Raw genomic sequence first — 71,823 nt, 5'->3', positions numbered from 1 at the left:
ATGCAATGTGAATCAGGCAGGCAGGCTGGGCTGTGGCAGTGACAACCCAATATCCTTCTCACATGGACGTCCTCCGTCTCACGTCTGATCATGTTGCCTGTGTTGTGAGCATAACTGTGCGATGCGATCTGTATGGTCACAGCTCTTGCAGGTTCACGTTTACATTTCCATCTCTTGTTTTGCATGTATATTTGTTTCGCCTGGAATTTCATGCAGATGGGTGTGTCTGTGCTTAGCTGCAGACCTGAATATTTGTGTGAGAAGCCATTAGAAAAGGCTTTCTTATCTCGCTTTTCACAGCTGGGCTCTCTTTGGGGGCTTCTGAGATCTAGGACTCAGGGTCCTACTGAGAAATGATGGACCCCTTATCAGAGTCATATCTAAGGCAAGACTTTAGAACATCCAGGTGGGATCAGTGGGTCACAGTCTAGGCCACATTCAGGATATTAATGGAGCTTTTGGTTTTTTGGAGACTGTTTTGTTTTGCTACTCCATCAAAACTAGCCCCAAACTCTGGATTGATTTTTTTTTTTTTTTTTTGCTTGAAAACCTCTGAAGTATTGGAAATTACAAGAGCCACCATGCCTTAGTTACTTTTCTGTTGCTGTGATAAAACACCATGACAAAGGGAACTCATAGAAGAAGAATTTATTTTTGGATTACAGTTTCAGAGAGAGTGTGACAGACATAATGGTGACAGAGTCCTGGTGACAAGAGTAGGAAGCTGAGAGATCATATACTCAGCCATAAGCACAAAGCAGGAAGAGCAATCAAAAAGTAAGGAGAGTCCAAGAACTTTCGAAACTTGCTCCAAGTGAGGTACTTCCTTCAGCAAAGCAGCACCTACTAAACCTCCCTAAACTGTGCCACCATCTGGAGAACAGATGTTCAAACACATTTGCCTATGGAACACACTCTCATTCACACCACCACACATGACCATTCTCAAATCCTGGGAGAGGCTTGTCTGAGGTATACGTGAGGTCTGCCAGATAATCTGGTCCATGTTACAGCATGAGGCGTCATGTCAGGGTAGTTACGTGTGCTAAGGCCATGCTATGCCATGTTAACCCTTATGTGTTCATGTGATGTGTCCCATATCGGTTCAGGGGATCTCAGATACCTAGGGTGCCTCGATGATAGTGACTTAGGTTTCAACAAATGCCAGAGAGTTGTGCCGGTCAGGTATGGCGTACATGTTAGTTATGTACAAGGCATGTAGTAGCACGGCAGCATCATGTGATGTATTGAACTATGATTTTGTCTTACCTGCTGACACTGCTGTTGCCTACTTCTGTCTTTTCTCACTTTCAACCTCATTTTGCTTCCTCTATCCTTGGTTTTTGGCATGTGGACTTTGGAAGGGAAGTGCAGACTTTTGGGAGGGGTTCCCACCCACCTTCCACAGTCTGTCCTCACCCACACCATGACCTGTCTGTCCTTGTTCATGGCAGCTGCTGTTGCACTCAAGGATGTGATATTCTACAGCATCCTAAAGCCTTGGCTTGGTGAGTACCTGCAGGTGACAGGCGAGGGACACCCTTGGAGGTCAGGGAATGGTGCTACTCTTGCCTTATACTATGGCTGCTGTATCAGGGGATGGGCTCCTGATAAGTGCTGGGGACAAGTGGAGCCGCCACCGTCGCATGCTGACACCCGCCTTCCATTTCAACATCCTGAAACCCTATGTGAAGATTTTCAATGACAGCACCAACATCATGCATGTGACGTTGCTGGAATACAGGGTTACAACGCCTCTTTCCAAAACACTAGGCTATTCCTGGGTTTGGGTGGCTGAAGCATAAAATGAGACAGCTGGGTCAGGGGTTGAAATTAGGTAAAGTCTCCAGGAGCCAAGGTCCAACCACCAGCCCCATCTTCTTCTGCCAGGCCAAGTGGCAACGGTTGATTTCAGAAGGCAATGCCCGTCTGGACATGTTTGAGCATGTCAGCCTCCATGACTCTGGACAGTCTGCAGAAATGTGTTTTTCAGCTTTGACAGCAACTGTCAGGAGTGAGTCCTTCTTCTGAGCCTCGAAACCTGATCTGTGAACCAAAAGGAGGGGGGATTGGTTAGTGGAATCAAAGTGGCCTCTCTAGAGGACATAGCCCAGAACCAGCACTAAAGATGTGGGAAAAGAGAAAGTCATGGAATTGTTTCAATAAAGCCACAGAGATGGTGGCAATCACAACTTGTGGGACAGGCAGTGGGGAGACACAGTAAAAAACAAACTTCAAGAGATCAGCAGTGTCTAGATCATAAGGCCAGTGTAAGGCCAGGTAAAGATGTTCTGAGCCTGTGGTTCCAGGAAAACTATGAAGGTGTTCGTGCTTGTGTTAGTCATATTTCCAACAATGTGTACTTGAGAGAGCTTGAATTGAGGGAAGGCTTATCCTGGCTCATGGTTTCAGCAGCTTTAGTCAATGGTCAGGTGGCTCCATTACTTTTGAGGCTGTGTAACAGCACATCACAGCTAGGAGCACCCGTTCAAATAGTCTGAGCCTCATGGCATCCAGAAACAGACAGACTATCCGTATCAAGAGCATGCCCAATGTCCTAAATTCCTCCCTAGACCCCACACAGGAGGCTGGAGGGATGGCACTTGTAAAGGACTGGAGCTTGGCTCCTAGCAAACTCATAGAAGTTTACAAGTATCTGTAACTCCAGTAACAGCTGACCAACACACACTTCTGTCCCTCAAGGGTGCCAGGCACACATACAGTGTGCATACATACATAAGGCAAAGCACATAGAAGAAAAACAAATTAAAAATTTGAGACAAGGTCTCACTATGTAGCCTTGGCCCTACAGCTCACTATGTAGGCCAGGCCAGGCCTGTCTGTCTGTCTGTCTGTCTGTCTGTCGTCTGTCTGTCATCTGTCTGTCTGTCTAGCTAGCTATTTTGCTGGGCACAATGGCACATGCCCTTAATCCTAATACCCTGGATGCAGAGGCAGACAGATCTGTTAGTTCGAAGCTAGACTAGACTGGTCTACAGAGCAAGTTCCAGGATAGCCAAGGCTACACAGAGAAACTCAGTCTTGAATCCCTCCCCAAATATATACATACACAAGCACACATGCACGCGCGCGCACGCGCGCACATACACACACACACACACACACACACACACACATCTTCAGGGGATACTAGGGGGATATTCTAAGTTACAGTAGAACTGATGATGAGCATGATTAAAACTGAGTTCCTTCTGGGATCCAAACTTCCCTCCCTCCTTCCTTAAACTGTTCATCCAGCTTGGGTCTCATTCTTTTCCAGAAGGTACGAGGGTTAAGCTCACCTACTAGTGTCACTGTTTCTACTGGCAACTCATCTAGTGTCTTCATGACTTCATGGGAAGTCAGTATTGAGAGCTGGCCACACTGCAGTTTGGGAGCATAGGGTTGTAGAAACAGGTCACAGAAATATGAGTTTTTTGAGAGTTGACTCTCAGGGCTCATTCCACTCTGCCTCTGTGGCCAACTGTTTCTGGTACTCCATTCCCAATGACTCCTGGCTGATGGGAAGAGGCATGGGATTCACATATGTTAAATTGCTGTCTCCTTTGCCTAAATCTTGCAGGAAGTCCAGTGAATATATTGCTGCCATCCTGGAGCTCAGTGCCCTAGTGGCCAAAAGGCACCAGCAGCCTTTGATGTACATGGACCTGCTGTATAACCTCACCCCTGATGGGATGCGCTTCCATAAGGCCTGCAACCTGGTGCATGAGTTCACCGATGCCGTCATCCGGGAGCGGCGCCGCACCCTCCCAGATCAGGGTTTGGATGACTTCCTTAAGTCTAAGGCCAAAGCCAAGACTTTGGATTTCATTGATGTGCTGCTGCTGAGCAAGGTGGGTTCTCAGGAAGCAGAGTGGATACTGATGCAAGACACTGTGTCAAATAATGTGAGCAAATTCCCCAACATCAGTGATCACAGCAGCCCTTTTATTAGTCATGGCAAAAGGTAAAGCCAAAATACCGTGTAACAATGACTCCCCATTACCAGTGCCCCCTTTTCTAGGGGGATGAGGTATTTTCCTTTATGTGCAGTGAGGTTTACACCACAGAGAAAGGGCAGTGCATTCTCATTCTGTGGTTCACATAGAATAACAGACACCTGAGTCTAATTCCCCTCAAGGGGTTAAATAGTGAGCAAAGAGAGAGGGTTGGAGGAATAAGTGAAAGAAAGAAGAGAGACAAAGAAAGGGAGAGAGGGAATTTTATTCTGGAGCTAAACCGGCTCTTTCCAGGACAAAGTCTAGACATGCAAATGAGATGTTTCCCTGGGACATAGGGTTCCCTGGATTTATAGCACTTTAGAATGTGAGTCTTTAGAGTAAAGCTTTACTTCTAATTTCCAAGGCAAGTTAGTATGCAGCCATCTCCCATACCAAGTCACTATCAGTTCCTCAGAAATTCTCCATCATGTAGAAACATGGTGACATTTCTGTGTGAGTTGTTGACTCCTCCAACTGCAGGCAACACGGGAGACAGGATACCCAGCAGAGAGCCAGGAAGTTCAGACTGTACCAATAGCAACAGACAAGAGGTGGACATGATCTCCTGGGAGTGCCATAGTTTAAACACAGGGATTTTCAGAACTGCTCTGATTTGGGTGGTCTTGCTTTGTCTCCAGGATGAAGATGGAAAGGAGCTGTCGGATGAGGACATCAGAGCAGAAGCTGACACCTTCATGTTTGAGGGTGAGGGTCCCACTGTGGGACAGAGAGGAGGCAGGAATTTATCCTTCTTGAGACTTGTCAGGAAGACACTGAATCCTTCTATTCTATTCCTTGATTCTTTTCCTACCCTTTCCTGGATTTCACTACCTGGGCGCTGTCCTCAAGGTGGTGTTGAAGCAGTTCGGAGACCCATGCCTGCTTGTTTGTCCCTCAGGCCATGACACCACAGCCAGTGGGCTCTCCTGGATTCTGTACAACCTGGCGAGGCACCCAGAATACCAGGAGCGCTGCCGGCAGGAGGTGCAGGAGCTCCTGAGGGACCGTGAGCCTGAGGAGATTGAATGGTGAGCAAAAGTCTTCCTGGCACAGTAGTGAGCCCCTCTCCTCCTCAAGTGGGGAAGAATCTCTTTTTGTCTCCTACATTTGCTCATGGGCAAGGAATCTGAGCCTAGAGGAGAGACCTAGTACCAAGCCTGACTAGCAAGGAAAGGGGTCTTGGCTTTGGAACAGACCAATTTCTGTCTCTGATAGAGCAGTGATAATTGCATGGGAAAGTGATATTTTACATGTGTTCAGTGAAAGCACTTCCCTCACTCTCTTGTCTCTCTAATGGATGTCTTCTTCCATGACTTTATTTTTCTCTTGTACTCTAAATCTTACTGTAGTGATATGTTCAGGGGCTCAGAGGTGATATCTGGGCATTGCAGTGTGCTGGAGCTAGAGGGTTGGCTCAGCTGTTAAAAGCATGTCTTACTCTTGCACAGTTTGGTTTTCAGCATCCACGTCTGGTAGCAACCATCAGTAGCTCAGTGGATCTGAGGCCCCGACCCGTACACACACACACACACACACACACACACACACACATACACACACTTAAAAAATAAAATGTCCCAACTTGGCAGGAGATCAGTCTTCATTTAGAATACTTTCTAATTTTCTACTGTTGTAATTATCTCGAATCTGATCCACACAGGGCTTACTTTATCACTGTGAGGAAAGACTGCACTGACCCACGTGAACTGTCAGCCCCCTTTTGCTCCCTGGTTAATAGTTATGGGGTTTCCTCAGGGACGACCTGGCCCAGCTGCCCTTCCTGACCATGTGCATCAAGGAGAGTCTGCGGCTGCACCCCCCAGTCACGGTCATCTCCCGATGCTGCACCCAGGACATTGTGCTCCCAGACGGCCGGACCATTCCCAAAGGTGCAGTATGGGGGTGGGGCTGGGGGGGAAGGATCCTGGGCAAGCAGAGTCTTGTCGTGAAACCCCCTTCTCCCACAGGTATCATCTGCCTCATCAGCATCTTTGGAATTCATCACAACCCGTCTGTGTGGTCAGACCCTGAGGTGCTGCCTGCTTTATCCCCTATAGTGGGGTAGGGGTTTTAAGGGAGGAAGTGGGGCTTTGACCTAGGAAATAAGACCTCATCTTCCCCAGAACAAGACTCAGTCCCTGGTTACACTGGGAAGTAGTCACTCACCCACCTTGGCTCAATATCTTATGCAGGTCTATGACCCCTTCCGCTTTGACCCAGAAAGAATTAAAGACAGCTCACCTCTGGCATTTATTCCCTTCTCGGCGGGGCCCAGGTAAGGCCAATGGGCTTGGGTGAATAAAGTACAGGACTGACAGTGGGAATAGTAGGGCGTTAGGATGGTCCCGGTCTGGTTCTCCTTCCTGCCCTCTATTCAGGTTATTTGCAAAGGTCTGGAGAATAGGGATTAGAAAGAGAAGGGCTGCTGCTCTATGCTCGAGTCCCGCCTGTATGGACTGGGCACTGAGGCTGCAAGACCTCTGAGGACACAGATGTCCAGTTGGGATCCCAGGCGCGTCACAGTCCCTCCTGCTCTCATGCTGACTAGGCTCTGCAGAGACCTGGGTTCCACGGTGCCTGGCTGTGTCCTGGCGCAGTCATAGTTTTTTATCTGGTCCTCCCGCAGGAACTGCATAGGTCAGACTTTCGCCATGAGCGAGATGAAGGTGGCACTGGCCCTGACACTGCTGCGCTTCCGCGTCCTGCCAGATGACAAGGAGCCGCGCAGGCAGCCAGAGCTGATCCTGCGCGCAGAAGGCGGGCTGTGGCTGCGGGTGGAGCCGCTGAGCGCGGGCGCGCAGTGACCTCACACTGGTCTGGAGCCACCGGACCAACTTATCCCTGCGGATCCCGAATCTTTCTGAGAGCCAGCAGGGGGCGCTGTGAATCTACTGCTTGGCTGAGAGAAGCCAGCTGGTGTCTGAGCCAAAGAATCTTGACTTCTTCTAACTGACCACGGGCCTTTATGATAAGAAGCATTCTCCTCCAACCAACCTGGACTACTCTCTGGACAATAGGAAGCCAAAGAGAGTTCTGAGCAAGAGACCAGAATGAAAGGCAAATTTGAGCTCCGATTCTCTCAGCAAATCCCTTATATCAGCTCCATTTCCATTACTCTGGCCTCTATTCTAATCATTTCTTCTCTCACCTCAGAATCACTTTTCTGTGGGAACTAAATTACTGTGCTTATTAAACCTTAAGAGAAGCAGATTTCTTTGTGTCATTTAAAGCCAGGGTCTCATTGTATCATCATAAACTCCTGGGGTTTTTTTTTGTTTGTTTGTTTGTTTGTTTGTTTTTGCTCTTCCTGCAGGACAAGTGTTGATCTTGTCTAGGGTGTTTGGAATTGATGTCTGATTTTTGTGGTATCTTACAGGATTTCTCCAATAAGAAAGAGAGAAGAGGGTTGAGGGTGATGGGTACAGGGGTTGTTGGGAAGCACCCATTTCCCACCATGGGGAGGGGCTCTATCTGGATATGTGCCTCACTATGGGGCTAGAAATGTAGCTTAATGATAAAGGCCTTGCTGAGCATGTGGGAGCCCTGTGTTCCACAGCCTCACCCCAATGCCCCTGCATTTAAAACAAAACAATACGAAGAAATAAAAGTGAGATGCAGTGGTTGGGAAGATGGTTCAGTGACAAAGAGTGATTGATGCTCTTTCAGAGAATCCAAAGTTGGTTCCCAGCACTTGTGTCAGGTTCCAGGGGATCTGATGTCCTCTTCTGGCTTCAGTGAGCAATTGCGCTCTCATACGCCCACATGTGCTTGTGTGCTTCTGGTTTTTCTAACAGCCTACTGTGGTGGACAAAGCGTTGTATTGAAGGGAAGCCTTTGGGACTGGGAACCCCATCCTGGCAGCCTGGTGGGTCTAACTTCAGGCCTTAAAAGGAGAACTGCCCAGCATAATCCCAGCATTCAGGAGGTAGAGGCAGGCAAATCTTTGAGTTGCAGCCTAGACTACAGAGAAAGTTCCAGGACAGCCAGAGCTATAGAGAAACCCTGAAAAAGCCAAATAAAGAAACAAACAAAAAGATTAGATAGATAGATAGACAGACAGACAGACAGACAGACAGATAGGAAGGAAAGGTTGTTTTATCTTCTGAAAGTCACAGTTGTGGGTTTTGCCTCTAGTCTTCTCATGTCAAATACTTAGTATTCAAATATATTCCCATAAAAGAAGGAGGACGCAAAACAGAGATGCATCAGATGTGCATCTAGTGTGTTAAATGATCATTGTTAATATTCTCTATAAATAAAAAACACAGCCGGGCGGTGGTGGCGACGCCTTTAATCCCAGCACTTGGGAGGCAGAGGCAGGCGGATTTCTGAGTTCGAGGCCAGCCTGGTCTACAGAGTGAGTTCCAGGACAGTCAAGGCTACACGGAGAAACCATGTCTCGAAAAACAAAAAACAAAACAAAACAAAAAAAAAACCCACATCTCCAGTGTTTTTATTTATAACAATATTTTTTAAAGAATTATTTATTTTATACATATGAGTACACTTCAGCTGTCTTCAGACACTCCAGAAGAGGGCGTTGGATTCTATTACAGATGGTTATGAGCCACTATGTGGTTGTTGGGAATTGAATTCAGGAACCCTGGAAGAGCAGCCAGTGCTCTTAACCACTGAGCCATCTCTCCAGCCATATAACAATATTTTTAATTGTTATTGTTTTGTATGGGAGTTTTGCCTGCATATGTGTGTGCAGAAGAGGGTGTCAGGTGTACTGAAACTTTGTATAGGTGCTGGGAGTTGAACCTGGATCCTTGGAAGAACAGCTAGTGTTTTTAACTGCTCAGCCATCTCTCCAGCCCGTATAATCATATTTTTGTATGTATTTTTATTTGATATGTACAATATCCTATTTAAAGGTGTTATTTCATTGGCTACAGAGTACCTAGAAAGATATTCAATATCATTAAGAACTAGGGAAATGTACAGAATTTATAACCACCAGAAAATTTAGCATCCAGAAAAGAGGAAAAGAGAAGTGTGGACTGGGGTGAATGTGGAGCAATCAGGACCCTCTGACCTTTTTAGACAGATTGCAGGTTGTTGCCAGTAATGTGGAAAACGGCTTGCCAGTTCTTGGAGAGTGAAAGAGAATTCTCATTTCATCCTGAAGTGTGTGCACTGGGTGTGTGCACAACACAGTGAAAACAATGACTGAACACAAATGTGCAAAGGGATGTTTAAGGCAGACCTGTAGAGATGATCTCTTGTGCACTGTGTAAAAACATTCACTTGTCAATAAAATGCTGATTGGCCAATTAATCAAGGCAGCATTATAAGATGGGAGATCTGGCAGAGAGAGAAGAATTCTGGGTTTGAGTCAAGCGGGGGGGTGGGGAGGATTTGCCCAGAACATTGAAGGAGACAGTCACATAAAGCTAAGAAGAGGCACATAGTGGGACTTAGAATTGAATAAACAGGTAATTAAGTTATGAGCTAGTTGGGAAACAAACCAAAGCTTATGTCCTAAGCATATACTCATGAAACAGTAAGTTTCAGAGTCCTTATTTCTGGGAACAAAGATGCCATGTGCAAAAGCCCCCCATACTTACACAGCCCCATGATTAGATGTATGAATCAAAGGCAGGAAGTCTTAGGGTTTCATTGTTGTGAAGAGACTCTATGACCAAGGCAGCTCTTATAAAGGCAAACATTTAATTGGGGCTGGCTTACAGTTTCAGAGGTTTCATCATCATAGCAGGAAACATGGCAGCCTCCAGGAAGACATGGTGCCAGAGAGGGAACTGAGCGTTCTACAGCCAGAAGGAGACTGGCTTCTGCAGATAGCTAGGCGAAGGCTCTCTTCTGCATTGTACAGAGCTGGACACTAGGAGTCCTCAAAGCCCTCCTACACAGAGACTCTCTTTCTCCAACAAAGCCAAACCTCTTCCAATCCCTTTCCACACTGTAAAGCTCCAAGCCCCTGCACCAAGTGCACACCAAGTGTGTGTGTGTGTGTGTGTGTGTGTGTGTGTGTGTGTGTGTGTGTGTGTGTTCACCCCTAGTGGAAGCCTTTCTTAACTCACTGAGTCTGCTCCTGGTTGCTGTTTTTAAGAATTTCCCTGCTGGTACATATCACACTCAAGATTTTTTTCTGCCTTAAAAAAAGAAACTGGGAGAGAAAACAAACCTAACCAAGACCTATAGACAGTACATCAGTGAACAAAAACATTGCAGCCAAATTCTGAGAGAAAAAGGAAAAAAAATTCTGCCCGTGAGAGACATAAATCCTTTACATGAGGTGGGAGAAGTTCCCAGCTTTGGCTCATGGATCATGTAAGTAGAGTTTTACTTGACTAGAGCAAAAGAAAGGCTTACTCTCCTGAGGAAGTAAATCTTACAATAAAACTTGTCTCCCCTAAGTATTTGAACCAAATGGAGGGCCTTAGAAGTTAGGCACTAGTTACTTATGTAAGATATTACAAACCACTCCAGTCTCCAGGCCCAGGGCTTATCTGCTATTAAGAGCAAATTTTTGCTTCTTGTTTGGGGACTTTTTAAGTTTTGAACTTTCTGTCTATAAAAATGTCTGTGTGCAGCTGTAGTACATGAGGGGGTAAGTAGGAACACAGGAAACTGTGGGGAGCCGACAGAAGGCGGCTGTCATCCTTGCAGCTATCTTGAACCATATACCCTGACAAGAGATGGTTCTCAACATTTGTGGCGCCAAACGTGGGGCAGCAAGAACAAGAGACCCAGTGAGGGACGTTACTGGAAGAAGGATCCGCTGAAAATTCAGAAGTGAAACGAAGGAGATCATCGTGGGAATCTGCCACTTCGAGAAAGGTAAGCCATGTTAATGAAAATGGGGCAAGAAATAAGTCAGCCTGAACTCAACTCTCTGTTTTTGTTTTGCTGTTTGCTGCTCACATGTGATAATTGTCTACTTTTGTTTCGTTGTTTGAATGCTGTCTTTCATGTTCAAAATAAAAAGAAATGTATTTATCTGAAATTAGAATCTAAAATACAACCAAAGGTTGATGATGATTTGTCAGAGCCAGAGTCAGAGTCAGCATGATTATGCTGACCTAGAGGAAGAGGCAGCCGAACATTACGACCCTGAATGGCCCTCTTCCCAAAAACCCCATCACTACTGCCTCCGCCTCCAAGTACTCCTCCAATGGAGATGGTGGTTATAGATCCCATAAGGGAGTTACAGGAACAAATATCTGTTCTTAAACAACAAATAGAGTTAGAAAAAGAGTATCAGGAATTAATTAATCAGCTACAAAAATTAAAGACAGGGAAGATGTCTCGAGAGGTAAACTGCAAAAATCCCCTGGCTCCTTGCATTCCTCAACCAGGAGGCAGCCCCTATCACCTAGCTTAAGATTAGCCTCAGATCATCCAGAGGAGGGAGACGCTGAGGCTTTCCCTGTATCAGAGACCAGAGATGCTCAAGCATTGCTTGAAGATATCACACAGGGTTTAATTTTCAAATTATTAAGGAATTAAAAAATTCAGTATCACAATATGGTGCCACTGCTCCTTTTACTCTTGCAATTTTAGAGTTTGCCACAGAGGAGTGGCTGACTCCTAGTGGTTGGAATATGTTAGTGAGAGCAGTTCTTAGCGGTGGTGACTATCTTATTTGGAAATCAGAGTATTATGAGAATTGTAAAGAAACAGCTAGGAGAAACATTCAGGCAGGCAATGGTTGGTCCTTTGATGCCTTGGTAGGAGAAGGACAATTTGCTTCTAGTGACAACCAAATGCAATATGACCCAGGCTTATTCGATCAAATTCAAAACACAGCAATGAAGGCTTGGCGTAAACTCCCCACAAAAGGAAACCCTAGTGAGTCCTTAAGAGCAGTCAGACAAGGACCTGATGAACGATTTTCTGATTTTGTTCATTGATTAATGACAACAGCAGGGAGGATTTTTGGTAATGTAGAGGCAGGTGTAGGTTATGTGAAACAACTTGCATATGAAAATGCCAATCCTGCCTGCCAAGCGGCCATTAGATCCTACAGGAAAAAGACAGACCTTACATGATATATCAGACTCTGTTCTGATATAGGTCCCTCCTACCAACAGGGCTTAGCTATGGTGGCTGCCATGCAAGGACAATTAGTAAGAGATTTTTTGGCTAGTAGAAACCAAAAGGCCTGTTTTTTGTTTGTTTGTTTGTTTTTTGTTTTGTTTGTTTTTTTTCTTTTTTTTTTCTTTTTTTTATTAGATATTTTATTTACACTTCAGATGCCATCCCCTTTCCCCATTCCCCCCACCCCCCTTAGAAAACCCCTATCCCATGCCCCCTTTTCCTTTTTGCATTTATACATTTTTTTTAAATAATGTTAATCATAAGCGTTATAAGTTTGGAATTGTTCAATCAGAGGTGTAACCCACTGACCGACCTAGATATAACAACTATCTTTGACTGGTGGAGATACATGAATATCTGCCTCCCTGTCTCCCCCCTCTTTCTCTCTTTCATCACCTAGCTTCTCCTATCCTTCTTCTCCTCCTCTTCTTACTCCTTTTCTTCCTCTCAGTACTCCTCCTACCTTAGCTCCTCCTACACATCACCCTTCCTGTTAAAATGAAACTTTTCTCTCAAGATACAATTAGAGCATAATTATGCCAATTTGTACCAGTGAGGTACAAGATAGTCCTAATACCCAGTCCATCATTTTGTTGACTAACCAGCACCTCTGTCATCTATCCTAACTAAAACATTTACTTCTGAGCCTGGCTTTAGGATGAATGTCAGCTGACGACCATCCACTCAAATCTTTTCTCTTACGGTAAATAGCTATAAGTTTTCAACCCCGTCAGAAATCCAGAATGACTGAGTTAACTATAATTGTGGGAAGCACAAAGCATAGCTTCTAAAACTTAGCCAATTTATAGAGACCTCTGAACACCTGAAAAGCCCCTATACTACCGAACGTTGGAGCATCAAATCTTCAGCCTTCTGGCCCAGAATCATCTGACAGACCTTGGTGATGCAGGATTATTAAGGACTGATTACTCTGTCTAGGCAGATATAATCAGTCGACTATTCTGCATGTGTGTCCTTTTCTGGACAGTAATTTGTCTGTAGATGGAGAGAGGCAATTCTTGCCTAGTGGCTGTTATCACACAACTGGAGTAACTCCAAGGATGCTCAATTTCTTCTTAGAATCCACGACAGGAAGCTGTCAGGAGCAGACAGGTCTCTAATCAATATGAACATTAATATATAAATATTTGTAGCATCAGTTCTATGGACTTCTGATGTTTTGAAAACCAACTATCCATGTAAGGTAACCTGGACTGTTTTCTGTTAACTCCTCTCAGCTATTTCTAAGTAAAATATGGAAAGCACCCTAACAATAAACTCAAAAATATGAATTTGCTATAGTCCCTTAACTCATAGGTTAACCATCCCAAATCAGTTAAAAAAGTTAAAAAAGGGCTGGGTCTAGGCATTGTATTCCTAAATGTGTTATACAGGCACAATGCCCATGAGTGTATCAATATTCATCTCATTTTTATATTAATAAGAGGCTCGTACCAATGAAAACCTTAAATTTGAGATCAAAGTAAATTTTGTACCATTTAAGAATTTATAACTTCATCTTGATAATAAGTATACAGATTTCTACCAGTAGGTTATGGCTATGCAGTAAGTCCTAGCTAATCCCCCCTGTTCCAACAAAACCACTACTTGTCCCTAGAAAGACAGACCATTATTAACCACATTAGTCCCCAAGCTCAGGGAATAGGGGCGCTGACTCTTCTTTAACTTCTTCAAGCTGATTAAGGGCGTTGAGATTTTAGAAGAGGGGTGGGGGGGAGAGTAAGTTGATAAGCCTCTGATGCTGTGTCTTCACTGAATCCAGATGGAATTCCAGGACCTCAGAGGTTTGGGCAGGTCTGCTCAGTATGCTTGATGAGTAGATACACCAAGGCTGTGTATTCTGCAATATACAATTCTCAGAACAAGTTTTAGTATCAAGAAAAAAAAAATTTCCACCCCCAGGGCGCTGACATTTTTTTTTAAAGATGTTGGTTCTGAAGACTTTTTTTTTCCCCGCTTCTTAAAATTGGCTGTAGTATTTACGTTTCAGATTTTATCCCCTTAGCCTACTTCCTCCCACCACCCAGAAACTTGTCCCATCCCCCTCCTCATGCTTCTATGAGGCAGTGACCACACCTACCCCCCTCACTATCCCCTCCCCGCCCTCACATCCCCCCCCCACTGTGTGTTCATTCATTCATTTTTCATTCTTTTTTTTTTTTTTATGGGACCAAGAAACTCCTCTCCCACCTATGTCTGACAGGGCCATCCTCCCCTACATATACCTCTGGAGTCTTGGGTCCCTCCCTATGTGTTCCCAGGCTGGTGGTTTAGACCCTGAGGGGCTCTGGTTGTTTGGTATTGTTGCTTTCCACCTGGGGTCAATAACCCTTTCTGCTCCTTCAGTCCTCTCACTAAGTTCTCCATTGGGAAACCCCTGATCATATCAGTGGTTAATTGTCAACATTGTCCTCTGAGTGTTTTAGTCTTTGGCTGACCTCTAAGGAGACAGCTATATCATGTTCCTCACATTATGCACTTCCAGCCATCCACAACAGTGTTTAGATTAGGTGGCTGTACATGGGGTGAATACCCAGGTGGAAAGGTCTCCTGATGGCCCCTCCTTCAGTTTCTGTTCCATGTTTTGTTTCCCTATTTGCTCCCTTGAGCATTTTTATTTCTCGTTCTAAGTAGAACTGAGGCATCCCCTCTTGGTCGTCCTTCTTCATGAGCTTCATGTGGTCTGTGGGTTGAGTCTTCACTAATCCAAGCTTTTGGGCTAACATCCGTGGAGATATGTTTGTGTAACTATCTTCTTTTGGGGTTTTTGGAAGATTACTTTCTTGCTTTTTCTAGGTTGTAGTTTCCCTCCTTGTGTTGGAGTTTTCCACCAATTATTCTTTGAAGTGCTGGATTTGTGTTGAGATACTGTGTAAATTTGGATTTGTCATGGAATATTTTGGTTTCTCCATCAATAATGATTGACAGTTTTGCTGGGTATAGTAGTCTGGGCTGGCATTTGTGTTCTCTTAGGGTCTGTATGATATCGGTCCAGGATCTTCTGACTTTTATGGTCTCTGGTGAGAAGTCTGGTGTAATTCTTATAGGTCTGCCTTTATATGTTACTTTGCCTTTTTCCCTTACTGCTTTTAGTATTTTTTCTTTGTTTTGTACATTTGATGTTTTGACTATTATATGGCGGGAAGTATTTCTTTTCTGGTCTAAACTATTTGGAGTTCTGTAAGCTTCTTGTATATCTATGGACATCTCTTTCTTTAGGTTAGGGAAGTTTTCCTCTATAATTTTGTTGAGGATATTTACTGGTCCTTTTAGTTGGGAGTCTTCCCCCTCATCTATACCTATTATCCTTAGGTTTGGCCTTCTCATTGTGTCTTGGATTTCTTGTATATTTTGGGTTAGTAGCTTTTTGTATTTTGCATTTTCTTTGACAGTTGTGTCAATGTTTTCCATGGTATCTTCTGCACATGAGATTCTCTCTTCCATCTCTTGTATTCTGTTGGTGATACTTGTGTCTATGACTCCTGATCGTTTTTTTAGGTTTTCTATCTCCAGGGTATTGTCCCTTTGTGATTTCTTTATTGTTTCTACTTCCATTTTTAGATCCTGCATGGTTCTGTTTAATTCCTTTTCCCGTTTGGTTGCATTTTCTTGAAATTCCTTAAGGGATTTTTGTGTTTCCTCTTTAAGGATTTCTATCCGTCTACCAGTGCTCTCCTTAAGTTCTTTGAGAGTGTTATTTATGTCTTTCTTAAAGCCCTCTATCATCATCATGAGAAGTGATTTTAATTCTGATTCCTGCTTTTCTAGTGTGATGGGGTGTTCAGGGCTTGCTCTGATGGGGGAGCTGGGTTCTGATGATGCCATGTAACTTTGGTTTCTGTTGCTTACATTCTTGCTCTTGCCTTTTGCCATCTGGTTAACTCTAGTGCTGCCTGTACTTGCTGTCTCTGACTGAAGCCTGTCTTTCTAGTTATCTAGCTTGTGTCTAATCTCCTGGGGGTCCAGATGTCTCCGTGATCTTTTCCAGCTGCACTGATTATAGTGGTACCTCTAGGATGCCTCAGGATATGGTGCCTCCAAGGTAGTAGTCCAGCTAGGTGTCTGCTGTTCTGGGTGCAGTGTCTCCTCTAGAATATCTCAGGATACGTTGTCTGAAGCTCTGAGTTCATTTGTTCCTCTGTGGATCTGGATTGAGTGGAACTTCCAGTATGTCTCAGGTGGAATCCAGGGTCCACACAACAGCAGACCTGGCAGAGGTCTGATCTAGGCCTCAGATCTGAGAACTAGTTTCTAAGACACTGTCCAAATTAGAGCGCCTGGGATCCCTGCTTCCTCTGGGTTCTTGGAGGTTGGGGACAGAGCTGCCACCCAAGATCTGCTCAGTGCTCTGGCCCAGACCGGAAGGAACCAGTGTTCCAGGCCGGGAGTGACTTCCTGGGTCCTTTTGGTTCCCAGTTACTCCCTGTTTAGGGGGGCCCTGCTGTCTGCTTACCTAAGATACTGCCTGAGTTCGAGCGCCTGGAATCCCTGCTTCCTCTGGGTTCTTGGATGTTGGGGGCAGAGCTGCCACCCAAGGTCTGCTCAGTGCTCTGGCCCAGACCGGAAGGCCAAAAGGCCTGTTTTAAATGTGGCAAGCCTAGACACTTTGCAAGAGATTGCAAGGCACAAAATGAGTTAACCCAGAGACAGCCCAGAAAACAGCCTGGGCTCTGCCCACCTTGCAAATGTGGGAGGCATTGGGCTAGTGAATGTAGGTCCAAAAGAGATGCACAAGGAAACACCCTTTCCCATAATCAGGGAAACGGGAACAGGGGCCAGCTCTAGGCCCTGAACCAATATAAGCCAAAACAGGCTTATGGAGCAGTCAGTTTCTTACCAGCAAACACCAATCCTTTTCTGAACTCAGTCAAGCAACACCAGGAAGCACAGGACTAGATCTCAGTTCTGTCACCCACACAGTATTAACCCCAGAAATGGGACCTGAGGCCTTACCCACCAAAGTGGCTTTATCAGATTCGCAATCAAACTTGGATCAGGCCATAAAGGCTCATGAGTTATATCACCTTAATTCTAAAACTTTAAAAGTTATGTTTAAAATTACCAGAGAACAAGCTAGACAAATTGTTAAACAATGTCAATCATGTGTTACACTTTTACCAGTTCCTCATTTGGGCATAAATCCAAAGGGACTGATACCAAACAGTCTTTGGCAAATGGATGTTACTCATTAAAAGGGGGAATGGTACCCTACCAAGGGATTCCCCAGAATTATCCTTCATCACACGCTCTTTATTTTAAAATTTTTAACTTTGGATTCTGAAGGAAAATCTGCTACAGATAGATTCTGGCATCCTGATACCAAAAAGAATTTTGCAACAGTTCTCTGGAAAGACCCATTAACTGGGACCTGGAATGGGCCAGATCCAGTGCTTATCTGGGGAAGAGGTTCTGTTTGCATATATTCCCAAACTGCAGATGCTGCATGCTGGCTGCCAGAGGGACTGATTAACAAATAGACAACAATAACAAACCCAGGGAGGAGAAACCCCCTGAGAAGCATATTTTTTCTTTGCAGGAAACACGAAGATGCTTCTCAGTTGCCTTCAAACTGGAACAGATTAACCAGCAAACCTGACTTGGGAAGTCCTCAATGTGGAAGGAGACATCACCACCCGTACCTCCAGGGTGGCTCTATTGGACTCTTGGTTCCCCAACTTATGATTTAGTGGGGAACATTGTTTAGACCCAGAAGAAAACCCACTACCACGGTTACTATAGTTGTTTTGGGGGGTTTGAGATTGACTGGAGCAGGAACGGGGATTTTCCTACTTGTTTTGTTAAGATCAAAGCTATGATCAGTTCTGTATTTCTATAGATTTAGATTCTGCTATAACACATTTGTAAACAGAATAGAAGAGGCTTATACTTTTTACTCCTCTGATAGAGGGAGTTATGTGTTGCCCTTAAAAAAGAGTGTTGCTGTTATACTGACTATTCATGCATTGTTAAGTCTCTTGTCTCTTGGGTCCATGCTGTTCAACAAACTGATGGCTTAGTATGACAACAGATAGACGCTATTCTAATGAAACCCATACAGGTCCATTATTACAGGCTGGAAGTAGGGGATTCTAAAACCTCTGTCATCAAGACTAACGAGGATTAACTCCTAACTTATGTGCTAAGCCGGATAGTCAATGACGGGTAAGAGAACATTCAAGACCTTTGCCCCTAAAAAGGGAGGCCTCACCATCCTAAGACAGGAGCTCAACCAATGGCTGTTGAGTATTCAAGGATGGGAAAGGGAGGCTGGGGTTCTTTGTTCCTACCTACAGCATGCATGGTTTCCATAAGTTTTCCCATCCTTCCCTTTTTAAAAAAATTTAAAAGGGGGGACCCGTGGGGAGCCGACAGAAAGTGGCTATCATCCTTGCAGCCATCTTGAGCCATATACACTGACAAGAGACTTGTTTACAATAGCCTACAATAGCTGAGCACACTCTGATAACATCTTGTTTTAGATACCCAGGAATTTCCCATTTGGTGTGTGAGACTTAAAGGTGTGATTTAGAGATAAGACTTAAAGGCATGACTTAAAGGTGTGGCTTAGAAGTGAGCCATATAAAAAGTGAGAGGCAGACAAAATAAATTATTAGACACTTGTACTTGGAAGAGTACTTGAGACTTGAGACTTGAGACTTGAGACTTGAGGCAGGTAACTTGGAACTGGGAAAGAGACTAGCAACTTAGAACTAGGATTAGGACTTGAGACTTGGTGCCAAAGCCCAGGACCTGAGACTTGGTACTAGGAACTAGGGACTTAGAGAGAAGAAGAGAGACTGAAGAATAAACAGGATTGAATCACACTCTGTCTGGTCTCCATTCCTCATGTCCGTCCTCACTCTCTTGCTGAACCCCAACCCTCGGACTAGAGCAGCTTGGGGGCAGTGCGGGCTCTAACAACTTAGCCCCCAAGGCTTTTGGCAGTGTGGGTTTCAACATTGACAGTACGGTTGGCAACATTTTGGCCCCAAGCATGGTGTAGTGAGGTCTGCAACAGGAAACTGAGGTGCAGACTGAAGTGGTGGCTATTGGGGTAGTAGTGTTTTATGGACAGTGTTTTAGTTTTGAAATGCAAAGTGTCTATGACAGGCTTTAAAAAGCCTTTTAAGGTATGGGTCTTGTGGAGTAAGGGTTTCTGTTTTCCCAAGTGAGAGTGTTTAAAATGCTGGGGTCTGTAAGTTCAAAACAACCCAAGCCATCACAAGAGTCCAGCAAAGCAAGATCTTTATTTGAATTAGGCAGCAAAAACTGACTGGTTAGGAACAATTGCATAAACTGGGGAGCTGACTGCATCTTCAGACATTCATCTCAGAAAGTATTTAAGCAGGAGACAAAAATATATTGTACTCAGTATTGTGCTACTAATTGACCAGGGCCACAGAACAGACTCTGGGGCTGAACTGCAACCCTGAGCCAGAACAGTACAGAGTTTTAAAGCTTGAAGACCACAAATATTTGTGCCAAGTTACAGTTACAATTTTCCACAAATAAGAATCACCTGTTCTTTCATGGTTAGGAGAAATCATTATGTTTTGGGGCAGGGGGTGGGGGGTGGGAGAGAAGACTAACCATCTGGAATGCTCCCCTGAAGCCTGGGAACTTGAACTTAATTTCACATTATGATCAAAATGGAGTCTCAAAACAAAATGGCGGTACTTAGGATAAGTCTCATTTGCTTGATCCCAACAAAAGGAAACCCCCACTCCAAACCAGGACCATTAGACAGGCCGAGGACTTCAAGAAATGTGTTTTCTATAAAGTCCCCAGAAAGTAGCCAGTCTCCACTGTGTGTCCTGGAGCCTGAAGGTTACAATTTTCCTTTTCTCCCAAAATCTGGCTTATCTCCCACACTGGAGTTTAAGAAAATAAATAAAAGTTTCTGTGTCTGGTGAAACCCCCTCCTTTCCCTACTAGAAACACTGATTCTCAGGGCCTGCAAGGCTCATTCTTCTGTAGGCTGAGATACAGAGCCCCAGGATTTTAAGCTGCTATTCTCTGAGATTCACAAAAGTCTGCTCTTTGTGTGTGTGTGTGGGGGGGGGGGGGGGGTTTAGTTTAAATTGAGTCTATACTTTCTTTTTCTCATTTTCTTTCTCCTTTTGTTTTGTTTTGTTTTGTTTTGTTCTGTTCTGTTGAGACTGGGTTTTTCTATGTAGCCCTAGCTGTCATGAAACTATCTCTATAGACCAGGTTGGCCTTGAACTCAAAGATACACCTGCCTCTGCCTCCGGAGTGCTGTCTGCACCACACCACACCCAGCTTGCTGACGTTTTCTTATAGTGAGAAGGTCCCTTTGATAAGTATGCAGCTTTGCAGGGGCAGTGCACTCTGGGACTGGGGACAGGAGTGGGTTGCAGACTTTTAGAGTCCCATCCTTATGTGTCCTTGGCCATTCAGCAATGATCCTCTCTAGGGCTTCTTTCAGTATGGATTTGGTCCTTAAGCTTGGGAAGATGACCTTGTGAGTGTGGGGTTTCCTTTTTTCTTAGCAGTCTACTTATCTGGGTGACATTGGGTATTTCCTTCTTTTCTCTCTTGGTTCATTTTTAAATGTTGGCTTCTTATATTTGGCCAGTGGCAGACAATGCTGATAGGCCAGTAGCATGCTAGCTGTAATGAATTTAGAAAAAGACTGTAAGCCCGAGTGCAGTGAAATCACCAAAACTAGACCACTCTGTGGGTAAGAAGAAAGCTTTATTGGTGGTCACACTGCTAAGGCTATCTCTCAAGGTTGAGGGCAGCAAACTGGAGTAAAAGCAAGCAGATATTATATGAAGTCAACAGGATTGAATTGAACTGCTAGTGCGGACTGGGAACTAGGTGCTCCTGCCTGAGGCAGTTGATCTTTAGTATGGATTAGGAAATCAGTTTCTCTGGTGAACAGAAACCAGCCTTTAGGCTTGTTTACCCAATAAAACTCTTGCTGTTTAGGACATCGTCAACAAGCACTGCCATTTTTTTTTTGGGGGGGGGCTGCTCTGGATCTAACAAAGATAAATAGAATATTAGATGGTTTATTGAATGCACGGTTGTGGAGCCCCAGCTGACTGCCAGAGAACAGCACTCATTGTAATGCTGAGAGGACATGGAAGGCTTTTATAGCAGGTGAGTGAGGGGATATTTAATCTTACTGCTGGACTGCTATTTAATCTTACAGTTTGTGTGGGGTTTCTATCTGACGGGAGAGCTAGATTTTCTAGCTCGCACTACTATGTTTATACTGGCCATTTAGAGTCAGGTGCTATGTGTCATTCATTGGAAGGTCAGTGGTAAATGTTTGTAGGAGACACCATTATGGGGAATCCACCAGAAAAGACTGCTCAGACATGGGTGCTAGCTAATAGAAAGTCTTTATTAGCTGGTCAGCAACTACACTGTGTGTTTGGGATTCCTGGTACAGTTCTCAACCTTTCTCAAGGTGAGATCTTATGCACAAAAAACATGTCCCGGGTTGATATACTTCAATTAACAAGAACAGTTAGCAAGAAACAGAACTCAAAAAAAAAAAAAAAAAGCTAAAAAGCAAGGTTACACATTTAGAGACTTCTTCAGAGCTATCGACTTTGATGGAGTAGTTCTTGTTTTTGGTAGATTATACTCTCTACTTGCTGAATTTTACAATTCCATCATGAAGTCAGTTGTGCTAAGGTCTGGGGCCAACTGAGGTCTAGGGCCCTATTGCAACATAAATCAGGGGGTGAAGCTGAGCAGTCAGGGTCTAATTTTTTTATAGTTATTTTTTGAGGAAAAAAAATCTCACTATGTAGCTCTGGCTATCTCAGAACTCACTATGTAAACCAGGTTGGCCATGAACTCACAGAAGTTCAGTCTGAATCTTTCTCACAAGTGTATGGGACAATGCACATTTAAGGGTTTAATAATTTAATTTATGTTTTTCCTCATTTTTTTTGTATTATTTTGAGCCAGTTTTTCTGTGAATTCTACTTTCTCCATGCCTTGGTGACTTGAATGATAGTCATTGCTTGTTTGTGTGTTTTTGTGTTATTGGTTGAGTATGGGATCAAAAAATCCTTGGGCACCTGCCTCATTCCAAATTGTGAGGTGAGGAAAAAAAAAAAAACAGTGTAATATGGAAAAACAAGTCATTGAAGGAAAATGAGAGAATAGCCTCAGTTTGACCTGGAAACCATGTTCGGTAGGTATGCCTGGTTGCCAACGTGATACATTTAATTTGGATCTCTCAGGTAGAAAAACATACCTATAATCTAGATTTTTTTTTTTGAATGGAGAAAAGACATGCTTTTTAACACGGCTCTTGAGATAGGAAGACATACCTTCAGTTCAGATCTTGAATGCAGATCTAACGTGGGCTACCGCATCTGCTGGAAGCCTATATAAGGTATGGAAGAAAGGAAGCTTTTACTCTTTGCCTGCTTGCAAGTCCATTCCTACACTGGCATTGGAGCCTACGTCCTCATTTCTCAGTTGACCACCAGCTGAGACATCCAGCCTCATGTTCTAAGCAACTATTGAATTCTTGTGCTTTCTGTTCATAGCCAGTCATTGTTGGACTAGCTAGACCACAGCCCATGAATCATTCTCTGTACATCCGTGTGTGTGTGTGTGTGTGTGTGTGTGTGTGTGTGTGTGTGTGTGTGTATGACATGTGTGTGCACGCACGTGTGTGCCTGTGCATGTGCATGTGTTCTGTTACACTAAAGAACCCTGTGGTGCTTTGAATATTCTTGACATGGCCCAGAGAGTGGCACTATTAGGAGATGTGGCCTTGTTTGAGGAAGTTTGTCACTGTGGGGTGGGCTTTGAAACAGAGTGAGTCCCTTCGTGGCTGCCTGTAGAAGACAGTCTCCTCCTGGATGCCTTCTGGTCAAGATGTAGAACTCTCAACTCTTACAGCACCATATCTGCCTGGACTCTGCCATGCTTCCCATTATGATGTTAACAGACCGAACCTCTGAAATTTTAAGCCAGCCCCAACTAAATGTTTTTCTTTATAAGAGTTGCCTTGGTCATGGTGTTTCTTTACAGCAATAAAACCCTAACTAACACAAACCCTAACACACAGCGAGAGCAGATGTTTATTGTTCTGAGAAACTTAAGGCCTCCAAACCTGAACCATCACAAAGGGTATGAAAATCAGTTTTTGCAGCAGAGAGGGAAGCAGGAAGGCCCTGACGTCACAGGCCCACACACTGGTTTTCTGGGTAAAACTTTTTTTTTTTTTTTTTTTTTTGAACTGCAGGGTAAGAGGACAAGTCAGGTTGCCTATTTTATTTATTTATTTATTTATTTATTTATTTATTTATTTTTATTTTACTGGCGGAATGTTTCTCAAGATCTTGAGGCAGACTGGCATTATGGTGGTGGGATGTGGGAAGATGGGGGCTGACAGAGGGGTTTCTTTTAATAAGGCCCTTCCTCCTAATCCTGCTCAAAGCAGGCAGCATTTGAGTTGTCTCCATGACCACTGAGTCTGGAATTCTCTTGCTCTGACCCCATTCTTGGGAGGGAAGAATTAGGAATTGCCCACTGTGCATTGTTACAAGCAAGTGGTCAAATTTCCACTTACATGTACGTTTTCACCCCAGACAGGGATAGAACGCTAGGGTCCAGAGTATGTAATCTGCTTGCTAATTTGCCTAATAAAACTTGTATCTCCTGTCACTAGCGCTCCAGGACCGGAGCCAAGGGCTCGCTGGCCTATCGGGATAAAGGTTAGGCTCGCTGGCCTATCAGGGTGAAGGTTATTACTTTAGTGCCTGAAGTGTCCAATGAGGAGTATGCTTCTTACATGAGGGAATTTGTCTGACCTAGGTCTGTTTTTTAAACCCCCCAAATTAGGCTTGTTTGTGTTATTTGGAAGTTCATCCTAGATGCCAGGCCTAGATATCAAAGTCGCCTTCACTGACAGCGGCAGGAGGACACCAGGACACTCCGTGGCTGGAAATGGTACGTTCGACCTGTGTCTTAGATGTGAGGAGGATGCTGCCGCAGCAGACGGAGACCACAGTGGGAACGGGTCGTCCTAGACAGCTGTGTCTGCGCCAGTCGTATCTGGCTCCTCTGGGTCTTTGCCACTCCGATCCCGCCGGATGGAGCTGGTCCATCAGACCGAGCCGTGGTCTCTCCCTCTCTGAGCGCTCAGTGCTGCGGCGTCTGGGGGCCAGCGGGGCTTCTCAACCAAGGTCTCTTGCAATCCGAGCAGTGTGGGTAGAGGGTCCTGGGGAGCCAACCCTGGGAGTTGGATTGGGCTCTTGTGCGGGATGGGACGTGGAGCTGCGTGGGTGGCGAAGGTTAGGACACGAGTCCTATAACTGCCTCGTCTTCCCCCGAAAATATAGACACACCCCATGCAGTGTCTCAGGGAGCAGCTACTCAGAGCACATTGTGAGTCTCAGTGTTGAGAGAGAGAGAGATGTGGGAGGGGAGGCTGGGGGGGGTGGGGATTGAAAGATTGGAGTAGCGAGTGGCCCCGTCCTTTCTCGAATAAAAGTCAAGTGCCCATAGAGCAGTGGCTCTCAACCTTCTAATGCTGCAAGCGTTCACTTCATGTTGTGAACCCATCCATAAGTTATCTTCGTTGCTGCTGTATGACTGTATTTCAGCTACTGTTATGAACCGTAATGTAAATATCTGATATGCAAGATATCTAATGTACAACCCTAGTGGTGAGCCACGGAAAGGGGTCGCGACCCTCAGGTTGAGAAATACTGCTTTTGAGGGTTTGGGGAAGATGTAAATAAAATACACAAAGGTGGTCACCAGGAAGTTACTGCTATTTTTTGTGGTTTGACTGGGAACTGGGTGAGTGGTTTTCTACATCCGGATATTTTGTATCTGCAGGAAAAGAGGAATGGTCAGGCTCGGGCAGAGCAATTCCTTATGGCTAGGGGCTATTGCCCTGCACAGCCTGACTCAATTCCTAGTAACCCGAGGCTTTTAACCCACACAAAGAGCAGCTGCAATTAAGGTAGGGAAAACCAAGCTTCTGTGGACTCTTATTTTAGACTTCCGGATGCAGGATGGCTTAGAGTCACATTTCCAGTGTATTTCTTTTTCTGGGCTGGGGAGGGGTCAGGCTTTTCAAGACTGAGTTTCTCTGTGTAGCCCTGGTTGTCCTGGAGTTGTGGACCAGGCTGGCCTCAGACTCAGAAATCTGCCAGCCTCTCCGAGGAGTGCTGAGATTAAAGGCATGTACTACCATACCCAGATTCAGGGCTTTAGTTTTTGTCACTTCCTTTTCCACTGTCTTTCACAGTGCCCTTTCTTAGGTTAATTCTCATTTTTGTCCCATCCTAAACCTTTTTAAGCAAATAACTCCCCTCATTCCTCCAGAACCCAAGGATTCCTCCTAAACTCCCTTCAGGGATTCAGGATGGCTGCCTGAGTCTTGATGCTGTAACTCACCCAGTGAATCCCTGCTCAGTTCCCTCTCTGCCAAACCTGTAACACCCTTTATCTCACAATGACCCCAGGAGCCTTGAGCCTGTTGTGTCAGCAATAGACAGACATGTTTGCGTTATTGAAGTTGGCATTCCCAGCCTGTGCCCAAGTCAGGCCCAGCCACCTCTTGTCAATAAACTTTTATTAGTTTAAAGAGCCAAGTTACTGGTGAAAAGCAGAAAAATATCCATCCTGCCACTGCACATTGGAAAGAGGAAGGAAGAGGTCCAGGGAGGCCCCTCAGTCTGTCTTCAAGGTTCTGAAGTGAGAGGAATGAAGAGGGATGTGCAGATGCAAGCAGTCCAGTCAGGGTGTGGTTCTGCCCTGCACTGACCCACACCACTGGTGGGCTTCAGGCTCATCCTGTCAGGTGATCTGACAAACTGTTAGTAGGGTGTTAAGTCTCTTTCTGAAAGACAGACTCCCCACTCTGGTTGGTGCCTTCTCCTTCTTTCAGCCTGAGATTCCTGGGGGAATTCCCATTTCTTTGGGGTCCATTGTTTGAGAGTCTCTAGAATATCCTCAATTCTTCCAGGCAGGCTACAGTGGCAGGATTTGTTGAATACTCAAATTGGACAAGATTGTTAGTGCTGGCAGATGGTGGTTGTTTATTTGTGTAATCAAGCTGGACTTGTGTAAACAGTCCCCCTTTCTGGGTAGTGATTCTCTGTGTAGCAAATCAGGTCAGTACGGTTGTTGTACAAGGTGACACTCTCCTCGGCTAGCTCTGTCACAGAGGTTGTGATATTCTGCACAGCAGAGTGACTTAGAGCAGTCCCTGCCCACTTTCTCTACCCTGTCTCTGTTTCACCCAGAGATGCTTGCTGTTCCTAGGAGTGCCACGGAGTTAAAGGATGTTTCCTCTAAATTCTGTAATCTGTGTCCTTGGGTGCAGAGTTCTTAGAACTAGGAATAAATCTGTGACTTTGCAAGTCTTCCTGACATTGCCAAACTCACTGAAAAGGGATGTATGTCTACAAGGTAGACTTGGCCTCTGTCTGCCAAATCAGTCTGTGGTCTTGGAGTTTTTCTAAGTGCATGAATGTCTTTGCACCATGTGAGTTCAGTGTCCTCTGACCAGAAGAGACCTTCAGATCCACTGGAACTGGAGTTAGGTGCAGTACAAGTACTAGGAAAGGATCCAGATCCTCTGAAAGGGCAGCTCGTGCTCCTGCCCACTGAGCCTCATCACCAGCCCCTTGCAGCTTTTTGAATTGGAAAAGAGTTTTATATATCTTTAAAGATACAAGATTGGTTATATTCACCTCCTCCTGGGTGCAGCTTTTTCTTAGCCAGCACATTGACTGACACCGTAGGGATCTATTAATACCGACCCTGGGAAATTGGGAAATAACATAATTACTATACATTTAGTCCTATGTATTCAGTATTCTGAATTTTTTTTTTAAAGACACGGTTGGTTTCTCAGCCTTGGAAGTCACCTTGCAGACCAGATTGGCCTGAACTCACAGAGATCCCTCTGCCTCTGCCTCCCCAATGCTGGGTGAAAGGTGGGTACCACCACACTTGGCAATTCTGCCTTTTAAAAAAGTTTTATCTACTATAAGCCTTTAAACAAAACTTCCTTAGACCCTGTGTGGCATATTTAAGCTTTCTGATTTTTGCCTTGAATTTTTATTTCCATTTTGGATGAGGTTGCTGTCAAAATCTACTACCTACTTCTTTTATCTGAAAGCTTTTTTCTTTTACTTTTTTTCTACCAAAAATAGAATATATAACTTTAAAAAAAGATTTAATTATTTTATATATTTGAATACACTTGTCACTGTCTTCAGACACACCAGAAGAGGGCATCAGATCTCATTACAGATGGCTGTGAGCCATCATGTCGTTGCTGGGAATTGAACTCAGGACCTCTAGAAAAGCAGTCAATTCTTTTAACCACTGAGCCATCTCTCCAGCCCAAACATATCTTTTTCTTTTCTTTCTTTCTTTGCTTGTTTGTTTGTTTGTTTGTTTGTTTCTTTTTCTTTTCTTTATGGTTCATTTTTGTGTTTGTTTTTTAAGGAATTTAGGACCTTTTTCTTCCAAGATTATTTGTGTGTATGTGTGTGTGTGTGTGTGTCTGTTGACATCATGTGTGTATTGTGTGCATGTCTGATACCTGTGGAGTCCAGAAGAAGGTACTGGATCCCCTGGAAGTAGAGTCAAAGACAGTTGTAGCCACCGTGATTGGAACCAAACCCAATTCCTCTGCAAGGACAGTGAGTATTATGAACTTCTGAGCCGTCGCTGCAGCTGCTAGGTCTGTTTATTATTTTTATTTTTCCTCTCAATAAAACAAATTTATGTTTTAATGAAAACATATAAGGTTTCATCTAAATACACCTGAGACACACAGACTTGCCAGGAGTCTTACATACCTATTCTTAAGTAACTTAAAATATGCATTATATGCCCTCTGAAAGACCCAACAAGCAGCTGACAGAGTCAGATACAGATATTTGCACCCAACTAATGGACAGAAGCTGCTGACCCCTGTGGTTTAAATAGGGAAAAGCTGGAAGAAGCTGAGAACAGGGTGACCCTGTAGGAGAACAAGCAGTCTCAGTCTCAATTAACCTGGACCCCCAAGATCTCTCAGATACTGGAACACCAATCAGACAGCATACACCAGCTGATAAGAGGCCCCCAACGCATATACAGCAGAGGACTGCTGGGTCTGGGTTTAGTCAGAGAAGATGCCCCTAACCCTCAGAGACCAGAGGCCCCAGGGAGTTTAGAGGTGGGGGATGGGGACATCCTCCTGTTGACAGGGGCATGAGGAGGCAGTATGGGATGTGGAACAGTCAGGGTAGACGGGGAGGGGAATACAATCTGGAGTTTAGAATAAATAAATAAAAATAAATGTAACTAATAAAAATGCATTATAGAATTAAGTTATTTCTTTAACAAAGAACTCAGCTAAAAGAACTCTCTCTGACCATGGCTCATGCACCCCAGCCCTGGAGCGATTAAGGCTCCTCAGTTTGCTAATCCTTCAGAGGAGAGTAACGTTTCCCTTTCTTCTCTCTGATTCTGTCGAGCAAGCAAGCGTTCTTTGCCGCTCTGGGCTTTCCCTCCAGTATTTCAGCTTCCTTCTGTTTTTTTCTAAAGTGTTCCTCTCGTCTGTGCAGCCGACTGCACCGTGGGGTGAACCTCGATCCAGTTTATAATGCCATGGCTTTTCTTCCTCTCTCCCATTCTCCCGTCTCTGTACCTGCTGACAGTTTGCAGGTGACTTCACTGGAGTTTTCATTTAAACTCGAAAACAATGTCCTTGAGCTTTAACCAACCAACCAGAGCCTCATCTTTTGACCTATAAGGCAACAAAAACCACATAACATTTAATGTCTGTCTAGTTTGTGTGGTAGTCTTTTCTCTTTGGGAAGTTGAAAGCACAGAGATTCCCTGAGTTAAGCCTCTCACTGTCTTGGAATGTAGGAGTATCGGGGCCTCACAGAACCACCCCAGATCAGCCTTAGAGCTGTGTGTGACAGAATTTTCTTGTGGACACTCAACACAACACACACCTATTTACCACCGAAAGGAGCCCAGAATAGTGCAAAGGATGATGGTACCAGGGTCCAGTTTGTGAACCAGTGAGTGTGGGTATTGGGGCTACTAACAGAATTATAGGAAGGGACCTGCTTCCAAACAGCAGAGAGAACTCAAAATCAGCTGCATCACCAGATGGCCCATCCTCACACAGGTGAAGGCTCCTGGCCACTGACCCCTGATCCCTTCTACAGAGCTTCCATGCAGCCACAGTCCCAATGTCTCTTCCAGCGGTCTGGCTGGGCAGAGGCTCCACCCCCAGCAGCTGGTCACTCTTGCACTGATAGTAGGAAACTCTAGAGTCTTCCAGGTTTCTATTCTTTCTAGATATGTGACCTCATGTTTACCTGCAAGACGGCAAACATTTCAATTTATTTACTTAAATTGTATAAGGATTGGTTTTGACCATTTCAACGTCAACACTAAGAAAAGGATCAATGTGATAATGGTTGAAAAGATGCCACCGCATCCAAGTACGTGTTCTTCTTGACGTCTGTGTGACCTTTATAATGTGAAGACTACATCAGTCTCCGACATGAACCTGAGGGCATCAGACGCCCTTTTTCATTTCTTCCAAGATGGTCACATTGAATGTAAAAAATTTTGTTTTCTGGTCCTGGAGAGATAACTGAGCATTTCAGAGCTCACACTTATTGGGCTTTCAGAGGACCCAGGTTTGTTTCCTCACTCCCACGTAAGGCAACTTGCAGCTGTCTATAACTCCAGATCATCTTTCTGGTCTCTTAGTATAGTACACTCAGGTGCACACACAGCAACACACGCACACGTGCACACTAGAAATAAAACTAAAATCTTTAAAAGAGAACAGAACACCTTATGTGTCTTGTCAGTGCTGTTCATTGCCTATCCTAAGGACCAGTGGCCAAGCTTTAGCTAGAAGGGCATCAAGATCAGGATTTTGTTATTTAAAAATTTTAATTATATTATAAACTAGAAGGACTTCAGAATTCTAGTTTATGTGAGGACTCAGTATTTTTTGTCTAATTATTTTGAATTGTAATTGCTTTTTTAATGTGTATTTAAGGCCAGAGGTGCTGGATTTTCTGAGGGTACTGAGTTACAGGCAGTAGTTAGCCACCCAAGGTAGGTGCTGGGATTTGAACTGAGGTCCTCTGCAATAGCAGAAGAAGCTGTTGAGCCTTCTCTCCAGCAGGACTCAGTCATCTTACAAGCCAGTTAGGTACTGTGTATACAATATAAAGATACAAGCACATGTAGATAGTATGTACATAGAGACGCCATAAAGATATCTCAAGGTTTTTCCAAGTCTTACTTAGATCTATGATTTGTTGGGTTTTGTGCTAGACTGTTAATTTGATTGTTTATAGTCTTAATGGGTCGTAATCTGAAATCTGTACTGTTGAGTACTTGAGTTCTAATAAGAACAATGTAGAAAACTTAGATGCAAACCCTGGTTTAATTTACTGTTAAACATACTATTTTTATTTATGCTTTCAGAATTTCATACCTGGAGACAGTGTTTGAGCATATTCTCACATGCCATAATCTTTCTCCTTACCTCTCCACCCTCCTACTTTTTTCTTTTTTTTTTAAATAACCAGATTTTGCTGCTCTTATATGAGGGCTTATTAGGCCATGCAGTGCAGCACAGTTGACTTATGAAGGGACACACCTCTAATGTGAACTGATGCCCCTGTGCCTGGCGGTCATTAACAGACCATAGCTCCTCAGTTACTGGTGGGGGCTTATCTGCCCTTGCCCCATCTATGCTGGAATGTGGACTGTCTTGTTCTTGTCTACACAAACACTATTATTGCTGTTATTTTAAATGTAGTTCTGTCATGTCCAGAAGAAACTGCTTCAGCCCAAGCTCTGGCTTCTACAATCCTTCTTCCCCCTCTCGCTCAACGTTCCCTGAGCGTGGGGGAACGGGATGGCGGATAGAGGTGTGGTGCAGGTGCCCTACTGAAGCCTGAGCACTCCGTAGACACTTTTCCTCTTCACGTTAACAAGTGTGAGTCTCTGTGTCTATCAGTGTCCACTGCACATGGAAACATCTCTCATGAGGTACCGCTCTTACCTATGAGCATAGACAGGTGTTGAGACTGTCAGCATTTAATAGAATTACAGCAGATTTACTGCTGAGGTCAGCTCGAGGTCAGACTGACAGGACATATTTTCCCTTTGTAGTGGGCCTTAAATCCAGTTAGAATACAAGTTATTACTGTGGCGTTCACAGTTCACTGGTAATGACAAGTGTTGACGGCTTCCCCTCCTCAGCAGTAACATAGTGGGCAACCAAGGGCAATGCTGACAGACCATGTCAAGCTTTTAGGTGGGGGTGGGGTGCCTCTGGGACACTCCTGACCAACAGATTCTGGCATGGGCTTTTAATTTGACATCCGGTGGCTTCTAGCAGGGAGCACAGTGCTTTGTGTAGGGGGCTGGTTGTAGACATTCATTTGTGGAAATTTGGTCAGTCAAGTATTTTATTTCATTTATTTTTTCCAATACAGGGTTTCTCTGTGTGGCCTTGGCTGTCCTGGAACTTGCACTGTATGCCAGATTGGCCTCGAACTCAGAGTTCTCTGCCTCTGCCTCCAAGGGCTGGGATTAAAGGTGTGCACAGCCACTGCCCAGCCAATTATTTTACTTTAATGTGTGCTTTAGAAATTATAGAGGCGACATGGTGGTGAATTAGAGCTCTGTCTAAAGACATATGTCATCTTTCCTTGTCTTTAATGATCTAGTAGAATTCTCACATGGCTGAATGAGATGGCTCCGTTTATCAATTTGGCACACCTGGGAAATGGGAATCTCAGTTGAGGAACTGGCTCCATCAGTTTGGCTTGTGCATATGCCTTCAGGGCATTTTCTTTTCTTTCGTTTTTCTTTTTTCATAACTTGGAAGCCTGAGTCTTTAAGAATTTTTTTGATATATTTATTTTATGTATATAAATACACTGTAGCTGTCTTCAGACACTCCAGAAGAGGGCATCAGATCCCATCACAGATGGTTGTGAGCCACCATGTGGTTGCTGGGAATTGAACTGTAGTCAGCGTTCTTAACCACTGAGCCATCTCTCCAGCCCCAGGGCATTTTCTTGGTTGTTAATTGATGAAGGAGGGCCTACCCCAGTGTGGGTGTTGACATCCCAGGTAATGGGGGCTCGAACACGGAGGAAAAGAATAGCCCAACAAGCCAGTGAGCGGAGTTCATGCATGCTCTCTACCTCAGTTCTTGCCTGCACACTCCTTTCTTTAGTCTCCTCCCTTAGTTTGCATCATTGATCAGCTGTGACCTGTAATCCATATACACTTTCCTGCCCAAGTTACATTTGGTAATGGTGATGTGTCACAGCAACAGAAAGCAAAATGAGACAGCACTGAGAGGAACCGCTTGTCATGAGTCCCGTTTGCTGTTTGACTAAGGGTGCACTAAAGAACCCAGCTATATACTTTCTAATATTTGCCTTCAGTGCAGCCACACAACATGTATTCAGGTTCCTAACAAGTTGTAAGAAGTATTAACTAGCGGCCCGATGAGTTGGCTCAGTGGGTAAAGGCACAAGCTATGCAACCCTGATGGTCTGAATTCAGTCTCTAGAACCAACTCCTACAAGATGTTGGTGATGTTTGCTAGAGTCCTGTGGCATGCTCACACTTCCACCCACATTACACACTGAACCAATACTTTAAAAACATATACGAGTAGTGTCTGCCAACCCTAGTAACATAGACAGGCAATATGTTGGGTTTTGAGCAGATAGCATCCCTCTGATGACCATGAGATCATGACTGCTAGGATTCTTGGGGAGAAGAGGATGGTTTGTGTGTGTGTGTGTGTGTGTGTGTGTGTGTGTGTGTGTGTGTGTTTATTTAGTGTGTAGTTGTCATCAACTGTCCAAGAAATCTACCTCACTCTTTCTTTACAGCTCTGGTGGGAAGGAATCCCTCTAATCTCAGTTCTCAGATACCAGGAAAACTGTTGTGCCCAGCATTTCTAAGCACACACATTCCGAGGACAGCTGATAGTGAACCCTGGTGGGTATTAGACAATAGAACTGGGATGGCAGTTGTTAGAAAGATGCAGTGCAGAAAGAGAAACTGCACAGCCATCTGCAGAAGAGCTCATCCTACTTTGATGTTTCTTTCCCAGAAAGCTCCAGTTTACTTTTAGCATCTGTGTTTGTGGGAATCTTGGTCTGTATGAGCAGCAGAGTGTGATGACCAGGACAACTTGAACCGTTGTGGGACATAGTGTCATGTCACCTTATTAACTCTGTGTACATCTGCAGTACCATGAGGCTCACGTTCCTGGAAATGTATGTGTGTGCTTTTAGGAGTCAGTGAGCTTTGAAGATGTGGCTGTGAAGTTCACGCAGGAGGAGTGGGCTGTGCTGGACCCATCCCAGAGGATGCTGTACAAAGATGTGATGCAGGAAACCCTGAGGATCCTGGCCTCTCTAGGTACACATGGGCATTGGCTTTTCTAGTCCATCAGGGACAAGTGTTTCTAGTTAATCAGTGTTGATATATGAGTTGCAATATGGAAAAGGGAGTTGGGGAGAATTTGTCAAATGGGATACACCATGAATTTAGCATCCAGTACTTTTTCTCTAATTAATAATTAGTAATTGTTTTTCTGTGTCTGCATTTTAGGAAACAAGTCGGGCAAACAGAAGGTTGTAAATGAGTATGAAAAACTGTGGAGAAAACTAAGGTAATTTGTTTCCCACAAGATAACCATATTTCAGAGTGCTGTTATGTTAGAACATTTTACAAAGAAGTAAAAGATGGACTTGATGTCAAGCATCAAACCAATTTCATCTCCAGGAAATTTCTCCCAAAATTGTGTTTTACACATCAGCACTAAGAGATGCCAGATATTACAGTATGGAGAACTCGAATATGTTGATATCATATGTAATGTATTACGTAGCTCATATAATACATACTTTATGTCGTACAGCGTATCTTAATTTGGTTTTGTATTACTGTACTCAGGACCATGAGCCAAGGCAGTGTGGGGTGGAAAGGGTTAATTTCACCTTGTAGTTAATGGTCCATGATCAAAGGAAGTCAGGACATGAACTCAAGCAGGAACCTGTAGGCATGAACTGAAGCAGAGGCCGTGGAGGAGTGCTGCTGACTATCCAGCCCTGTGGTTTGCTCAGTTTCTTTTTCATGTCCCTCATGACCCCTTCCCCAGGAATTGTCTGGTCACAGCTGGATCATCCATAAAGAAAGTGCTCCACAGGCCCCGGTACAGGCCAGTTCAATGAGGACATCTTTTTCAACTAAAGTCCTCTAGGTTTTGTTCAGCTGACAAAATACTAACTAGTGAAATTGATTCTCTGTCATTATGACCCACAGACACCTTGCTATTTAGCAATAATCTGTCCTGTCCTTTTTGTTAGTCCTTAAGATGTCATGGTAATATTAATATCACAGTTTTAAACATTAGATATTTTAAGATGTTACAACAATTGAAAAATCCAAGTGCTCTTTAAAAACCGAGTGTCTCTTCAAAAATCAAAAGTCTCTTAACTGAGGGTCCTTGCAGTATTAAAAAAAAAAAGTTACATGCTTTCTTCCTCTAATGGAGAAGAACCAGGGCAGAGTCACAGTCAAGCCAAATGGAAACCAACTTTCAGCAGTATAAACATTAGTCTCCCAGTCCTGGAAATGAAACACTATCCCCTGGGCTCCCAAGGTTCTTCCCACTTTCTCAGAGGTGCTACCAGCAGCACACAGATTGTCTCCCAGGGTCAGGCCAGTGCTGCATCATTTGTTTTTTCTGGGCTGTCATTCTACCCTACTGTAATCACTGTGCCTGAGGCTCAACCTTCTCCTATGCAGACACAGGGAAGGGAATTATGTGTCTACACGTCCTGGTCACAGTCCATCATTAAGAGAAGCCAAGCAGGAACTCAAGGCAGTCAGGGGCCCGGAGAACTGAGACTGAGACCATGGAGGAAACTGCTTACTGACTTGCTCTTCAGGGCTTGCTCAGGCCCTGCTTCTTATATAATCAGGACCACCTGATGCGCAGGGGCGACACACCCACAGTTGGCTGGCCCATTCCTTATTGATGATTAATAACAAAATGCTCCCACAGATTTGCCTGAAGATGATCTAATGCAGACAGTTTCTTAGCTGAGATTCCTGTTTTCAGATGAATCTACATTGTATCAAGTAAGTCAGGACAAAACTAGACAGGACACACCTCATCATTTCAAAATGGTATACAAGGGGAACCAAAAAATTGCCTATCTAGTAATGATGCTGGCCATGAAATCATAATGTCCTGAGTTCAGTTCCAGAACCCACATATAATGATACATATATGTAATCCCAGCACTTCTCAGAGAAACCTGCTTCAGTGACATGGAAGCCAGGATACTCCTGAAAGTTGTCCTGAGCGTCTCCCATGAGCCATATCACCCACAACATAGTAAATGACCACATTTTTTAAAACTTAATGTTGTATTGATTTATCTACTAGCTATGGGGACAAGTTGGGAATGACTAATTGTCCTTTTTTTCCCCTTGGTTTTGCAAGTATTTAAATACAGAAGGTGATTTGACTGATACCATTGCACATTCAAAATGTCCCAAAGATTGTGAATTGAGATATATGTTGAAATGCTACGTGAATGTTTAGTGTTCTCAAGGAGACATACCTCACCATACATGAATCCCACTGTTTCTGTTGTAGCTGTCCTTAGTCGACTTGGAAAGCATGCAGTCTGAACATGTTACAAACTGTTCCCAGCCTGAAACCAGCATTTCTGGGTTCTATCATTAGTAACACAGTCTCAGTTGTTACTCTTCATTTTTTTTGCAGCAGCAGTCAACTGGTGGAGAAATTCTGTGACTATAATGAAAGTCACCAGTGTGCAGAAATCTTCAGCTGCCATCCAGGGCAGTCTGTGAGCCTGAAATCTTGTCCAGGACTTGCTACATTTAAAAAGAATGTCTGTGAAGAAGGTAGAATTGGCCATTCATCTCTGGGTGTGCTCCTGAACCATCAGGTAGGACCTTCTGAAGACCAGGAACATGGACAGACGTTGCATAAACATAGAGAGATTGGGAGAAGCTCCAGTTCTCCTTCATCCCTTCAGATGCATAAAAGCACTCACACTGGAGAGACACCTTCTAAAAATAAGGACTATAGAGAAGACCTTCCTTGTGTCATATCTGGCCAACATGTATGAACAGAATGACTGTTCAAAGAAGTCTTATGTGCACAAGCCATGTGGCAAAGGCTTCAAGCATCCCAGTCCTTTACAAAGGCATGAGAAGATTCACAGTGTTAAGAAGCCCTACGTGTGTGAACTATGTGGGAAAGGCTTTGCTCGGTTTGGTAACCTTTTAAGGCATTCAGAGAACTGACCCGGGAGAGAATCCCCTTTCTGCCTGATCATTATGCTAGACCTCGTCCTAGTCTGCTTGCCTTAGAAGAAGAATGAATATTTCACAATGGTGAGAAACCCTATGTGTGTGACCAGTGTGGGAAAACTTTTCTTGATTCTACTTACTTTCGAATACATAGAAGGATTCACACTGGTGTGAAGCCCTATGTGTGTAAGCAATGTGGGAAGGCCTTCACTGCTTCCCGGTACCTCAAGTCACATGAAACTAACTCACACTCGGGAGAAGTCTTACGCTTGCGAGCAGTGTGGGAGCGCCTTCACGTTTTGGTATCAGTTTCAGAAGCACAAAGTAACTCACAGTGGTGTGAATCCTTACGTTTGTAAGCAATGTGGGAAAGGCTTACTTACTCCAGTTCCCTAAAACGCATGAAAGAATTCACACTGGACAGAAGCCCTATGTGTGTAAGCACTGTGGGAAAACCTTTGGTAGTTCTGGTAACCTTAAAAGACACGGAAGTACTCACACTGGTGAGAGACTCTACGTGTGCAAGCAGTGTGGGAAGTCATTCAATAATCACAGTTCCTTTCAGTTCCACAATCGAATGCATACTGGAGAGAACCCCTACAAGTGTAAGCAGTGTGGGAAGGATTTAGCTTCTTCTTCCTCCCTTCAGAGCCACGAAAGGAATCACTCTGGAGAGAAAGCCTTATGCGTGTTTGCAGTGTGGGAAAGCTTTCAGTTCTGACAGCTCTCTTCGGAAACATAAAATAATGCACAGTGAAGAAAAGCCCTATGTATGTAAGCACTGCGGGAAATCTTTTCGCCGCTTTTTTGAGGTTCGGGTGCATGAACGAATCCACAGTAGTGAGAGACCCTATGAATGCGAGACATGTGGGAGAGGCTTTTTGAGTTCAACTCATTTGCGAAGACACGTACCAATTCATAGTAGAACAGATAAGGATGTGAGTAAATACATGAGAAACTGTCTGGTAGCTCTCAAGAAGTCAAACCACATGATTAGATTATGCTAGCAATGTGGGGAAATGTCGAACAAGTTTCTAGAGAAGGTGTCTTTTGACGGTGTACACATTACTACTAGAAATTCTCTTCTAATACATGAAGCAGACACTGGAGAAAAGCTGCGAGCCACGTGATAAAAGTCTTCAGAGCTCTTTCATTGTGGAGAAGATGTGAAATAGCTCACACTGGAGCGAAGATTATGCTGCATGTGGAAAGCTTTAGTTCTTAGGGGGCCCCTCAAGAGACATTGTAGTCGTCATTTGGAGAGAAATCCTTCATATATAATGTGGTGATCTGAGTATGAATGCTCCAAATATGCTTATATATTTGAATGTTTAATTACCAGGGAGTGGAACTGTGGTGAAAGGCTTAGAAGAATTAGAAGGTGTGGCCCTTTTTGGAGTCGATGTGAACTTTTTTTAGGTGTGACATGAGGTTTCTAAAGCCCATGCCAGATGCAGTCACTCACTCTCTGTGTGTGTGGGATCAGGATGTAGCCCTCAGCCACCGCTAAGACCCCCGAGCCATGGTGCTAATGGTTTTTGTCTCTGAAACTGTCACCAAGCTCCCAATTAAATGGTTTGTCTTATAAGGGCTCCTTTGTCATGGTGTCTCTTCACAGCAGTAGAACAATGTCTTAAGACATATAGAGAAGCTTACAAAACTTTCAGCCATCCCAGGTTTGTTTTTTGTTTTTTGGTTTTTTTTTTTATAGACCTGAAATAACTCACTGTGGGGTAGCCTAACATACAGGATTTGTGAAGTCTCCATAGTTACTTTGCAGCACTTAAAAAGATTGCAGTGAGAACACTCCTGGCATCAGAAAGCATGTGGGGAGATTTCTGGGTTCAACTCAAAAACTAAGAAATAGCAAGGTTTGGGAAACAAGTCTGATTCAAAGAGAGACTTGATTAGTCAGACAATCTCATCTCCCACGTCTCGGCTCCCTCTGGTGATCGTCCTTCCCAGGGCTGAGACTGACTATGACTGTCACCAGGTCTGGTGGCCCGAGCATGGAATCCAAGCTCCTGAGAAGGAGTCCCAAGTTTCAGAAGTGTGTGGCCTATGTATTGAATTCCTGGTATTCCCAGGGAAACTGGGTTCCCCTTTTAGGGATTATATCTTGATAATAGTAGAATTTAACAAGTGAGCCCAGAAGAAATCTCAGTTTAATAATCTCAACTTAATATTAAGTTTGAATGAAAAGCCACAAACCAGGCAAGCTATAAGTAAACTATAGGTCTTGAAGGAAGTGTGTGCTCATGTCTTCCCCCCACTCTTTCCCTCCCTCTCTAACCCCCTCTCCCTTTTTAACTTTAAAATTTTTTATTTCACAAATGTGTCTTGCTTGCATCTCTGTCTGTGCTGCATGTATGGACCTGATTGATGCCCAGTGAGGCCAGAGGCAGCATTGCACCCCCAGGAAGTGGAGTTACAGATGGTTTGAACCTCCATGTTGGGATATTGGGAATTAACACCAGGTCCTCTGAAGAGCGTCAGTGCACCTAGCCACTAAGCCGTGTCTCCATCCCCTCCTGTTTCTTTGAAGCAGGCTTGGCCTAGGTAATAACTGCCAGATAACTTGATTCGTACCATATAGCCCAGGATGTCCTTACACTCACTACAATGCTCCTGCCTTATTCTGTCATCACAGTTTGAAGTAGTATTTTGACAAGAAGTATATCTGTTTTCATTTTCAGAAAATGCACAGCAAGAAATACTCAGTTGCCCATTTCCTGCATTTTAAGCAAGCGCTTTCCTTTCTATACCAGTGTAGTCTTTGGCAGATAGGTGAGTAAAGACACCATCTGCGCCATCTTATTACATATTATTAGTTTCTGAAGTGTTTCATGCCTAAGAGCATCAAGTATACTTAACCACAAATAGGCATTCTAACCATGAAGAGACACAGAGAGCAAGATGTTGCGGTTTGACTTGGTGACCTCCTGGCCTATTGGGTGGTCTGGGGTGATCTTCCTGGAAAGGTGGAAGCCATCCATACCTACAATTTAGTTGGTTGCAGTTATTTTGGTGCATGCCTTAACGGGTGAATATGGGCGTGATAAACACCACAAGTCAAACAACTTGGGGAGAAAGGGTTTATCTGGCTTACACTTCCAAATCACAGTTCATCATCAAAGGAAATCAGGACAGGAACTCAGACAGGGCAGGAACCTGGAGGCTGATGCAGAGGCCATGGTGGAGTGCTGGTAACTGGCTTACTCACAGTGGCTTGTCAGCCTGTTTTCTTATAGAACCCAAGACCACCAGCCCAGGGATGGCACCATCCATGATGGGCTGGGCCCTCCCCATCAATCTCGAAGGGAGAAAATGCTCTACAGCCCAGTCTTGAAGCATTTTCCTAATATTGGTTCCCTCGTCTCAAATGATTCTAGCCTGTGTCAAGTTGGCATAACTAACCAGCACAGTGCAAGAACAGGTGAGGGGAAGGACGGCGGTGCCTATGTGTTACTTGCTGATATTCCCATTCAGCTGATGGTCTTCACTCATGCTGCCAACCTGTCAAGACCAGCTTTGTTTTCCTAAGGTGCTCAGTTTGGCAGTCTCATACCCAGAATCAAGCCTTCCTTTTTTTTTTTTTCCAGTGTCTCTCACCTTATCATAGTCAACCTAACATTTAAAACTTTTATTTTTATATATTTATGTGTAAGTATGACACATTAACTTTTTTTTATATTTATGTATATGTGTGAGTATGGACATGTGTGCTGGTGACCCCAGAGGTCAAAAGGTCAATAGATGCCTTCAGAGTATTGGTTCTCAACCTGTGGGTTGGGGACCTTTTAGCAACCCTCTCCAAAAAATGTTTACATTATTGTTCTTAATAGCAACATCACAGTTATGAAGTAGCAATAAAAGTAATTTAGTGGTTTCAGTCACCAAATGAGGAACTGTATTACAGGGTCTCAGGATTGGGAAGGTTGAGAACCACTCACTACCTTAGTTGAAGTTAGTTGGGAGCTGACGGTGGGTGCTAGGAACTGGTGTGGTCCTGCTCCAGAGCACAATGCTCTTAGTCACGGAGCGCTATTCCCATATCCTAAACATAGCATTTGTTTTCACCACAACAAAGAGAAATGTCTGGTACACCAGCATGGATGTCAAATGGGGTTCCATCTGAAAGCCGCTGGGGGTTTGCTCTCACATTCTCAGACCCACACACAGTCATGCAGGTGTAAACAAAATTAAAAAGAAATATTTCACGACAGCATTTTGTTTCCAGTTTTGTTATTGTTTTGTTTCTGATGCAGATGTGGGGGTGATGAGGGCTGGGCCCAAGACTTCACATAAACCCTACAAAGGTTCTATCACTGAGAAGGCTAGGCTGACTGTAGACAAGCTTCAAACTGGCAGTTCAGGAGACAGGCCTAAATCTCTGTTTCCAAGAACTGGACAAGTCCAGCCAAGCCCAGGCAAGTCAGTTACTAGGGGAAAAAAAAAAATCCCAGGCTTCAGGCAGCTAGTCAGAAGCTGCCTGGCCACCTGACCTGAAGGAAGGATAATGGGTCAGCAGCAGTTTCCAGCCACCACGCCCCATAATCGCTCTGGAATGTCCCTAGATATGAACTCAACAGATTAAGATAGAGGTCACCTACCTCGGAATTACCCTAATGTGCTTTAAATCAGGCCTGCGGGCTCACTTCTGGGATCTCTCTATCTTGGTAATGGGAGACCCCAGCATGCTGGCTTCTGCAGAATAAAACACTCTTTGTGTTTACATACTACTTGAGTCTGGGGTATCATTCTTCCGAGAATCATGGACTCTTACACCATTAAGATGCCTATCCAGCCCTGCAGTCATCCTGGCAAATACTTGGCCTTCGGAATTGGCTTTGAGGTAGACCAAAACAGCCAAAGAGTAGGAAGTCAGATACAGCCGCTGATTATAGTTCTGAAAGGAGTTTCCCACCCAACCCCCACCCCAGGTCTGTAATTGCCTTCACGCCCCTGTGCTTTCTTCATCACCCCCTGCTGGTGCTCAATGGTGCTCCTCCATGGCTGACAGCAGGATTCTGGGAACAGAAGTGAAGAAGAGTATGTAATTTGATCTCAACTGTTTCTTCTGTTCCTCTGGCTTGGAGAGGCGGGCCTAGGGCTCGCAGCCCTATTGTCGTCTTGAGTGCTTGTATTGGCCAAAATTGGCTTGTATTGTATGGAGTTTGCTCCATACGTGAAGCGATCTGCCATTATCACGTCTATTTCTTTTCCTGTACATTAGGAACTCATGTGCTTTTTGGAAGTAGATCCTAGAGTACAGTCCTTGGTATCCAGGTCGCCTTCACTGACTGCATGAGCGGCAGGAGGACACCAGGGCACCCAGAGTCTGGAAATGGTGAGTGCTGCAATCTGGAGGCGGTAAGGGATACCCCACCTCCTGCATGACGCTGAGTCTGGTCTGCTCTGACCCACTGGCCCCTTCTGCTTCTGGGATCATGCTGGGTGAAGCTGGGCCAGCAGGCAGAGCCTGGGTCCTCGGGGATGCAACTTATCTCAACTTAGCCCGGGTCCCTACAGTGTGGGTCGTGTCGGCAGAGGCTCGTGCGTGGGCCGCCTTAGGAGTCGAACTGGGGCTCTTTTGCAGAGATGATGGAGTGGAATCTGCGTGGGTGATAGGTGTTAAATCACTGCCCCGCTCACTCTCTAAAATCTCGCCACACCTCAGGTAATGTCTCAGGGCACAGCTACTAAGAGTATTTGTGACTCTCAATGTTACCAGCTAACAAAATGGGGCAAAGAAGCATCCGGACACAATGACAGCCAGTGGAGACCACTTTATTAGAATAGTGAAAGACCGCTTTATTCCCTGGATGCGTTGAGTGCATCTAACAGGGCTTGTGGATTTACACAGATAGCCACCAGGAAGTTCATGCTTTTTGTTGGTTTGGTTCGGTTTGGTTCGGTTAGGAACAGAGGGTTAGGGGAACTCCATCCCCTGGCATCTTGCTTCTGCATTTAGAGCAAAATTAATAGTCAGGCTGGGATTGAGAATTTTTTATGACTAGGGGCTACTGCCCTGCACAGCCTGACTCAATTTCTCATGACCCGAGGTTTTTATCCACCCAAAAAGCAGCTGCAGTTAAGGTGGGAAAAATGTCTGAATGCAAGATAGCTTAGAGTCATGGCTCTCTAGTCTTTTGTAGAGGGAGGGGGATGCATTTTTCCAGTCAGGGTTTCTCTGTGTAGCCTCTGGCTGTCCTGGAACCCACTTGTAGACCAGGCTGATCTCGGACTCAGAATTCTGTCTCCCTCTCCATCCCAGGCCCCGTCCCTGTCCCCGTCCCTGTCCCCTTCCCCCTCCCCCTCAAGAGCTGGTACTAAAGGCCTGCACCACCACACCCCTTTTCAGGGCTCTAGTCAGGTGTTTTATGCTTATGTGAGGGTGTCAGCTTTCCTGGAACTGGAGTTACAAGCAGATGTGAACTGCTGTATGGGTGCTGAAGACTGAACCAGGGTCCAAACCTCTGAGTCCTCTCTTCCACCTCTTGATAACCGTTTTTTAATTATTATTTACTTTATGTATGTAAGTGCTCTATCTGCATATACACCCGTGTGCCAGATCCCATTCCAGATGTTTGTGAACCACCATGTGGTTGTTGGGAACGGAACTTGGAACAGCCAATGCCCTTAACCCCTAAGCCATCTCTCCAACCCCTCGAAAACCATTTTTAATGGTCTCTTATTGCACTTATTGTTGTGTTTTATAAAAAGACCAGGATATGTTTGGTAGAGCTCAGTATAGTGAGGTGGGAGGGATATACCTGCCAGCCCATAATGAGGCATCCCTTCCCCCTGAGGGACCAACCATATGACAGGTATATTGTAGAATAGAGTTTATTTAGGGCATGAGATGAAGAGTTGAGAAGGGAGTAGAGACAGAGAAAGACAGAAGGTGGGGATGGGGGGAGGGGGAGGAGAGGCTGGCCAGGAACACATAGAAAGAGAGGGAGAAAGGTGTCAGGGAGAGAGAGAAGGGGCAGAGAGCAGTTTTTGCTTTTATAAGATGCCCCTGGGATGGCCTTGAGTATTCAATAAATAAGAGAGACACCTACACCAATATAAGAAGCCATTTGAAATAAGACTTCTATTTTGAGTAGGGGTCGAATGACGTTTTAAGTTCCCAAACTGCCATGGGAATTGACATTCTGACATCCTGGTTGGCAAGTTAACTCATGAATGTTAGGCAAGCAACACCTGTGTCACCCTGCCACAGTTAAATAACCCAACCAATGAGGACAGGCTAAATGTGTGGGGAGCCGACAGAAGGCAGCTATCATCCTTGCAGCCATCTTGAGCCATATTCCCTGACAAGAGACTTGATTACAATAACCTACAACAGCTGAGCACACTCTGATAACATCTTGTTTTAGATACCCAGGATTTTCCCTTGGGTGTGTGAGACTTAAAGGTGTGTGACTTAGAGATCAGATTTAGAGACAAGACCTAAGGGCATGACTTAAAGGCATGACTTAAAGGTGTGGCTTAGAAGTGAGACATATAAAAGGTGAGAGGCAGACAGAAGAAATTATTACTAAGTATTAGGTACTTGAAGGAAGAACTTGGAATTAGACAGTAGACACTGGTACTTGAGACTTGGAGCTGCAAGAACTTGGAACTAGGAACTAGGCACCTGGACTAGAGAACTCGGAAGGAGAATTAGACACTTGGATTAGGCACTTAGCACTTGGAAGAAGTAACTTGGAACTGGGAAAGAGACTAGCAATTTAGGACTGGGATTAGGACTTGAGACTTGGTACTAGGAACTAGGGACTAGGAACTTGGACTAGGAAGAGAGACTGAAGAATAAATGGGATTGAATCGAACTTTGTCTGGTCTCCATTCTTCGAGTCCGTCCTCAGTCTCTCTCTTGCTGAACCTCAACCGGCAGACAGCAGCAGCTTGGGGCAGTGCAGGTTCCAATATTGATAGAGCGGTCTGCAACATTTTTGTCCCCCAAACATGGGGCAGAGCGGTTCTCAACATTTTTGGCGCCTAATGTGGGTCAGCTCGGTTCTCAACATAAATGTACAATAAAGACATGTTCCTAAGGAAATCCCCTACCCCTAAATCCTGATTGGTGGAATAACTTGGCACAGATGTTTGTGGATTTCAAGCTTAAAAGCTCTGTAGGATTCTGGCTGGGGGGGGGGGGGCAGGTTGTAATCAGCTCCATCAGTCCTGGGGCAAATGTTCAATAAACTATTCCTGTCTGACTAAGGTTTGTGTTCCTGATTTGTGAGGAGACCTCTGAACCCCAACAATGGAAGAAAGAGATCTAGGAAGGCCCCTAAGTCTGCCTTCAGAGCCCTGAAGTGAGATCAAAGTGAAGTAGAGGTCAGGGATGTGCATATGAAAGCAGTCCAGGTCAAGGCGTGGCTCTGCCCTGCACTGACCCACACCACTGGTAGGCTTCAGGCTCATCCTGTCAGGTGATCTGACAAATTGTTAGAAGGATGTTAAGTCCCTTTCTGAGAGGCAAGTGCTTACTCTGACTGTGTCCCTTCTTTTTTTTTCCCCCTTCCCTTCTCCCTCTTGCTCCTGCCCTGCTTGCTTGCTCGCTCGCACGCTCTGGCCCAAAGGTTTTTATTTATTAATTATATGTAAGTATACTGTAGCTGTCTTCAGACACCCATAAGAGGGCATCGGATCCCATTACAGGTTGTGAGCCACCATATGGTTGCTGGGATTTCAACTCAGGACCTCTGGAAGAGCAGTCAGTGCTCTTAATCGCTAAGCCATCTCGACAGCCCCACTCCTCCTTCTTTCAGCCTAAGATTCCTAAGGAGATTCCCATTTTTTGGGGGTCCATTGTTTCAGAGTCTCTTTGGAATATCCTCAATTCTGGCAGGCTGGCTACAATGGCAACATTTATTGAATACTCAAATTCAACAGCATTTTTGGTTAAATGTGTGTTAACCAAAACTTGTGTTAACTTGTGTTAGGGTCTGTGGTTCACCAAAGAATGATACCTTAAACTCAACTAGCTCTATCTCTAGGGATATTCCAGAACCATTGCTGGGACATGGGGTGGGGGGACTAGAAACTGTTGCTGGAGAAGTCTGGAAACTGTTGCTGATTCATTGTCCTTGCCTCTGGCCAGGTGGCCAGACAGCTTCTGACAACAGGGTAGTTTATGACTGGTTACCTGAGGCCTGGGTTTTTTGTTTTTTGTTTTTTTTTTGTTTGTTTGTTTGTTGTTTTTTTTGTTTTTTTGTTTGTTTGTTTGTTTGTTTTTTCTTCAGTCACTGAGTTGCCTGTACTTTCCTGGACTTGCCAGTTCTTGGGAACAGAGATTTAGGCCTAGTCTCCTAAACTGCCAATTTGAAGCCTGTCATGGAGTCAGCCTGTCTCAATTGATGGTAATTTTGCCAAGTAAGCCTGACTTTGTTTCCTTGGCAGTTTGAGCTCTTTTATTCCCGTCTTTTATCCTGTTTGGTTTTTTGAGACTAATCCTTACTCTGCTTGGGCTAAAACTGCTTCTACAGACCTCACTGTGGTAGAATTCACAGAGATCGGCCTGCCTTGCTTCCAGGGTGCTGTCAGTAAAAGTATGTGCCACCATGTTTGCCCTGTAATCCCAATTTTGTTGTTGAATTTGTTTGTTTGTTTTTTTTGAGACATCATTTAACCATTTTGCAGTAGCTGACATGCTACTCCCTGTAGGCAGAGCAGGCTGGCACTGGACTCACAGATCTGCCTGGCTCTGCCCCCCGAGTGCTGGCAAGAAAGATGTGCACTACTGCACATAGCCCTTTTATTCCAGTTTGAATCACTAACATCAACTGATAGGTTATTTTCCTCCAATCCAAGTCAGATTAGATTATATTAAAGGCAAGTTTAAAAGCTGCTCTTGGGCTAGTTCACTGGACCCAAGGACTGAGGCCAGGGGAGCCAGCATGGGGGTGGTGGGAGGAGAAATAGAGAAGAGGGCAAAGAGAGAGAAGAGAAGGAGAGACCAACATGTCTGGATTATATAGGAAGGAGCCTCTGGGTGAAGGGTATGCCAGGTGGGGACTGAGGGATGCTGGGAGAACCTGGAGGTCAAGTCTGCTTTGGTGTGTAAAGTATACACCTCAGGCCCTTGTCCGGATCCAAAACTAAACATCAACTGACACCCCTCACAATGACATTTCACATGAAAGATAGTGCAAGTCACAGAATGGCTAGGAAATGGTTAAACAGGTTGCAGAGATCCCTCTTGACATCATAGACAGAGAGCTGAAGTAAGTGAGGCAGAGTCTATAGGGGACCACATAAGGTTTAGCGGTGTGGCTTCAGGAGTTCCTGTGTAAACTGACACATGACTGTGCCCTCCCCCATAGCCTTGAGCAGGCCATTTACCACAGTAAATTGTCATTTACCACAGTAGACCAAAACAATAGGACCTAAGAGGCACTGCATTGCCGGCCTTGGTGCCCTGCAGTCTGCTACCTACCGGAGCTAAGAATGTACCACCTGCTGAGCTTGCCTTGACACCTTCAGGCTGCTATCCCCTCACCCAGCCACTGGGCTGAAACAACAGGAGATTCTGGGGGGTGGGGCTTCCCCTTTATATGTGAAAGCAAAATACTAAACTTCGGGCCTGATCAGAATACGTTGTTTTGCCGGGCGGTGGTGGCACACGCCTTTAATCCCAGCACTTGGGAGGCAGAGGCAGGTGGATTTCTGAGTTCGAGGCCAGCCTGGTCTACAGAGTGAGTTCCAGGACAGCCAGGACTACACAGAGAAACCCTGTCTCGAAAAACCAAAAAAAAAAAAAAAAAAAAAAAAAAAGAATACGTTGTCTTGGCCCCATGCTTCTCTTGCCCTCCATTCCCCTTTCATTCCCAGCCTTCTTTTCAGGTGAACCCAGTTACCCATAGCTGCAGGCGGCTACACATGACCAGTTTCATCTTTGATGAAGGGAAGGTTTTTATTGCAGAGATGAGAGAGAGACCTGCCTGAGCCATCTGCATGGCCAGAGCCAGAGGAGAGCAGCAGGGGTTACAGAATAGAGAATCCATCATAGCAGATGTGTAACAGATGCATAACAGGTAGGTATGGTACCGCACACTTTTGCCATGCCAACAGGTGCAGCAGCCAGCCCTCATCCCATTTTCCAGAAGTAACCGCTCCACCAGAAATGCTCTTATCCTCCAGGTTGACTCACTGGGTTGCCTTTTGGAGTTTGGGAGTTGGTGTATCTTCTGATTCTGACACCCCAGCCTTTTGTTGATAACAAGAGGAAGCAGTGAAATGCTTCTCAGCAGAAGTTAGGAGCCCAGGAAGTCTGAAATTCTGGTCAAGGGCTAGGAGGGGGAGGAGATTCAGGTATGGCAGGGCGTATTTCAGGGCGTTTAAGGGTCTATGAGTTACTGAAGAATGATATCCTGGATTTAAATAGTATGTAAATGTAAAGAATGTTTTATTCTGTAGAAGTCTAGCATGGGCACTCAGCAGATCCCAGGAGGCAGCTCTGCACCCAATCTCACAGAACCCAGAGGAAGTGGGGGCTCCCAGGAGCTCTAACCCGGGCAGTATCTTAGGTAAAAATGAATCACCTGTGGTGTTTGCTGTTGGAGGTTCTAATCCTGATGCTGGCCTCTGGATTTACACTACTCAGATCTTCGATGGGCCATTGACAAGGACATCAACAGCTAGAGATTGACATCACTAATCTGAAGAAATCCCTCATTTCGCTGTCTGAAGTGATCTCCAAAAATTACAAAGGACTTTATTGGACTTGATTTACTCTTTTACAATAGAAAAGACTGTGTACAGCTCTAGACTGTGTACAGCCCTTAAAGAAGAATGTTGCTCTTACGTAGACAAGACAGGGATGGTTAAAGAGAGCATGAAAAAGGTCAGAGAAAGTCTTGAGAGGAGAGAAAGAGAGAGAGAGAGAGAGAGAGAGAGAGAGAGAGAGAGAGAGAGAGAGAGCTGGTACAAGAATTGGTTTTCAACCCCTTCATGATTGTCAACCCTACTTCCTTCCATTTTGGGACTGATAATTGGGTTACTTTTGCTTATTTCTTTTGGTTCTTGGGCCTTAAGTAGGCTGACTAACTTTGTAAAACAACAGATAGATAATTTTGACAGCAAAACCTATTCAGATACATTATCATAAGTTAGCTATGGAAGACCACAAGACTCAAGTCGAGGTTTTTACTCTATCCAGGGTGTTCCCAAAACCCATCTCCACTCATCCTAAAAGAGGGGACTTCTGCCCCTAGACCAAACAGAGAGGGGCCACCCAGAACCCCCTCTGACTGGCGATTGGCTTTTCTAGTCCATCAGGGACAAGTGTTTCTAGGTAATCAGTGTTGATATATGAGTTGGAATAGGGAGAAGGGAATTGGGGTGACTATGTCAGGTGGGATCTCTTACATCATGAAGATAGCTGTTATTTAATATGTTTCTAGTAATAAATAATTCCTAACTACTTCTCTGGTTCTACATTTTAGGAAACAAGTTGGGTAACCAGAAGGTTAAAAATGAGTATGAAAATCTCTTGAGAAAACTAAGGTAATTCATCCTTCAATCCACATTGTAGAATGCTGTTGTTCTAGGACATTTTTACAAGAAAATAAAAATTGCATTTGATATCGAACCTCAAACTAATTTCATCTTAGGAAAGTTTCTTCTAAAATTTATGTGTTAAGCATGAACAATAATACATTCCAAACATTTCAATCTTGAGAACAACTAGGATATGAAGATAGTATATGTGATGTGTTATCATACATAGTTCACATATACAAACTTTGACCCATACTGTATGTCTCTGTTTGGTTTTGTATTACTGTGGTGAAGACCAGAAGCCCAAGCAACGTGAGGTAGATAACATTAACTTCACCTTGAAGTTTGCAGTAAATAATCAAGGGAAGTCAGGGTGTTGACTCAAGCATAGGCATGAACTGAAGGCAGAGGCCGAGGAGCAATGCTTCTTACTCTCTTGCTCCCTCTGGCTTGCTCAGTTTCTTTTCTTACACACCTCATGACAGCCTGCTTGGGAATGGCCCTGCTCACAGTAGACTAGACACTTCCTCATTGTTCTTCAATCAAGAAATTTTTGCCTTGATTTGATTATTTCTATGCCTTGTTTCTTCCCTCTTAGAGGAAGAAACTGTAACTGATTTTTTTTTTTTTTTTTTTTTTTTTTTTTTTTTGTACCTTGCAAGAGCATACAGTTCAAGACTTTGACTTTTTGCTTGCTTACAGGCCAGTGTGATTAGGGGTATTTTCTCAATTGGTGTTTCCTTTGATGACTCTAGGTTTTATCAAGTTGACAAAATACCAACACAGTTGACCTCCTGTCCACGTGAGTCATGACACAAACACCCCAGTATTAAACCATAGCTGTCCTCATTTTGTTTGCCTCCATGGTGTCACGCTAATATTAATACCACAATTTAAAACAAGGAAACGGTATTAAGAAATTTCAACACTCTAAATGTCAAAACCCAGTATCATTTTAAAAAGTCAGAGTATTTGAACTGTTTCCTCCTTCAACATACAAAAAATCAGTTACATAATTCCTTCCTCCAAAGGGGAAAGAACTAATAATCAAATCAAGGCAAAAATCAGTCTCTAACAGTGTAAATAATTCAGTGCCCCATGTCAGGGTTAGAATCCCTGTTTCTGGGCTCCCAATGTCTTAGTCTGCTCCATCCCCCAGTTCTGCCACTGGCAGCGACACAGATTGTATCTTAAGCTCAGGCCAGCACCACACACGTGCTGCTGTTCCCAGTGACTATTCCACCCTAAAGGTGTCTCCCATCTGCTGGTGGGTCCACTGTGTTTGAAGCACAGAATGTACAGAATGTAATATTTGTGTTGAAATGCTATGTGGATAATTAATGTTCTTAATGATCATACCCAACTGTATATAAATCCCACTGTCTCTATTGTGACTGTCCTCAAGTGGACTTGAAAAGCATGCAGTCTGAACATGTTACAAACTGTTTCCCAGCCTGAAACCAGCATTTCTGGGTTCTATCATTAGTAAACACAGTCTCAGTTGTTACTCTTCATTTCTTTTGCAGCAGCCAACTGGTGGAGAAATTCTGTGACTATAATGAAGGTCATCCATGTGCAGAAATCTTCAGCTGCCATCCAGGGCAGTCTGTGAGCCTGAAATCTTGTTCAGGACTTGCTACATTTAAAAAGAATGTCTGTGAAGAAGGTAGAATTGGCCATCTCTGGGTGTGATCCTGAACCATCAGGTAGGACCTTCTGAAGACCAGGAACATGGACGTTGCATAAACATAAAGAGATTGGGAGAAGCTCCAGTTCTCCTTCATCCCTTCAGATGCATAAAAGCACTCACACTGGAGAGACACCTTCTAAAAATAAGGACTATAAAGAAGACCTTCCTTGTGTCATATCTGGCCAAATGTATGAACAAAATGACTGTTCAAAGAAGTCTTATGTGCACAAGCCATGTGGCAAAGGCTTCAAGCATCCCAGTCCTTTACAAAGGCATGAGAAGATTCACAGTATTAAGAAGCCCTACGTGTGTGAACTGTGTGGGAAAGGCTTTGCTTGGTTTGGTAACCTTTTAAAACATAAGATGACTCCAACTTGTGAGAAGACTTTTCTCTGTAATCATTGTGGGAAAGTTTTCTCTGATTCCTCTTGCCTTCGAAGACACGCAAGAGTTCCCACTGGAGAGAAACCCTATGTATGCAAGCAATGTGGGAAAGCCTTCATTACTTCTAGTAACCCTCAAATACATGAATGAACTCACACTGGAAAAAAAACGTATGTATGTAAAGAGTGTGGGAACGCCTTCAGGCTTTTGATTCAGCTGCAAAAGCACGAAGTTAATTCACAGTGGTGCGAGTCCCTATGTTTGTAAGCAATGTGGGAAAAGCTTTACTTCCTCAAGTTCCCTAAAAACACACGAAAGAATTCACACTGGTGAGAAGCCCTATATGTGTGAATACTGTGGGAAAACCTTTGAATATTCCAGTACCCTTAAAAAACATAAAAGAATCCACACTGGAGAGAGACCCTATGTTTGCAAGCAATGTGGGGAAGCCTTTCGTTGTTCTTTATATTTTCAAAGACATGACCAAACCCACAGAAGAGAGAAACCCTAAGAATGTAAACAATATGTGAAAGCCTTTTGTTATGCTTTTCATGTTGAAATACATGAAGGAATCCACAGCAGCAAGAGATCTTACGATGTAAGCCATGTGGGAGTGGCTTTTTGACATCATACCATTTGCAAAGACATGCACTAATTCATAGGAGAGCAAATAATAATGTTTGTAAGTAACTTGAGACAGTCTTCTCTTGGTTAGCTCTCAGAAATCAAACAACATGAGAGTGACATTTTATGCTTAAAATGTGAGAAAATAACATATTAAAAAGAAGCTATTCTTTTGAATCCATGTAGCTCCTAGTAATAGAAATTCCCTTCTAACACATGGAAGCAGACACACTGGAGAAAAGCTGTAAGCAACGTGAGAAAGTCTTCTGAGTTCTTCTTATTGTGGAGAAGATGTGAAATAGCTCACACTGGAGAGAAACCTTATGCACACACTGTGGGAAAGCTTTTAATTCTCTCAGGGCCCTCAAAAGACATTGAGGTTAATATTCCAGAGAGCAATCATTCATATTCAGAAAATCTTCCAAATTTTCAATTATCCCAGGTTGTTTTTTTTACACACATGAATGTACTCATTGTAGGGTAATTCTAAAATATAGAGTTTGTGAGGTCTCCATCATCACTTTCTTAGTACTTAAAAGAATGAATGGTGAGGACTTGTCCTTGGAAAACATGTAAACATTTCTTGGTTCAACTCAAAAATTAAGAAATAAAGTTTGGGAAACAACTTTGATTAAAAGTTGGGTTCAATTGCACACATGTACAAACGGTCCAGATTGAAGAATTTTCTGATACAAAAATAACAAAAAACAGGATTTTATCAAGTGTGGGAGACTCCAAATACTGGAGAAGTTCCTTTAAAATTCCTCAGGTCCTGAAGTGGCCACCTCCTAGAGCCAGGCAGGACCCCCAGTGGAGCAAAAAGGACACCAACATACCCACAAACCTTTCAACCCAAAATTTGTCCTACCTACAAGAAATTCAGGGAGTAGAGACAGATGGAATAGCAAACGGAAAACTGGCCAAACTTGAGACCCATCTCATGGGCAAGCACCAGTCCCTCACACTACTAATAATACTGTTACGCTTGCAGACAGGAGCCTAGCATAGCTGTCCTCCACCCAGCAGCTGACTGAAAGAGATGCCGAGATCCACTGCTAAACCTTAGACAGAGCTCAAGGAGGCTTTTGGAAGAGTTGAGTGAGCTGGAGGGGTCACAGACCCCACAGGAACACCAACAGATTACCAAGACCTTTGGGGGCTCCCAGAGACTGAACCACCAACCAAAGAGCATACACGGGCTAGACCTAAAGCTCCCCACACAGATGTAGCAGATGGTCTCCATTGGGCTCACCAACAACTAGAGTGGAGTCTGTCCCTAAGGCTGTTTGTTGTCTTTCTGTGACCCTGTTCTCCCAACTGAGCTGTCTTATTTGGCCTCATTGAGAGAGGATGTGCTAGCTTTGCAGAGGCTTGATGTGTCATGCAGCGGGATACCCCACCATCTCAGAGGAAAGGGGGAGGAGGAGGAACTGTGAGGGTGTCTTTGGGTTTTAAAGCTGTGAACAGACACTATGACCAAGGCAAGTCTTATAAAGGACAACATATATTTGGGGCTGGCTTACAGGTTCAGAGGTTCAGTCCGTTATCATCAAGGTGGGAGCAGGGCACCGTTCAGGCAGGCATGGTGCGGGAGGAGCTGAGAGTTCTACATCTTCATCTGAAGGCTGCTAGTGGAAGACTGACTTCCAGGCAGCTATCGTGAGGGTCTTAAGCCCATGACACACCTACTCCAATAAGGCCACACCTCCTAATAGTGCTACTCCCTGGGCCAAGCGTATACAAACCTTCACAGCGGGGGCCTGAAGGAATCAAGCAGTGATAGGGATGTAATGTGAATGAATGAATGAACGAATGAATGAGGGGTATAAATTCCTCAGGTTCATTCTGATAAATGCCAGCAATATGAAGGACTGGACACTGTTTTGCTGGTGTTTGTTTGTTTTGCATTATCCAGAAAATACATAGTGTAAGTGAAAGGTCATATTTGTTATTACAAATTGACCTGTAATCAGTAACTTTGGCTTTCTAGGTGTATCCATGTAATGAATCTGCCTCCACTTGCAGTATCAGTCAATTACTTTTTAAGGTCCATCTCTGGTGTCTGATTTTTACTGTAGAAAGTCAGCACTGATCCAAGTAGGGGGATATGGAAATACTACTTACACCCAGGAAGTGAAAGCTTCAGCTTAAAAGAAAATCACAAGAAAAAAGGAAAATATCATGAAATAATTTTGTAAAGTTTGCTGAAGAACTACTATATAAGTTTAATGAATGATATGTTTTTATATATGAGTTTTATCTTTTGTGTTTTATTTAACAGCCCATTTATACTTAAATATGCAAATATTCATTAATAATAGTTGTTCCATCATTGTAATTAATGGTCTATTGAATTATTTATGAATATTGAGATTATTCTGCTGGTTTAATAGTGCAGGGTCTGATATTCTTGTGTGTAATCTCATTCTTTTTGCTTTTGTTGATGTTGGGCTTTGTTTTGTTTTGTTTTTGAGATAGGGTCTCCTTGGGTAGCACTGGATAGATATCCTACAATGTATTGTGTAGACAAGGCTGGCCTTGACCGCCCAAAGATCTATCTTCCTATGCCCTATAAATGGCCAACTCATTGTTTTTCATGAATAAAAACCACTAAACATTGTGTGGGGTGTGTGTTACTGACTTGTGATCGTGTTTTCTTGCTCTAGCACACTAATGTTCTCCCTTGAGTCAGGTCTTAGCCTGGAGTCAGGCTGGTGGTCAGGAAGATGCTGAGATCTACTACCTATCTATGCCTACTGAGATCTACTACCTACCTATCTATGCCTACTATAGCTCTGAGGATGAAGGCAAGCTTTAGATGAAACCTCATCTTTTGTGCGGGTTCTAGGGATTGAGGCTCATGCTTGCAAACAAAAATTCTCTTAACCCACAGAGTCATTGCCCCAGCCCCAAAACTACTTTTGTTTCTGTATTGACTTATACTTATGTTTTTGTGTGTATAATTTATTTTTCTCTTTGATGGCTTTGGTATTTTCTTCTACTTGCCAACATGTCTTCAATTATGAATTTTTCATTTACCGTTAGAATAACAAATGTTAACCTTTCCCTCTAATCAGATGATAGGTTTAAATGTGTTCACATATACATTGGGGGGGGGGGGTCTTCTTAAAATTTTCAGCAGGGTCTTTCTTTAATGTAGCTGTGGCTATCCTGGAACTTGCTATGTAGACTAGGCTGGACTCGACTCACATACATTCACTGGTCTCTTCCAAAGGCTGGGATTAAAGGTGGGTACTTCAGGCCCACCCATTTTGTGCCAAGCCAACATGCAAGCTAACCATAGTACATGTATGTGATGCTTTCTGGTTCCTCTCACACCCACCCTCTCTCTCACCATCATTTCCAATCCCTCTGCCTCTTTACAAGTTCTTCTCATTCATGTTTGTGTGTTTTTCTTGTGACCCACTGCGTTTAGGATTTTATTCATTAGAGCCTGTGATCCACAAATGAAAGCAATGCCTGCAACTCCTCTAAAGACTCACCAGTAGCCAATAATTTCAGCATAGTGGGGCGTGGTCCAATGTGTCCCACCCTAATCCATGCTGAATTGATACAGGCCCAGTTGTGTGTGGGCAGGCATAGAGCAGTGAACCATAACTACTATGAGATCATGTTTTCAGTATCTTTGTCATGCCCAGAATATATCACTCCGCAGTCTTCCCTATATTCTAGTACACTGTTTCTATACCCTCTCCTGTTGTAGTGCCAGGGAAAAGTTAGTGATACCCCCCCCCACCCCCCGAAAGCAGACAGGAGCTGATCTGATGCAACTCACAGCAGGGTCTTTATTCTATTCAAGCTAGCTCGACCTCCCCTGGCCCCAATGCACCACCATCACACAGGATGCTTTTGGTGGGGTGGGAGCCCCAAATGTCTATTGGGGCAAGGCTTTGTTAAGCAGCAAGCAGGGAGTGTGTGTGCAAGCATCTAATTGGAAAGCTACTGTGGCCTTTAATGTAATTGGCTGGTGCTGGGAGTCATATAAACTTAATTTCTGCTCTCCTCTGCATTGGTGGTCATTAGGCAGGAGTGGGCCTGTAACCTAGGGGTGCAGGTTTGTTGGAGGAATAACCTGAAGATGCAAGTCTTATTGGGGATTAGCCTAGAGTCTGGAGCTAAGCTCAGGTTTTGTTGGGAGGGGGGCAACTTAGAAACTAATGTTAGGTACCAGCCTGTTAGTTTACCTGAGTTCAAACTTAGGTCAGGTTCTCCAAAATGGAATCTGAACTTAAAAGATTTGGCCTGCGCCGGGCGGAGGCCGGAGTGGTGGCGTACTCCTTTAATCCCAGCACTTGGGAGGCAGAGGCAGGCGGATTTCTGAGTTCGAGGCCAGCCTGGTCTACAGAGTGAGTTCCAGGACAGCCAGGACTACACAGAGAAACCCTGTCTTGAAAAACAAAAAACAAAACAAAACAAACAAACAAACAAACAAAAAAAGATTTGGCCTCTCACTGTGAAGTTCCCAGAGTCTTATTGGGATAGTATAGGTTATCCCAACTGTCAGTTACTCTCCATACTTAGAGAGGCATGAGTCTCTGTTGACTGCAGGTCATTGCAAACTTCTTGGGCTCAAGGGAAGCTTCTTGAGTTAAGACTAAATGTAGCATTTGTCTGTGGATATAAAATATTTAGAAGGTGAGTTAGCCTACAGCTATTTAGCTATTGTTCTATAAGTTACCCCCTAGGACCTGAGACCTCCTCAGCCATAGGCCATGTTGTTTTGTTTTCATTTTGTTTTACTGGATTTACAGAACCTGGAATGCATTCCCTTCTGTGGGAAAGGCCTTCATTCCGTGAAAGAGTGTCAGGGGCAGCTTTGCTTATACACTGAAGGCCTAAAATCAGCCATAGGCCTAAGCCAGCCTGCTAACACAAAGTCTTGGGTCTCTGTGGAAAACACTGAAACAGATAGCTATAAGATATTGTAAACAAGCAGCTTTGGTGGAAAATTGCCAGGCTTTCGTCATAGACCTTGTGGATAGGTAACCTTGGTGGATAGTACCAACTTAGATTAGGACAGGTGAATCATAGGCGGAGTCATAGTGACCTGTCCCCTGAACCTTCACCCAGCTGACACTCTGTTCTAGAAGATATCTGTACTCCCCGTGAACACCTACACTCCTGTGTCATCCCCTTCTTTTGTGCCTTTGCCTGTTCCCCCTGCCCCCCCTCCCCGCCCGCTCTCTTTCAAGTAATCTCCCCGTATCCCTGTTTAATGCCCTGCTGGACAGAACAAAAGAGTATGTGGTTACCACAACGTAAGTTGCCACTGTTTCACCAGTGGGCATATTTTCATGGCAGGCTAGTACTGTGGTTTACCGAATTCAAAACTAGGCAAGACACTCTTGTCCCTTCAATGCCAGCAGCCTGCATAGCACCTTTGGCATATGGAAGATAGCTCTCAGAAAGTGGCTTTCTCTATGCAGCACATCTGCAGTGTGTGGTAGCATCAGCAACAAAAGTTTACCAGCCAGTTCTGCTGGGCAACCAAGGGCAATGACCAGAGTGTGTGTGTGTGTGTGTGTGTGTGTGTGTGTGTGTGAGAAAGATGTGTGTGTGAGAGAGAGATGTATGTGTGTGTGAGAGAGGTGTGTGTGTGAGAGAGAGAGATGTGTGTGTGCATGTGTGTATGTGTGTGTGTGTGTGAGAGAGAAAGATGTGTGTGTGAGAGAGAGATGTGTGTGTGAGAGAGAGAGAGAGAAAGATGTGTGTGTAAGAGAGATGTGTGTGTGTGTGTGAGAGAGAAAGATGTGTGTGTGAGAGAGATATGTGTGTGAGAGAGATGTGTGTGTATATGTGTGTGAGAGAGAGATGTGTGTGTATGCATGAGAGATGTGTGTGTGTGCATGTGTGTGTGTGTGTGTGTGTGTGTGTGAGAGAGAGAGAGAGAGAGAGAGAGAGAGAGAGAGAGAGAGAGAGAGAGTCAATTGCCATTTGGTAAGAAATATACCTGAGCACAAAACACAGCTAGAAAGTAACTCATTTAGATAATCTGAAAGAAAAGTGAGATTAAAATGAATTTTTGTGTAACTGAGGTTGAGAGGAGATGCTGGAACATCAACAGTAGGTCAACAGGAGTCTGTAGTCTTTGAGGAGCCCAGGGAAGGCCTGACAACCAACTCCTACAGAGTTCCTGGTAATATCCTTTCCGTTTGATATCCAAGCCTTTAGGAGCAGCATTACCCATGTGGATCTTTCACATGTTCTCTAATATTTCATCTATTTATCTATCTGTCATTCATTTGGATTTTAAAGATAGGGTTTCTCCATGTAACCTTGGCTATGCTGGATCTCTCTCTCTCTCTCTCTCTCTCTCTCTCTCTCTCTCTCTCTCTCTCTCTCTCTCTCCACTGTCTCTGTCTCTCTCTGAGACCAGGCTGGCCTTGAACTCAGAGAGTCTCCTGCCTCTGCCCCCTGAATGCAGGGATTAACATTCTGTACCACCATGTCCTGCTTTTCTCTAAGTTTTTCAAACTTCTACTTTTTAATTGGCTTACAATAAAGTCAGTTTCTATATATGTTTTTTCCAGGTTTACTTCAGTTTGGTTAATGCTTAACCCCCTCCAGCCTTCCTACCTTGACCCTGACCTCTGCTGTGTTACTATGATCTATGCCTCCCTTCCTTAAGAAATTTCCAATTAAGCCAGACATGGTAGTGAATGACTTGTATCCCAGCACTCAGGAGGCAGAGGCAAGCAGATCCCTGAGTTCAAAGCCAGCCTGAGCTACAGAAAGAGTTCTAGGATAGGCAGGGCTAGACAGAGAAACTCTGTCTTGAAAAACAAAGCAAAACAAAACAAAAGGGCATTTCCTATACTAATGACAGACCCCTCTCTTTCTGGTTGTTGTTGGTTGGTTGGTTGGTTATGTTGGGGCCCAAGAGTTGCCCCACAAACCACATAAACACTGATCTCTGTCAGACAGGGATTGTTTACTGACCATTTGACCTAAGACTGATTGATCAGGGCTGCAGAGTAAACTCAGAGCTGACTACAAGATTGAGCCAGGATCCTACAGAGCTTTTAAGCCTAAAATCCAGAAACGTCTGTGCCACGTTATTCCAGCAATCAGGACTTAGGGATAGAGGCTTCCTTAGGGACGCATTTTTGTTGTGATTTGTGTTGTCCTTGTTGGTTGGTTTATTCAACTGTGGAAGGGAAATTGCCTTCCCTAACATTCATGCTTGCCAAGCAGAATGTCAGTTACCCACTTACATGACTCTTTCTGCCAGGTAGGATGTCAGTTCCTAGGGAGGTCTTGGGCACTTAAAACTTTACTCAACCCCCTGTTCAAAACAGAAGTCTTGTATTATGCCAGGGTCTGTACTAGGGGCAGCTTGTAAAAGCAAAGACCATGAAAGTTCATACACAGGTGCAGAAGTACTGCCAGGCAGTTGGTGTGGGTCCAAGCTTATTGTGGCCAACTATACAAAGCAGTTCTAACTGAATTCCATTGTGATTAGTTTCCAAGAACACCAAAGCACAGAATATGCAATCAATTCAGGCATGAGAAAGTTTCCTAGCAATAGCACATGAGCACGTTTCCTTGTAACGGGAGTCATAGCATCTGAGACAGTTCCCTTGTGATATTAGGATCAGCATAAAATGGCCAGCTAGAAAAGCGGCAGTTGTCTAGGCCTGAACAGGTTGGTTTTAGTTTGAGTTCTGAGACAGCGTCTCTCTACATGTATGTTTTTCACACTTCTTTTGTTATTCATTTGACTTTGTAATTTTTCTTCCAGTCATTATACCAACAGATAAGCAGCTATCAGTCTTCTGATAATGCCCATGAACACAGTATGTGTAACATATTACATCTGGAATTAACTAAAGCCCCAAGCAGCTAGGTACATCTGTGAGGTTTTTTATTTGTTGGATTTCTGTTTTTGTCTTTGTTTTTAATTAACTCACCTGAAGTGGTAAGACTCATTTTTTTTCCAATTTTTTGTTTCTTTTGTTTTGTTTTGTTTTGTTTTGTTTTGTTTTGAGACAGGGTTTGTCTGTGTAGCCCTGGCTGTCCTGGAACTTTCTCTGTAGACCAGGCTGACCTCAAACTCCCAGAAATCTACCTGACTTTTTCTCTGTAGTGCGGGGATTAAAGGTGTGCACCACCTCTGCCTGGCTGGGAAGACCCATTTTTAATTCAGATCCTCTGAGGTGGGATGATACACCATTGACCTTCTGGCACCCTATATAAAGGGCATGGAAGAAGAAAGTTTGTTCTCTGCCTGTTGGCTCTTATACTTACTGCCGAGTCCATCCCTTCACTGGCATGAGAGCCCATCTCACTGGGATTCTGGTGTACACTGCATGTGGCCATGTCAATGCTCAGCCATGTAGCTGCAGAGAGAAAGCAATTCAGAGTCCAACATCAAGGCCACCAGATCCTTAAATGAGGACAAGAATCCCTGCAATAATGGCTGTTCCTGCCCTGCTAAGTACCGGGCGTATGAGGTAAAATTTATTCATGAGAGTTAAGGTACCAGGAGATAAGCCTGCTACAGAACATCTCCCAAAGCCATCTATCTGCACATTTGACAGAGCATACACCATTTCTTGGTGCAGAATTAGGAGACTCCAAAATGCCTCCATCCATTAGCTGCACAGCCTAGCAGAACTCAAGTCCTGCCCTCAAGCAGCTCGGGCACTGGAGTACAGACATTTCTTTTTGAGAGTAGTCACAAAGAATTCTCTAACAATTGTGTGATGGCTATTCTTGGTTGTCAACCTGACTGTATCTGGAATGAACTGCAATCCAGAAATGGAGGGCACGCCTGTGATCTTGAGGCTGGAAGACACGGGTTTTTGATCTGGATTTTGAGGTGGAATGACCCATGCCCTTAATTCAGATCTGGAGCACACCTTCTGCTGGAAGCCGATAGAAGGACATGGAAGAAAGGAGAGTACAGCTTCCTGCCTCCTTTTTTCTGTTAAAAAAAAAAAAAAACATAAATAGCACTTTAAATTATATAGTCTAATTTTGTATAATTATTGCCTATATTTAAAAGAAATTGTTTGTTTGTTTGTTTGTTTGTTTTTTGATTTTTCGAGACAGGGTTTCTCTGTGTAGCCCTGGCTGTCCTGGAACTCACTCTGTAGACCAGGCTGGCCTCGAACTCAGAAATCCGCCTGCCTCTGCCTCCCAAGTGCTGGGAAGAAATTGTTTCATGTCATCCATGGGATATGGTAGGACTCTACATATGTGACTTGTAAGAACTGGCCATAGATAGCAGCTGGGCCTTGGGCACTTCTCTTTACCCCACAGCACTGCAGTTTTCCCAAGGGCAGAGTTGTTGTCTGGACTTTATTGATTGTACTGCAAAGGCCTGACCTGAGAATGAGGACTTCAAGGGCACCTCCTTCCATGAGCACAGCCCTAGGTGGACAGGTTGGTCACTCAGTGATTCTAGTGCCTGTGCATACATGTACATACATACATACACACACACACACACACACACACACACACACACACACACACGTAATGAAGGACATGTATATCAAGGCCTGTCAAGTTAGATAACTAGCAATGGGCAAAAAAAATCTTTTAAAGAATCAATTATTAAAGTAATATGAATGTGTAGGTACAAATATAAAATAGAATCTGTAGAGGTTCTGGTGGAAACTATGACACCTAGACAAAAGAAAATCAGGATAAATGAATTGACACACTATGTTCATTACTATGATGTCTTGGTTCTGTTTCATGAGGGCATACTATCCACTCAGCCATATAAAGAAAAGAGTCTTGACACATATGTCATGATTAATCTCAAATGCAATACACTGAGGAAAAGACCTAGACTCTAAGCTTTTGTACTATACAAAACCACCTAGCCGGTCTCAGCCCTGGGAACAACTGAGGTAACAGACTCAGTGGGTAAGACTGTCAGATCAAATCAAGTATCTCTTTTAATCAAGTATGTTTCTCAAACTCTGCTATTTCTTAACGTTTGAATTGAAACAAGGAATCTTCCCACATGTTTTTCAATGCCAGGAGTATTAATTAATTAATTAACTAATTGACACAGGGCTTCTTTGTGTAACCTTGGCTGTCCTTGAACAAGTTCTGTAGACCAGGCTGGCTTCAAACTCAGAGATAACTGCCTGTATCTGCCTCCCAAGTACTGGGACTAAAGATGTGTGCCACCACCACCCATGAATGATACATTTTTTAAAAGTGTTATCAAAATGACTTCACACAGACTTCACAAATTCTGTACTTTAGGTTACTTTACAGTAAGCGCTCTACTCCATAATGTCTATAGACAAGCCTGGGGTGACTGAACGCTTTATAGTGAGAGTCCCTATATCTTAGTCACTGCTCTATTTTGGTGAAGAAACACTGTCTTTTTCAGTGTTCTGTTCCTGTGAAGACACACCATGACCATGGCAACTCTAATAAAGGAAACCATTTAATTGGGGCTTGTCTGCAGTTCAGAAGTTTAGTCTATTGTCTCCAAGAGTGGAAGCATGGCAGCATTCAGGTAGACATGGTGCTGGAGAAGCATCTTCAGATTTCTACATCTGGATCTACAGGCAACAGGAAACGAGAAACACACCTGAGCATTTGAAACCCCAAAGCCCACAACCATTGACACTTCCTCCAACAAGGCCACACCCACTGCCAACAAGGCCACACCCACTGCCAACAAGGCCACACCCACTGCCAACAAGGCCACACCCACTGCCAACAAGGCCACACCCACTGCCAACAAGGCCACACCTACTGCCAACAAGGCCATACCTACTAATCCTTGTCAAATAGCACCATTCCCTAATGAACAAGCATTCAAATATGGTACCACTGTTATTCAAACCAGTACAGACACCATGAAAAAGGCAACTCTTATATGACAAAGCGTTTAATGGAGGCTGGCTTACAGTTTCAGAGATTTAGTTCATTATCATCATGGCTGGGAGCATGGAGCTTGAGCAGTAGGTGAAAGCTATAGCCCAGTCCACAGACACAGAAAAAGAAAGGGTGGGAGAGTGGGTCTGGAGTGGGCTTTAGAATTCTCAAAGCCTACCCCTAGTGACACAGTTCCTGCAAGAAGGTCACATCCAATCCAACAAGGTGATGCCTCCTTGTAATCATTTCAAACAGTTCTGTTCTCTGGTGACTAAGCATTCAAATATATGAGCCTATGGGGGGACATTCTTATTCAAACCACCACACATATATGAAGGGCTTCCCTTCACAGTGACTACGACAATGTCGAATGAGGGCCTCTTATGAACTAAAGGCTTTCCACAGAGCGTGTATAAGGATTTCTCTCCAGTGTGAGCTATTTCACATGTTCTCCACAATGAGAAGAATTCAGAAGACTTTATTACATTGCTTGCAGCTCTTCTCCAGAGGGCTACTTCCATGTATTTGAACGGAACTTTTAATACTAAAAGCCACATTGATTCAAAAGAGTAGCTTTTCTCCATCCTGACTTGTTTGCCATATTCTTACATTGTAACATAGTCTGTTTCACTCCCATGTGGTTTGATTTCTGTGAGAGCTAACCAAGGGATGGCTTTTCCACATAACTTACAAACATCCTTCTTTGTTCTGTGAATTACTGCGTGTCTTCCCAAGCAATACAGAGACAAAAATTCTTTTCCACATTGCTTACATAAATAAGGTCTGTCACAAGAGTGAAGTTGACCAGGAAATGGAAAGCCTTTCCCACACATCTTACATTTACAGGGTCTGACTTTAGTGGACAGGTTCATGGTTTTCAACCTGATCAGAAGATCGAAAGGCTTTTCCACACTGCTTCCATTGATGGGGTCTGTCACTGCTGTGGATTTGCTTTTCATGCTTATTAAGATAATTAGAATAACAGAAAGCTTTGCCACATTGCTTACACTGATAGGATCTCTCACTGAAGGCTTTTTGCCACATTGCTTACATACATAGGGTTTTTCTTCACTATGCATTATTTTATGTTTCCGAAGAGAGCTGTCAGAACTGAAAGCTTTCCCACACTGCAAACACGCATAAGGCTTCTCTCCAGAGTGATTCCTGTCATGGCTCTGAAGGGAGGAAGCAGCAGCTAAATCCTTCCCACGCTGCTTACACTTGTAGGGGTTCTCTCCAGTATGCATTCGATTGTGGAACTGAAAGGAACTGTGATTATTGAATGACTTCCCACACTGCCTGCATACTTGGGGTCTCTCACTAGCGTGAATTTTTTCATGTCTTTTATGGTTACCAAAATGAGCAAAGGTTTTCCCACAGTGCTTACACACATAGGGCTTCTCACCAGTGTGAATTCTCTCCTGCGATTGCAGGGAAGTGAAGTAAGGAAAGGCTTTCCCACATGCTTACAAGCACAGGATTCACACCACTGTGACAGTCTATGTTTCTGACATTGACTCCAAAATAGAAAGGCTTTCCCACAGTGCTTACACACATAAGACTTTTCATAAGTGTGAGCTAGTTTATGCAATTTAAGGCAACGGGAAACAGGGAAGACCTTCCCACATTGCTTACATACACAGGGTTTCACACCACTGTGAACTTTTTTATGTCTCTGAAGGGTAGCAGAGCTACTAAAAGTTTTCCCACAAGGATTACCCAGAAAGGCCTTCTCACAAGTTGTATTCATCTTATGTTTTGAAAGGTAAACTAATCGAATGAAGCCTTTCTCGGAGTTCACACACATAGGGCTTTATTGAACTAGAAATCTTTTCATGTTTGTGTAAAGAACTAGGGTTGGTAAAGTCTTCCCCACATTCCTTGCGCACATAAGATTTCTGTGCACAGTCATGTTCTTCATATCTTTGATCAGATCTGATGCAAGGAAGGTCTTCTTTATAGTCCTTATTTTTGGACACTTTCTCTGCAGTGTGAGTGCTTTTATGCATCTGAAGGGACTGAGGGGAAGCAGAGCTGCTCCCAATCTCTTTATGTTTATACAATGTCTGTCCATGTTCCTGATCTTCATTAGGTTTGTGTCTTATCTGATGGTTCAGGAGCACACCCAGAGATGAGTGGCCAATTCCACCTTCTTCATAGATATTTTTTTTCAAATGTAGCAAGTCCTGGACAAGATTTTGGGCTCACCACAGACTGCCCTGAATTGCAGCTGAAGATTTCTGCACACTGATGACTTTCATTATAGTCACAGAATTTCTCCACCAGTTGGCTGCTGCAAAAGAAATGAAGAGTAACAACAAAGACTGTGTTTACTAATGATTGAACAAAGAAATGTGTCATGTTGGATGTATCATGCTTGGACTGCATGCTTTCCAAGGCCATTGCAAACAACTAAGATAGAAACAATGATATTCAAATATGGTGAGGAACATCTCCTCCAGAACATTAAAAATTCACATAGCATGTCAACACAAATTTCAATCCATTCTTATGAACAATTTGCATGTACCAATTGATATATGTTGGTATCAATCAAAATCATCTTTGTTTTTAAATTCCTGCATGTCTATGAAATAACAATTAGTCCCAGTCTATAAGAAAATTCTATTTTTATTTCATTTGCAAAATGTCCCCAAAGCTTGTGGATAAATCAATACAACATTAAGTTTTTTAAATGTGTACATTTATTGTGTTTGTGGGTGCACATGTGTACTTGGGAGGTGCTCAGGACACCTTTCAGAAATACTGTTTCCTTCCATGTCAATGAAGCAGGGTCTCTATGAGAAGTGCTGGGACTACAGATATTTTATTTTATGTGGGTTTTGGGAACTGAACTCAGGACATTGTGATTGTAAGGCTGGCACTATTATTGACTAGGCATTTTTTTTTTTTTTTTTTGCTTCCTTTGTTACCCTTTTAAAATGATGAGTTGTATCCTGGATAGTTTTCTGTTGACCTGACACAATCATCTGGAAAGAGGAATCTTAGACTAGAAACTGTCTGCATTAGATCATCTTCAGGCAAATCTGTGGGGGCATTTTGTTATTAATTAATCATCAGTATGGAATGGGCCAGCCAACTGTGGGTGGTGTCACCCCTGGGCATCAAGTGGTCCTGATTATATAAGAAAGCAGGCTGAGCAAGCCCTGAAGAGCAAGTCAGTAAGCAGTTCCTCCATGGTCTCAGTCTCAGTTCTCTGGGCCCCTGACTGCCTTGAGTTCCTGCTTTGGCTTCTCTTAATGATGGACTGTGACCAGGACATGTAAGACACATAATCCCTTCCCTGTGTCTGCATTGGAGAAGGTTGAGCCTCAGGTAGAGTGGAAAACAGCATATTGAAGATATCAGTAGGTGGGATGAGCGCCCAGAACAGCAGCAGATGATGTGGTACTAGCCTGAGCCTAGGAGACAATCTGTGTATGCTGCCAGCAGCACAGCTGGGGAAGTGGAGCTGTCCAAAACCTTGGGAGCCCAGGAGATGTGTGTCAATTCCAGATGTGGGACACTGAGTTAGGGATACTGCAGGAGGTTGGTCCTGCTTTGCATTAATTGTGTATACCGTATTGGGTTTTTTGTTTGTTTGTTTGTTTGTTTGTTTGTTTGTTTTTGAGTGAGAAAGGATGTAACTTAAAAAAAATCTAGCAAAAGTTCACAGTTCAGAGACTTTAAACTTCTGAAAGAGACATTAGGTTTTTAAGGAGTTCTTGGATTTTTAAAGCATTGAAATATCTTTTTTGTTTGTCTGTTTTGGTGTTTTCAAGATGGTTTCTCCATGTAGTTCTTGCTGTCGTGGAATTCTCTCTGTACATCAGGCAGAACTCACAGAGATCCACCTGCCTCTGCTTGCCACGAGTTGGGACTAGAGATGGCCACTACCACTGGCTGGCTATAAAATGTCGGAATAGCTTAGGACTATTGTAGTGACAATTTTGGGATTTTGCTTTCTTCAAAAACAGAGACATAAGAATAAGTTTTGTTTAACCCCAGGAATGGGGATGTGGGGCGTCTTTGTCCACTGCAGCTGCCTATGTTTTGCATAATCTTCTAGGAGAGGTATGGAAATGATTTTATCTTTTCTACGATCAAATTTATACAGTGGCAAACAGGTTGCAAAAAGCACACAGTAAATTACTATCCTTTTAATAGTAATAAACACAATGAAGCTATTTAATTGGCCCACGTGTCCTGTGATGTTAACACCCACAATGGAGTAGGCCCTCCTTCATCAATTGGCAAGCAAGAAAGTGCTCTGAAGACATTTGCACAGGCCAATTTGGTGGGGCCAATTTCTCAACTGAGGTTCCCATTTCCCAGGTGTGCCAAGGTGACAACCTACTGAGTCGTCTCAGTGGCCCGTCACACCATTTGTATTTGAGAAAGTAGCTGGATAATAAGACAACAGAAGGATGGCATATGTTCTTAGAGTTCTAATTCACCAACATGTTGCCTCTGTAATTTCTAAAATCTACTTTAAAGCACTTGGTCAAATCTATTAGCCGCAACTAATGCCTACAATAAATGTCTACAACTAATCCCCTATAGAGGGCACTATACTTCCTGTCAGGAGACACAAGTTGTCAAATAAAAAGTCCAATGGCAGAGGGTAAATTCCTTCCCTTGAGTTGTTGGTCAGGAGAATCCCAGAGGCACCCCCCTCACCTAAAACCTTGACACTGTCTGTCAGCATTGCCCTAGGTTGCCCACTATGTTACCGCTGAGGAAAAGAAGCCATCAACACTCTTCATTACCTGTGAACCCTGAAACCTACAGTAACAACCAGACAGAAATGTAAGTCCGTGAATGCAATCATATCATGAAGGTCATAGGGTAACAGATAGAACTCTAATGCTCACTGTACAAGAGTAGAATCATGGCTAATCCTGTAAGTCTGACCCCGAGCTGGAGAGGTCACGGGTCTGAGGAATAAACCTATTATTATGCTACTATAGTTAATGCTCTCGGAATACCTATATCTCTATGGATAGCAAGTGCAACACTCATCCTCATGAGAGGTATCTCTGTCTACTGTGGAGTGTGCTTAGTGCTGGAAACCACAACTTGTCTGTGTGAAGAAAATAAGTGTGTATGGAGGCCTCAGACATGAATGGGTCTCTACACCAAAACAGAGGTTATCCCCTGGGGTAACAAGTCCAGCACCGTATTACCCCAGGCTCAGGAAACACTGAGGAGTTGGCAGGATGATTGTATAAGCCAGGTAAACTGTCATGGCAGGACTACATTTATAAAACTACATCACTTGAGTTCATCTGTGCAAGATCAATCCAGTTAACATTTCAACATGGATGTGGGAGGGGCTGAACCCTCCAACCCCGATTAACTGAGGAGCTACTGCCAGTTAAGGGCTGCTAGGATAGGGAGGGTCAACCCTTCATAAATCAACTATGCATAAAAGCAAAAACTGGACTCAGTAATATATATATATATATTACTATATATATATATATATTATATATATATATATATAATATATATATATATATTATAATATATATATAATAATATATATATATTAGGTTTTTCGAGACAGGGTTTCTCTGTGTAGCTCTGGCTATCCTGGAACTCACTCTGTAGAACAGGTTGGCCTTGAACTCAGAAATCCACCTGCCTCTGCTGGGACTAAAGGCGTGCGCTACCACTGCCTGGCAAAATATTTTTTTAAAAAGGACAAAAAGTTAAGGGGAAATGCAGGTATTAGGAGAAAGAGGATGGATGTGTTGAACATGCTCAAATATACCAACTACAGGTGTTTGTCAGGTCTGGAAACCCAGGAGAAACAGCTATCTGCAGGCTTTTAGCATGTAAAGTACATGCTAGCCTCAGTACCTGCTGCTCCTCTAGGCTTTTCTCACCCTGACCCTACCCTAAACTTCTCCAGTTCAGGGCCTGCAGTTCCCCCAGCTTCTCTTTCCTGTATAGCTCTGTACTTTCAGCCACCTGCTGTCTTGGTTCCTTTGGTCTTCAGCTCTTTCTTGGTCTCTTGGTTCATTTCATCCCCTCTTGCCTCCTGCCCCTAACTCTTGGTTCTCCCCTCCCGACTCTCTCTCCTCTCGGCCTGTTTCAGTTTGGACTCACTTTCCTAGATGCCTCTGTCTGTATATGCCCTCATATGTATAATAAAAACCTTCCCTTCAACCACACCTAGGAGCAGCTGTGTCCTCACTTCATTCAGTATGAAATTCTAAAAGCACAAATAAAAATATTATTTTTAAAAGTCAACCATACCAAAGCCAGTTATTGTATGTTTGTAGAGACCAGGGTGGGCTCTCCGTCTCTGCTTCTGAGTTTTCTACATTGTTCCTGCTAAAACCGATGCTTACTGATAACGCTCGTAACTCAGTACCTTCAGGAAATCCAACACTCTGTCCATACACTAAAAACTAATAATCATAACTTAGAAACACTTAGACAAAGTAAGTAAATTCTCACACAAACCAAAACTGAAACCAGTCCAAAGTTTTTCCGGTTTATAATGTAATTAAAAATTTAAATAAAACTCTGATCCTGGAGCCCTTCTAGCTAAAGGTTGGCCAGTGGTCCTTATGATAGGCCATGGCCAGCACTGACAAGGCGCATAAGGCGTTCTGTTCTTTTTTATGTGACTCTAATGTGTGTGCGTGTTGCAGGTGTGTGCTCGGAATGAGTGTAGTGTACTCGGAGGCCAGATGAGACCTGGAGTTGCAATGAGCTCTGAGTTGTCTGATGTGGGAGTGGGAAAACCAACCTGAGTCCCCAGCAAGAGCAGTATGAACTCTGAAATGCCTCACCTAGAAAACAACATTTAAAAACTCATCCTTAGAGAAACAGAAAGTGAGGCGTGCTGTAGTCTTCACATTATAAAATTCAACAGAGCCAGAGATAGTGGTACATGACTTTAACCCCCAGCACTGGGGAGGCAGAGGCAGGTGGATCGAGAGTTCCAGGTCTGCCAGGGTGATACAGAAACACTGTCTTAAATTACAAAGAACAAAAAATAAAATAAAATTCAAACAGAAGGCAAGAAGTACATGTATTAGGATGTGGTGGCATTATTTTGACCATTATCCCATTGATCCTGTCTTAGTGTTGATGGTATAGGATGGTCAGAACAAATTCTTATCATTTAAATAAGTAAACTAGCTCTAGCACTTTTCTCTAAATTGAAATGTTTGCCCTAAGCCGGTAAACAAGAAGTCACATATCCAGAAAGAATAAACTGGCTGGAGAGATGGACAGAGGTGAAGTGCACTTGTTGCTCTTGCAGAGGGCTCAGGTTCAATCCCCAGTACCCACATGGTGTTTCACACCCACCAAAGACTCCACTCTAAGGTATCCAGCACTCTCTTCTGATGCCCCAGGGTACCAGGCATACATGCAGTGTACATAGACACGCAAGCAAAACACTCTTACACATGACACAAAATAAAGAAATAGGTTTGTTTTGTTTTCTGTCTTTTGGTTTTTTTTTTGTTTTGTTTTTTTTTTTAAAGGAATAGAAACTTGGAAGATTGAAGCGCTCTCCTGCTAGCAGTACGAACGAGTGAGCAGCTGCTGGAAGAGACCTTGGGACTGTGGCTGCATGGAAGCCCTGTAGAAGGGGTCAGGGGTCAGTGGCCAGGAGCCTTCGCCTATGTGAGGATGGGTCATCTGGTGATGCAGCTGATTTTGAGTTATCTCTGCTGTTTGGAAGCAGGTCCCTTCCTATAATTCTGTTAGTTAGCCCCAATACCCACACTCACTGGTTCACAGACTGGACCCTGGTACCATCATCCTTTGCGCTATTCTGGGCTCCTTTCTGTGGTAAATAGGTGTGTGTTGTGTTGAGTATCCACAGGAGAATTCTGTCACACACAGCTCTAAGGCCGATCTGGGGTGGTTCTGTGAGGCCCCATACTCTTACATTCCAAGACAGGGAGAGGCTTAACTCAGGGAATCTCTGTGCTTTCAACTTCCCACCTCCATGATACCAGGTTCCCACCTTCCCTTCCTTTCTGTTTACTCATGCTTAGCACTGTTTCCTCCTCCCTAAGAGAGAACAGCTCTCTTCAGCTAAACTCTAGGATGCTTGTGGATCTACCACCAGGGGCCTTCGCCTTATTAAAATACTCCTTTTGGAGACTAAGGTAAGAAAGATCCTTTTTTCCCCTCCTGCTCCCCTTTCTCAACCCACTCCCAGCCTTCTCATCCGATCTTTCTGCCTGCCTCTCAGCTTGCTTCAGAAAATTTAAAAATCACACTAATAATCAAAACATACATAACCTTGGAATAGAAGGAAGTACTGTGGACCAGGAAAATCCAAGAATTGTTCAAAAAAGGTGCTACCCTGGAAAATACCCTTAATACCATTGAAATTGTTAGAGCAACTTTAAGGCTTGTAAATACATAGAACAAATATTTAAAGACATAAAGAAGGAATTGACTCAATACTATTTCTTTTCACTTTCAAAATATAAGGAACAAAATAAAGACAAGCATTGCAAGTTTAAAATAAAGACTTCTTTTGACAGAAAAAAAAAACCAAAAAAACAACAACAAAAAAAACCTCCTTTCAAATCTAGTCATGACCTACCTCTATCACAAATAAGAGTAATGGCTGTTTTTCCAAAGGACCTGAGGTCAATTCCCAGAACCCCTTGGTAGCTCAAAACCATCTGCAATGGAATCTGATTTCTACTTCTGGAGTGTATGAGAACAGAGCAATCATATACATAAGATAAATAAATAAATAAATAAATAAATAAATAAATAAATAAAATTTGTTTTAAAAAATTAGAAAAAAATTACAGCCAGGAGTGGTGCCACAGCCTTTAATCCCAGCACTCTAAAGATAGAGGCAGGCAGATCTCTTTACTCACAACCAGCCTGGTCTACAGATTAAGTTTCAAGATAGCCAGGGCAACACAGAGAAACCTTATCCCAAAAAACCAAACCAAACCAAGGACAGTGACAATTAAAATTACGACAGAGGCCAAGTCTACCTTGTAGACATCCATCCCTTTTCAGTGAGTTTGGCAATGTCAGGAAGACTTGCAAAGTCACAGATTTATTCCTAGTTCTAAGAACTCTGCACCCAAGGACACAGATTACAGAATTTAGAGGAAACATCCTTTAACTCCGTGACCCTCCTAGGAACAGCAAGCACCTCTGGGTGAAACAGAGACAGGGTGGAGAAAGTGGGCAGGGACTGCTCTAAGTCACTCTGCTGTGCAGAATATCACAACCTCTGTGACAGAGCTAGCCGAGGAGGGT

The 71,823-nt window shown here is 43.7% G+C and overlaps 1 protein-coding gene and 3 pseudogenes across 3 annotated transcripts in view; 3 read left to right on the top strand and 1 right to left on the bottom strand.

Annotated features, from left to right (window-relative positions):
• LOC143435946 (leukotriene-B4 omega-hydroxylase 3-like) overlaps window positions 1-7,211 on the top strand; it is an 8,631-nt gene extending 1,420 nt beyond the window's left edge. Inside the window, 12 exon segments of the mRNA XM_076919710.1 lie at window positions 1,455-1,508; window positions 1,597-1,724; window positions 1,891-1,956; window positions 1,958-1,987; window positions 1,989-2,014; window positions 3,584-3,854; window positions 4,640-4,706; window positions 4,900-5,029; window positions 5,757-5,890; window positions 5,969-6,033; window positions 6,194-6,276; window positions 6,628-7,211. Coding sequence (XP_076775825.1) covers window positions 1,455-1,508; window positions 1,597-1,724; window positions 1,891-1,956; window positions 1,958-1,987; window positions 1,989-2,014; window positions 3,584-3,854; window positions 4,640-4,706; window positions 4,900-5,029; window positions 5,757-5,890; window positions 5,969-6,033; window positions 6,194-6,276; window positions 6,628-6,805 — 1,232 coding nt within the window. The 3' untranslated portion in view covers window positions 6,806-7,211.
• Window positions 7,212-23,872: 16,661 nt separating this feature from the next.
• LOC143435943 (uncharacterized) lies at window positions 23,873-37,658 on the top strand (annotated as a pseudogene). Its single transcript, XR_013106238.1, has 4 exons — window positions 23,873-24,035; window positions 33,413-33,539; window positions 33,732-33,792; window positions 35,923-37,658. The product of XR_013106238.1 is annotated as an uncharacterized LOC143435943 (transcript).
• A 22-nt stretch (window positions 37,659-37,680) lies between these two features.
• Window positions 37,681-52,913, top strand: LOC143435948 (uncharacterized; annotated as a pseudogene). The gene is made up of 4 exons (XR_013106239.1): window positions 37,681-41,823; window positions 47,410-47,521; window positions 48,932-48,992; window positions 50,513-52,913. The product of XR_013106239.1 is annotated as an uncharacterized LOC143435948 (transcript).
• Window positions 52,914-63,411: 10,498 nt separating this feature from the next.
• The window catches only part of LOC143436473 (uncharacterized), a 30,307-nt pseudogene continuing 21,895 nt past the window's right edge, over window positions 63,412-71,823 (bottom strand).

Source organism: Arvicanthis niloticus, chromosome 22 (assembly GCF_011762505.2).
Source record: "Arvicanthis niloticus isolate mArvNil1 chromosome 22, mArvNil1.pat.X, whole genome shotgun sequence".
NCBI classification, from domain to species: Eukaryota; Metazoa; Chordata; class Mammalia; order Rodentia; family Muridae; genus Arvicanthis; species Arvicanthis niloticus.
The sequence above is the reverse complement of the archived record's forward strand: the minus strand, read 5'-3'. Positions and strand labels throughout refer to the sequence as shown.